The 60,045-nt window shown below is 37.8% G+C and overlaps 1 protein-coding gene across 1 annotated transcript; it reads left to right on the top strand.

Moving 5' to 3' along the window:
• Positions 1–41,573: 41,573 nt before the first annotated feature.
• On the top strand, positions 41,574–50,659 carry LOC146589363 (MANSC domain-containing protein 4-like). Its single transcript, XM_085316350.1, is given in 3 exon segments — positions 41,574–41,940; positions 49,608–49,742; positions 50,028–50,659. Coding segments are annotated over 3 exon segments (1,134 nt in total).
• Positions 50,660–60,045: the final 9,386 nt, after the last annotated feature.

The following is a 60,045-nucleotide window of genomic DNA, read 5'->3' as shown; positions in this document are numbered from 1 at the left end:
TTACCTCTGGCAGAGTGAAGAAAGATATTGCAAACACTGAAAAATAGGAAGCTATGGTCTTCCCAATTCACATCTGTGGCACTTTGTCTCCGTAACCAACTGTTGTGACTGCTAGCTAGGCCAGAAACAGGCATCTGATTCACTGCAATGCAGTTCAATTTATTTGTATGTAATAACAACAACAGCAACAAAATCAGGAGATACAAGTGGAGCTGTGAATTTGTACATAAGAAAATAAGGAAATTGCCAGAGTATACTGAGAAAGCATCACTGTAGATTTATCATGCTTACATTCTTCAGGAGGCACTCACAACTGACCACTATTTAAGATGCAATAGCAGGCTGGACCTGGGATGATTGTTCTCAGATTGCAGCTTGCCCTCTTGCATCCTCCCAAACTGGAAGGGATGGGCCCTATGGGCCTGAAATCACAGGCCTGCAGTACTTCTCTTTGTTCTTAAAAGCAGTCCCACAGGGTTGTGAAGAAAAACTCAAGTGCTGACCACATACAACTGACCTGAAGACATCTCCTGAAGTTTGCTGTCAGCCAGTAATGATACCTCTAGTAGGGCGAGCTGCTAGTCATCAGCCTGGGCCAAGATTCGATTTGGGGGTGGGTGAGGGGAAAGGAAAATGAACATGACCACCACCATCCCAGCACAATCTATATACTTGGATTAGAAGCATGCAACTGCTCCAGGATGCTTTCCTTCTCAATGCAAACACAAGAGCAAAGAGCAGCTAAATACAGCTGAGCCCCATGCCCGTAATCTTGTACTCCCTCCACCCTACCCGAAGTACAGTTCTTTGCCACTGCCACTTAAAGAAACGTTTAAGCCATCAGATGCACTATATTACTGCACTCTGTAATGCGATCTGCTCATCGCCATGTAATAGTATGGCAAAGTGGATTTGAGCCCCTGAGAAGGAGAAAGCTTCCAGTAAGCACACAAATTCCATCATCAGCTTGAAACACTTGGGAGAGCTTTTTTTTTTTTTTTTTTTTGGGGGGGGGGGAGAGCTTAAGAACATACTGGCATTTGAGAGTATCAGCTCCAAACACAGTCCCACTCTCCTTGTTTTGCCTTGAAGGGTAGCAAAAATGCATTCAAAATAGACTTAAAAGAATATCCAAGTTTACACTGCATACAAAAGAGAATGTGGAAATACTACCCTTTTACAGGAAAAGTGGCTGGCAAGTACTTAGATATTATGGTAAAATAGGCTTCCTGGGAAATAAAATAAAATAAAATAAAATTAGAAGCACAGGAAGAATGTTTCTCTTAACACATTTCCTGCTCTGGGAGTGGTTCTATCCAGAACTGGAAGGAAGATTTGCAGGAAAAAATGGACTTTATTATCAAATTGCAATATTACAAGTTCAAAAAAAATTAGGCGTGTATTCATTTATCAGGAGTTTCTCACTTGGTGAAGTCAGCTTTGTAGTATCTATATCCCCTAATATTCCCTAACAAATATTGCCATTCTACACTGTTAACTCCTCTATCAGGAGGAGCTCTATCTTCCCAGGTGTCTGTCCAGACTCAACAGGGCCTGCAATGTAGCAACTTGGCCACCGTGCACTACCAGCAGTGCAGGCAGCTTTCCCAAACCTCAAAATTAAACCAGTCCCCACAAAATTCAACCTTGAAATGCAGTATGAGCTAGCGAGGAGTGGAGGACGGTAAAATTATTTTTCTTTAATGGTACTGCAGCTCCTCAATGCACCCAGATGACCCTTTCCAGTCTGGGATTTTTCCTTCCTTTTCTTCTCTTTTTTCCTTATGAAAGACTTCTTGTTTTTTTGAATTCTCAGCACTCAGAAGTTAGAAAAAAAGCTGCAGTAATGCTGCATTACTATGGAGGAGAACATGAAAGCTGTAACTGCAGAAAATATGATTTTCCATCTCTACAGCAGGCATTTGGCTGGCAGATTCCTACAGGTATGTTAACAAGTCTCAGTTTCTCCCTTGCTATCTTAAGAGGGTTTCTCTTTGGTAATCTAACTAGTGCATTGAACTATGTGGAAAGGATTATAGATAATTCAATTCTCTGGCTTTCTTAATCGCAGACAGATTTTTATTCTACTTGTAATTTCCAGAATTTATTAGTTATTTGCTAAAAGAATGTTTAACAGACAGACTTTGGAAAATGACAGCTCCTTCTTAATCCAGATTTACCATGGCATTGCCCAGCTGGTACACATGTTTTCAGAGCCTCTGTTAGAACATGCATATATACTTAACTTCAAAACAGGAAGAACTACTTTAACTGGAGACAGAGCTTCTCACATACTTTAAGATAAGCAGGTGTCCTGAAGTTTGAAGAGTCAGAACTATACATCTTGAAAATACTTTAAAAATAAAGGGGTTCAGCAATTGCTCCCAAGCATCCCTAACACTAATTTACCATTTGACTTGAGTTCAGTAATACAGAATAGTCTCTTTTGCAGCATTACAAACAAGAAGCATTACCAACAGCAAGGAATGAGAGCATGGAAGGTCAATAAAAGGGAAGTCTCCTACATGTCCCAGTTTTTCTCTCTTGAAAAACATTCAGAAATGCCAGAACAGCAGTTGTGACATGGGCTGCAATTCTGGCAGCCTGACAATTCTGTTGGAAATACTTGTACATGTGTTCTGACATGATACAACTTCTAAAAGCAGCTTCAGGTAAAATCCCACAAGCTTTTGATATTTCTATGGAGTTTAAGCTGCATGCCTACCAAATCAGGGTGAAATAACCTTGCATTTAACTGGAACAAGTGAACTCATTTAGCATTTGATTTCAACTCTTTAAGTTTTTATTTTCCCTCTTATTCATTTTTAAGTCTTTCAGGTCATTTGTATCAAGTTCACCAAGCCTGCACTTTCTGCTGAAGGCAAAACATTATCCACAATACACTGCAGTTTTTGACATACACATAAGACTTTCAAATACTTGCCACCAACATTTTTTCCTATGATTGAATTTTGAAAGGCAAAAGTGAAATCAAATTTCTTTCCCTAGTAACTCCACATCTGTGTTTCTCTGTTACAGAAGACTTGAAAAGAAAAAGAAGTTAATTCACTTTGTCCTTTGTCACTGTTCCCAGCTGTGAACCGCACCTGCACCATGACTCACTAACGCTAAGGAGACTTAGACACTGGAAAGTTTAAACAACAATTTAAACAGTGTTCTTCATGTGCCTTACACAGCTAGGGAAAGACAAAGCTGATTTTATCTTGCTGTTCCACAAAACAAGTCAAGTTTTGGAAAACAACAACAAAACCCAGGGAGCACTTTGCAAGGCATTCACATGCACTTTGAAATATAGACTCCAAGTCATCTGTCTCAACAAGGTAAAGTAATGCACATTTAAAACTTGGTAGTGTTCATAACTGAATTCAAATTTTGTAAATCTAAAATATTAACCAAATATACGTATATAAACACATCTCAATTATTTGTCCTTCATTTTATACTCTTTACTCAAATTAAGGCCAAAGTTTCTAGCATTTAAAAATATATATATTTTTATCCATGTCATTAACATTCAATCCAATAATGCAATTTGCCTTCATTGCAGGCTGCATGGGTGTACTTGGGCAGAACTACATGTTAAAGAACACAGCTAGTTCCCAAATTGATTACTAAAAATCCTTTCTGTTTTTCATTGTACCGTGCTCCCCTTAGTTTGACAAGCAGTTATTCCTTCCTCTTATTCAGGTCTAAATTTGGACATTTCTGGCAATTACAGGTCTAGAAGTTATTTCATGAAACTCCAAATACACATTGCACAGAGCGAAAATACAAAACACCACCATTACTGATTACATATTAAACTAAGATTTCTTTATAAATAAATTATACACAGTCCATTTCTTTCATTGGTGTTATTCCAATTCACATAGTGCTACAAGTCTCTTTGGGACTTCACTAGGCTAGAAAGATTTGGACTATTTCTTGTAGATTTAGCTAAACCAGCATAAGCTTTTGTGGGTGTCCTGCTGCTGTTGAAATTCCCATAAATAATCCCACTTCTAATTAGATATCCTTTACGGACTATTTAATCTACAGCATCAGCAAAAACAGTAGCCATGTTCCACTGTTTTGAACACTGACATTTAAGCTGAACTACCAGCAGGATAAGTAAGCTTGTCTACTAGTTTGTTTTCTTAAAGCAAAACATGAAGCCTCTTTCTTGATGTCTATTAGACCCATATTGTTTTACTTCTTGCTTTTAAAATGTAGCACAATCTGAGCTTGTGGGGCATTTATTCCTTACCTTCATTAGTTAGAGGTTATCTCATTTTCATAATCATGAGAGTCTATGTTCTATTTCAAATATATATGTTTATTGAGGAGTTTAACTTTTTTTAAAAAAAAAAAAAAAACAGATTAGTTAATGGCCAGATGGTCAGATAATTAGATCTATCTGGCCATTTAAGGGATTTTTTCTTTTTCTATTGGATTCTTTTTGGTTTGTACTTTGTTTTGCATAGGACATAGATGAGACTCTACAAATGCAATGACTACTTGACTACCAAAAGATAGGAATTTAATGTTTTAATATGTTTTTAGACTAAAACATTTTAAAGTGGTATCCCCAGAGTGTAGGTAATATAATCTATATTTATAAAGATTTCAGTGAAGTAGAGGCTTATACAGCATCTTCCAATTTAAAGATAAGAAACATATATCCATTAGTTTCTTGTCTATCTAGCCAGACTTACTCACTAGTTTATTTGGATGGAGGTAAACAATTGGTTTATTGACTGATAAATGTATCATTATTTTGCATCTCTATCATCTACAAATACAGTTTATTTTGTTTCAGATCACTCTTGAAATATATCCTTTTTCCTTTCTTTCTTTCTCTGGAAATCTGCTCAAGTCTGCTCAATTTGCTGTCACTAACAGCAGTGTGATGAACCTTCTAGAATTTGTTATAATGAGACAGCCAACTCAAAATATGAGGTTCCCTAATGGGGAAGAGGGACCACAAGAGCAAAGATGGCTCATGCAATAGCTTACAAGGAGGGAAAACATGAGACACAGCAAGAAACTTGATGAGAACAGCTGTGCAAAAGGARTGCAAAAGCAATCTGGTTTCTTATTCTCATCCTCATAGCTATCTATTCCCTTCTCGACTAATTCTGAGCATGCACATCAATGTAATAATTACCTCAACTCTCTCATATTCCCAATACCCTCTGCAATATTTATTTACTTATTTATATATTTTTTTATTTCATCAACAACCTGCACTGACCAACTGGTGATTGATATGCAAAGTAGCTGATGACTCTCAGAAGCTTTGTCAGCTGCTTTTGATGGAGCTACTTAGTATTACAGTAAATCATGGAAATATCATTAAAAAATAATTCCAAGGAACTTCTAACCTGCATTATTACTACATTATTACTGAGAGATGAAGCTTTACACACTGAGATCCAAAAATAAAATGGTAGAATCATTAATCCAGCTTCCACAAACAGAACATACTTTTAAAGTTATGCATCTTTTGCAGAAAATCAAGTAGCATTTAAAAGAAGTGTTAAAGTATTCAGAGACTACTTTTACCCTTTTCAAGTTGTAGGCTTCAAGGACTTTTTGTGTGTATAAAAATTCAGTGAAAGCTTTGATAAGCAGCTTTGCTCTTCTACCTCCACAAAAAAGTTTAACACCAAAGTACCTCCACAAAAAAGTGTAACACCAAAATATTTTAATTGTTTGGGTTTTTTTACTCCTCCTTTAAAAAATTTGCCAAGGTTCCCCACAGGAGTACCTTTTTCAAAGAACATCCCCCTCCCTCCCAGCCTCCCTAAAGCCACCAAAAAAGCAACCAGAATCTTGAAGAAAAATCACAACTTGAACAATCTTATGCATGAGTTTGACTACACATTTTGTTGGTAAAGACTTACCACACTCCAACAAAGGGTATCAGCATAACTGGAAAAACCTGTCCTTCTATCCTCATCAACTACATCTTTCTCAGCAACATAAACAAAATAAGATGAAAAGATTAATCCCAAGAATCCAGTGTACAGTATAGTTATGAGTTCCTATTAAATGAGAAGAAATAGGCACATCACATCAAACTTTTGATCTACCTAAACAATATTCCTCAATGCAAGATGAAATTTTTTAATGACTGTATGTTCAGGGACACAGAGAATTACAAAAGCAAAGATTAGTTCTTGTTCCCAACTTGCAAAAGCAACACTGCTTAACTTTCTAGGAGATGATGCAACTGCCTACCATAGCAAGAGAAATCTTTTAGCTACCCTTCTCAGATACCAATAGAAGGTGCATGTAATTGAGGAATGGCCATCATTGCTTTCTGAATTTTGTCTCAAGGGAGAGTTCGTGTGTGGACAATAATTGGAAAATTTAAATGTTGACTTTTTGAGAAGTGGGCAGAAACATACGCTTTTCAGAAGTGTCTCATAAGTGATATTTCAAAGTGGTTAAAACATCTCCAGAACTACTTCAGTTATTTCACCATTGACACCTTTCAGGGCCAGTCCTATTCATCTAAAGATTCAACTCTTTTTAAACTGTAGCCTGTATTCAAAGGCAAATTCCTCAGATTGATTCTAAATGTCACTCAAAGTAGCATATGTATGCAAAGACCAAATACATTAGCAGCAATCTAATAAATAGTGCATTTAAGACACTACACAGAAGACTAAAATAGTATATGCTTCAAGAAATATAGAGGGAGTGCTGTCTACCAGTACCAATAAAAATAATTGATACTTAATAATTGATACTTTAATCTTAAAGCACTGCTTTGCAGAAGTTAGTCCTTAAAATTCCCAAAAGATACTCATACTAATATGAATTTGTTATAGGTAAGAGCTTAAGAGTAAAGAACACTGCTTATTATAAATGATGACTATTTTCCAAGGAAACTTTCATATATGTATGCAAAAGAAATAAGAACAAAAAGCTTATGTGCCTTCAGTAAAGAGACATAAGTCATATTTAACTTGGACAACTTTATGTTTTCATTTACAGCAAGTCCCACACAACATAAAATTCAGTACTTAAGTTAAAAAAAAAAACCCTCATACTCACAACTAACCACTGACTCCCTATTACAAGCAGTAGGAGAGCTCACAAAGCAAGGTGAGGAATATGTAAAAAAGTAGTAGGCTCATAAACTGGAATAGGATTGGTTAACTTCATTTTTTCAGTGTGCTGCATGATTTTTCCATAGCTTTCCATCACCACATGTAATAATGACTCATATTTTGTTGCTTTTGGCAAGAAATGCCTGTAAAAGCTCAACTTGCTGAAAATAGAAGAGTGTCCTAGCCAATCAGGTCTGAGTATGCTTAAGACAACCATATATAAAATTCCAAAACATATGAAAAGCTTTGGTAAAAACTTTAGTAAGTTCTTCTGGGTCCACAGAGATGCAAGTGCTTGTTATTTTCACAGGTATCAAAAAGCTGAACTTATTTTTTCATATTGTTTAGAGATTTAGGGTGCCATTTTGTTCTGAAGGCATATCAAACTCAACAAATAAATGAGAACCTTGTGCTCTGTAAAGAAAAAGCAGCTGAGGTTTTTCTTTTTTTTAAAAAAAAAAAAAAATGAAATGCTTTAAGAGCCTGGATGGAGAAGAATAAAGGTTCCATTTTCTTTTCATTTACCCTTTGGTATCATCCTACACTTGTCCAATGTCAATACAGAACTGCATGTTTCATTTTGAACCAGTGACATGTTAGTGGGTGATCCGCTTTGACAAATACTACAGATCTGAAGAGTTTTATATATATAATCATAATCATGCCTTCGGATTATCAGAAATGTAGGCACATTTATTTACGAATTGGCTTCTCCAAGAGTGTGTTTTTATTTTAATCATTGAACTTGTTTATATTTGCAAAATTTAAGGTCTACATGTTATGTTTTGGAAATGCAATTGCCAGATTCTTGACTATAACTTTGATCACTCACAGAAAAAGGTGCTCCTAAACACCCCTGTCAGCAAGTTTAGTGAATGCTGAGAAAGTGTATTTGGATTCCTAGCTAAATATCCAGGCAATTCAGTCATAATAAATGAAATGACACTGACTTGGGGCATTAAAACTCATCTTGTTGAACAGGATGAAAGAAGAAGGCTTTCTACTAAATCACTTTTAAAAATGTATTTGAAAATCATGACTTGTGTGCTTCAACGCTGCTCATCCTTCAGGACAGTTCTTACAGTAATGGGGGAAAAAAGAGAAAAAAAGTAACTTTTAATATTAAATGAGTCTTATGGTTTAATTCTCTCCCTTTCCCCATACCAAAAATAACACTAGAAAAAACAATTATGTTAAATACAAAGTGCATTAAACAAGAAAAAAATCTGTATGAAAGTTCATAACCATTTCTATATACCAAGCAGATAAAGGGCAAGTTAAAAAAWCCTCCCTTATAATCCTGATGTAAAGATTCATGGCACAGAATTAGCCTTCTACAGTCAAGATGTTCCATGAAATCCTGAAAAGAATCTTTGAGTTAGTCATTCAGAAAAAAAGTCTGCACTGAAACATTTATCTTTTTCCTGTTAAATACTCCCATACAAAGTAAGTCTCAAACAAATAGCTATTTACAGCAGCATTTACCTGTGTGCTTGACTGCCTACATCCTTGAAAAAGGTTGCTTTTCTTCCGTGTTATAACAACATATTTAATACTTTATTTATAGAATGGATTAGAGAACTCATTCCAGTAGAGAAAATAAAATCATTTAAATGGTTGATTTTTTGGTATTTCTTTTACTTCAGATCAAGCAAGCTAAGAAAATATCTCCTGTGAATATAAGGGACAGTATCTGGGATACAAGAGGTAACCCACACACCTGCCTTTAATAAATTATACTGATAAATAACACCAAAGAACATGAAGTAGCATTATTCACAGCAGCTAATTTCCCAAATGTTAGCACCCTATTATCCACTGGCCTGAAGGAAACAATAACACTCCTGTTTCAAATGTAAGAAGAAATACATGAACTCTTAAAGTACTTTTCTTGCAGCAATTAAACTAGGCTGTGATTTGGAGTCCAGGAAAATATACTAAATTAGAACAAAATGCTGAGGATCTTTTAAGATCTAGTACCTGACAATGTATGAGAACTACTGATCTCAGCACTTGCCAGGTGCCACCTTGCCTATCTACATGTAGCACGCAAAGTATCTGGAGAAACTAGATCCCTTTGTAAGAAAAATACATCATGAAATAAAAACAGTAATTGAAATCAAAACTGCTATATCTATACACAGTTGACTGTATTCAGTTACATACTGCCACACGAGAGTAGGATGGGGGGCATTGCCCTTAGCCACGGTTGCATCTTCAGGCATTTCAGTGTAAAGCATTTAGATCACAATGCATGCAGAGTATTCAAATATATTCAGAAAAACAGAGTAGTATAACAATTAGGTGTTTGTTTGTAAAGAAAAAAGCCTCTAACAAAGCATTTGAAAGCATTCAATCCTAGGAAACATTTTTTTTTAAAACCTGATTCTCAAACACTTCCTTTCCAAGCTAAATTGGAGCTTCCAGCTTTGCTAACATGAATATGAGCAAAGTTTTTCCTCTTCACCAAAAGCAGAATGTGAAACAAACATGAAATTGCTCAAGTCTTTATGTAAGTTACAGATATCACCTAACTAGAAAATATAATCCTAAAATCACATAGGATTGTGTCTAAATGAATCAAACTTTGAATATTTTCATCTAAAGAAAAACAATTATCCCTATGATTCCTCATCAAAAATTCAAATGTATGGGAATATTTCATTCTAGTTATCTTTCTACACTGTACTTTTCTATTTTCTTACATTTATTCTATTATCAGTGAAACAGAACAGTGAAGAGAAGTAAAAGGAAAAGGTGAATTCTGAGTTATATCTGAAAATATTTCACTTTTTTTTTTTTTTTTTTTTTGGTTGTTGTTCCACAGATCTTAGGCATCATCCCCCTCCCTGAAATTCAGCCTTATTTCAGCTAAACTGTAGCTCCATCTTCCTGGGATGCTACCAGCTACATCAAAAGGCAGGAACTTCAATATGATACTATTCTACAGTCTCTGGTATTACTCAGACTGGGAAGATGTACTGTAGTCCAGAAAATCCAAATTCTCTTTCATTTAGAAAGCAAGTTTTGCTGAGCTTTCACAACTGACAGTTAAATACTTGTCTTTTTGGAAAGCACATTAAAATGACGGTTATGTCAGTAACTGGCTACACGAACACTGTTTTGTTACTTCTTCATTAGCTGCTGAATGATATTATTTAGCTGGAAAATTTTAAGTGGTTATTTTAAAATACATTATTTAAAGCCTGGATCAAGACTACCAAATACACAAGCACTAAGAGACTTATAGATAGATAGCTGATTAGTTGCTGATGTAGGAAGGGGGGAAAGTTACATGTAGCTTCCCATACACATTTTAGATGGACCTCTTGACATTTTGGCCCAGTTCTTGATTTTCCTATCTCTGTTGTATTTAAGATCTTTACTGCTATGTAGCATCCACCATCATGACATGCGTGTTACCAACTGGCAGTTTTATAAGTAAAGATTAAACCTGTCCAAAAAACAAAATACTGAACAAACGCCACAGATACATACCCTCTAAAAATGCATACTCTCTCTCTCTGAAAAAAAAGGAAAGCAATCAGTCAAAAACAGAGGAAAAGAATTTAACAACTTGGTAAGCTTAATCAGTAAGGACAAAAGGCTCTAGGAATCTACACTGTGAACCTGCAGTTCTGCTAGGTTTCAGTCTCACTGCTTACTGCAGAGGTTAAATGTCATTCCTCCATACCTGATGGGTTTGGAGCTTAATTCTAGGAGAGAACAATCTTATGTTGATGGATCCAAGCTTTTCTATTCCACTTTTCTGGGCTGAAGAGGACCATGACATCATGCTTTAAAACCAGTAAAAGCAAGTCCAATACAAGACTTGTTCCTCCTCCTAATTCCAGGACAGCCACTCACGTCAGCAGAATGCATTCAGAGCAAACCTTATTTGACTGGGATTTGTCCAACCCAGATTGTATCCTCGTTTCTCCATAGGGGAATAACATCACTGCAGAGACACAAGTCAAGTTTTTTTCCAGCAGAGAGCATCCTGAGTTGTAGGACAGTGACCACATAATTTAACACCAGGAAAAGCTGTGCTGAGCCCAAAGGCACCTGGGTTCATATGCAATCATACAGTGGGTCTTTTCATTAAAGCCCTTCTCAATAATTATATTCTTAGTAAGATTAAACAGTTTTTGGAACTTTCATATTCAACCTCCTCTTCCCTTGTGCAAACTGATAAATCATGCTTGTGCTGCATGCATGGATCTTTATCATCATATTCTAGGTCAGCCAAGAATTAATAAAAATAAGGACTAATGTTCTAAGTTAAATATTTATCTTAAAAACACCTTACACATTTAGTTCTCTCTCTGCACAGCCCCAGGCTAGATAGTACTATACATTCTTGCTCATCAACAATTTGACTGCAGTGKAAATTATAGGTTAATAAGGGGAAGTGTAGCACATCTTGCAGGTTAATTTTGGACTAGGTGCACTTTCTGCTCCCTCTCTTATCATTCTTTTCCATTATTTATTCAGTTTACTTCCCAAAACAAGCTTGCAGTACTTGGTGCAAGCTGAACAAGCACTGTAGACATCAAATGCTTCTGGTTCCTGTATGGTATGCATTACTTGTGCCAAACAAACCTACCAAAGTATAACCGTACTGTAAACAAAGTAAATATTTGTACTCAAAAAAAGTACCAAGTGAGTTAAGTGCTGTCTATATTCTTAAATAAACCAATGTTTTATAATATTCTTTTGTCTCATTTTTTATACAGGACATGTTCCATAGTTGTTTCCTCTTGGTTTCAACATTCACACAATCCTATGCTTTGTCTTTGTGCTTTTTCCCAAGCAGTGAACCAAGCACAGTGACAGTCTTCCAAAGTCCAGCACTTCACTAAAAGTGAAGTACTCCTGTACTGTATGTAGATCTCTGCATATGGTAGAATTACAGCAGTAGAAGAACATACCTGATTACAAAGCTTGCAAACACCTGCCCGTTAGATCCTACACTCAGAGCAATAATTGAGGCTATTACCACAATTAGATCTGTTAAAAAAGAAAAAAAGCATTAGTGCAAGCTTTCAGCATTGAAACTCATGATGAGCACAGACTGAGAAAAACACTTTAACAAAGAACATGAGTTGAAAGTTAGATGAAGTTTGGTGGATAGTAATACACACAGAGATAACTATGACCACAGCTGCTTCTGCTATGAGTTTTTGGTAATGGATGACTGAAAGTACTAAAAGAACTGTGAGACAGTAGGCCTCAAAAGCAAAGGCATATATATACACCCAAAAATGAATACATATTTTGGCTCAAACCACTTGATTTAAGGGAAAAAACAGTAGTTTGCTTCTATCAATAATGAAAGGCCTGCAGACAAATCTCAGGCACACACAGTTAAAAATGTTGCAAAGGTAAAGTTTCAAATGTTTAAGGAGCTGTCAGAACAAAGAATGGCTAAAAATCAGGCTTGGTAGTTTACTTTGTTATAGATTTTTAAGTGTATGAAAATATATATATATATACACACACATATATATACACATACACACATATATATGTATTTATCTATTTCCACACCATGCCAGCATCATATGGTACAAAGCATGGATTGTGCTCACAGCGCCAGCATCCCTTAAACATTTCCTCATATCTTATTTCAGTGAACAGCTCTTTTGCTTTTAGTTATTGAATCATACTTCAAAATTATTCTGAAAAGACATTTTTCTAACTTCCTCATAGGCATTTGTATGGTACTATGGTACTCCTGTTTAGAGCATGTAAGTGCTTCACAATCACTTTCAAATTCTGACCACGAAATAAAAGACACTGTCGTAAATGAGGAGAAGTATACATAAGCTAAGGAAAAGTTTTTGTAAATTTTCACTGCCCGTTTTGAAACAAACAAGACCTTATTCTTCAGAGTACTTAACATTATATAGCACTAAAAAAAAAAAAGGAAAGAAAAAAGAAAAGCAAAGTGCCTGCTGACTTCATTTGCAGCTGTGAGAGCTCAGAACTTCTACAACCTAACTTCAAAGTCTCAGTTTTGACATCTAAAAATAAGGCATACATGTGAAAACTGATTTAGATGACTGTCAGAGTTTCCATGTGATGCCTAGACAAGATGCAGGATAGAGTCCAACTCCAGAGACAACATCAATCACTTTCAACAAGTAACTTCCCCCCCCCCCCGCCATCTCCTTTAAACATGCTCTTGCCTCATTCACAACCACACAGTTGTTTCAACAAACAGTGCATCAATTCTGCAACCAGCAGTATCCTTCACTCTCCAACTTGGATTAATTTCCAATGTCAGTCTAAAATCTGTTGTAAAAGCAGGATTCCTGCCCAAGAAGTAGCACTTAATTGTATAATTAGAGATTGCATCACAATAGTTGTACATTGATGAATAAATATAGGGGAGAATAATTTAAGGTTACAGAAAGAGCTTCCATTTTGGAATAATCCAGCTTTTGATTATTTGAGCTTCCTAATTTTTATGCTGTACCTTTATCATCTTGTATATAGCTTGTGGAGTCCCCCCTGCCAATATGATATGGTATCATAATAGTAGTCATGCAGTCAGCATGGATTCACCAAGAGGAAATCCTGCTTAATCAACCTAGTAGCCTTCTATGACGGCATGACTGGCTGAGTAGATGAGGGGAGAGCAGTAACTACCTTGACTTCAGCAAGGTTTTTGACACTGTCTCCCATAACATCCTCCTAGATAAGCTCAGGAAGTGTGGGTTAGATGAGTGGACAGTGAGGTGGATTGAGAACTGGCTGAAAGTCAGAGCTCAGACGGTCGTCATCAGTGGCGTGGAGTCCAGTTGGAGGCCTGTGACTAGTGGCGTCCCCCAGGGCTCAGTACTGGGTCGCATCCTGTTCAACTTATTCATCAATGACCTGGATTGGGGAGTCAGAGTGCACTCTCAGCAAGTTTGCTGATGATACCAAGGTGGGAGGAGTGGTTGATACACTTGAGGGCTGTGCTGCCATTCAGAGAAAACTGGAGAGGCTGGAGAGCTGTGCAGAGAGGAACCTCCTGAGGTTCAACAAGGGCAAGTGTAGGGTCCTGCACCTAGGGAAAAATAACCCTAGGCACCAGCACAAGCTGGGGGCTGACCTTCTGGAAAGCAGCTCTGCAGAGAAGGACTTGGGAGTGCTGGTGGATGACAAGTTGACCATGAGCCAGCAATGTGCCCTTGTGGCCAGGAAGGCCAATGGTCTCCTGGGGTGCATTAGGAAGAGTGTTGCCAGCAGGTCGAGGGAGGTAATCCTGCCTGAATATGAGGAGGAATTTCTTCACTGTGAGAGTGACAGAGCACTGGAACAGGTTGCCCAGAGAGGTTGTGAAGTTTCTTTCTCTATTCAAAACCTGCTTGGATGAAATCCTGTCTAACACGCTCTAGGTGACCCTGCCTGAGCAGGGAGGTTGGACTTCCAACCTTACCCTTTCTGTGTAATAATACAGACTTTCACCTTTGAGTGAATAGTGCAATGAATACTAAGTTATCAGACATGTATACACACCCATCTGGTGACCAGCACTAAGAGAAGAGACTGACTCTTTAGAAAAAAGTTTCTATTAGGTATTGACAGTAAATCTTCTTTCCATTTGACTTTTCAATTTTCCAAAAGTGTGTTCTGGATGGTACAGATATTTATTTTTCCCCATTCCTGTTCTTCTATCCTCATCTCATTATTTTACTTTTCATCCCAGTTTCCAATCTTTAGGCTTCTCATATTAGCCCCGGTTTACTAGTTCAACCAACCCCATTTTGCATTCCAGCACGTCATCATACCCTTCTGCCTTTACTCTGCCACCTTCCAGTCCCACACGATTTCAGGCCAATTTTTCTCAGTCTCCTACTTGCTGTTCAGGGCAAGCAAACTTTCTTCACCCAGGTCCCAACATCAGTGTCCATTCTCTTGCTATTTCACTTAGATTCTGCCTCCCAATCCATTCCTCCTACCCTGCCACTCCTCTTGGCATACCAGCCAAGTATCTTCCTTCTTTGTGGGGCAGTTTCAGGAAGAGCACTGGGGGGGGAATGGGGGTGGATTCCCACTTCCAGCCCTAGCACACCTGCTTAGAGAAGCCTGCAATTTGAATTCTGCAGGTTCTGCACAGATGAAAACTTTGAAGAATTTAAAATCCATCTCTAGCATGGCTTTCGTAAGGAAAAGTGTTCGAGAAATTTTTCATAGACTTGTTTTTTAGCTTGGGGTTGGTTTTCAGGGGTAATCCAAGAGCTGGGTTTTTTGTTAAATTTTAGGTATCTTCTCCAAAGTGTGAAATTGTTGCATTTTTGATGACTTCTCACAGAGATTTGGGGGGATTTTTTGTTTTCTTCTCTCTCTCTCTCTCTCTTTTTTTTTTTAATTATTTATAAATGAAAATACTTCCCCCCCCCCAGCTGCCTTTTTCCGGAACCGCTTTTTTTTGCATGTAAAGGTAGACATATGCACAGAAAGCTGGAACAACGTGTGCCATCATTTGTTCAAATAACTATTATTTCAGCTATAAAAATTACTAGTCTTTAAATTAATCTTAAATTAGTATTTACGTTATTTTAAAAATGCTGTCAGGAAACCTTGCTAAAAGCCTCTTAAATAAATGAAAAATTAAAAAAAAATTGAGTGCCAATAATTTAAAAAGCAATGTGTACAAATCCTCAAACATTCTATGTACTTATGTATTTGAAAAACACATCTGTACATAAAATGAGGTGTGGTGAGACAAAAAATAACACAGTAAGTTCTATATATGTACACTATGCAAATGACAAACCTACAACAGATAACATTCCCCATAGTTTATATTTACCACACATCTTCAAAAATCTAACCTGCTAGTTTAATATTCCTAAGGCTTATTCTAATTTTCCAATTCTTTGAGCAGATCCAAACAGCTGCCACAAACAGTCCAGAAGGCTCCTGCAATGCATTGATGATAACTGCTTGACACAAATGGTGGAGGAGCCTATGAGGAAGGCTGTCCTGCTGGACCTTGTCCTAACCAACAAACAAGTACTGCTTGGAGATGTGAAGGTTGGGGGCAGCCTTCGCTGCAGTGATGACGAGATGGTGGAGTTCAGGATCCTGCAGGAAAGAAGTAAGGCAACAAGTAGGACTGCAACCTTGGACCTCAGGAGAGCAGACTTTGGGCTCTTCAGAGACCTACTTGGAGGAATATCATGGGTTAAGGCTTTAGAAGGAAGAGAAGTCCAGGAGAGCGGGCTAGTATTCAAGCATCACTTCCTCCAAGCTCAAGAGCGGTGTATCCCTGTGAGTAAGAAGTCCAGCAAAGGGGGCAGGAGACCTGCATGGGTGAGCAAGGAGCTCCTGGCCAAGTTCAGACAGAGGAAGAAAGTACACAGAATGTGGAAGAGGGGACAGGCTACTTGGGAGGATTATAAGAACACTGTCAGACTATGCAGGGATGTGATGAGGAAGGCTAAGGCCCGTTTGGAATAAAATCTGGCATGAGATGTCAAGGACAACAGGAAGACCTTCTTCAAGTGTGTCTTCTTCCTGTGTCTCATAGCCAAACTTTAAATGTCTAGCTCTGGCAACCCAAAGAGAAGTTATCGCATAAGCTGACAAAACAAATGCTTGAGTGATGGACACAGCTCAGGCTTGAAATATATTCTCTGCAGCAGATGACATCTTTATTTTAAGTGAATGACAGTAGAGTAACAAAGAAAGTTTAAATCTTACCTATAATTGATATCGGCTTTCTGGCAAAACATATCCTTCCCTGGAAGCCAACATATTTACTTCTGCAACCTGCGGACCACAACTGGACCAAATATTCAGCACCTGACCAGAAATATTTCCTGTCAGCATTAAAAGGAGAAATTATCTTTTTTTTTTTTTTTTTTTTAAGATGGACTAATTTGCAGATCTAACTTTATTCTTGCAACAAATACAAACAAACTTGTGGAGACAAAAAAGCACCATCAAAAAGAAGGATTGTACCTAAACTGTTCACGTTTTCTATGCCTATGCTGACCAGTCTACCAAAGGCAGATACAACCTGGTCCTGATTTTGATTTTGCACAAATAAAAAGAAGGTTTAAGTTCCCTTCTACAAGTATGTTCCAGGAAAAAAAAAATAATCCTCTTCCTTTGCTTATTTACTGACTTTAAAAAAAGAATGGCAATTAGAAGCCTATTCATTCTTAAAACTAGCAAGTATATGAAGTATTTCAATATCATGAAACAATTTATAAAAAGAAATTGTAATGTCAGCTTTTGTATGTGCAGGAATATACAGCAGATTAAAATAAATCAGCAATCTATATTTTAATATTGCTTTCCTCTATAGTGCCTTTGCATTCTACATCAATAATATGCAACCAAAAATCCATACACTTTGGAGATACTTCTTCTGAAGAAACCAGATTAGTTGAGGACTGCAACGTGGACAGATTTGCTGACATCTTTGCTCCTTACTTCCTTCTTTTCCTTTGCCATTGCAATGCACTAGCACAACAAAAATATAACCTTTAGGATTTGTTCCAGCCCAAACTGTATCCAATAACTCCCAGTGATCACACACCTACTATTTAAATGAAAGCTTTGGAAAATATTTGTATTTTAATTTAAATATATTTGTGTTCTACACTCAGAGTTTTCTGAAGTACCCAAAGAGAGAACAATTTTCACAGAAAAACAATAACATATCTTTAGAACTGATGCTACGAATGACTGAAAAGAGACCAAAGCATTTCAAAGCTGAAAAACAGTTTGGTTAAAAAATATATACACACACACACACGCACACAAATATACATACATATATATATATATACACACACAGACATACATCGATATATATATAAAAACCCACCACTACTCTAAATACACAAACCCTCACCTCAATTTTGGTTTTTAACAAAGTTAATGTTTCTGTATTCATTTCTACCTTCCTGTTTTGCCTGGAATGAGAAGCAAGGAAATATACACAATCTTTCCTCTGTTCTCATGGTACTTTCAGTCTCACTAAAAACATGGATTAGTAGAAAGCCAAGCACAGTTTAAAGGCAGAAGCACAGTACACACAACGAAATAGTTCCCAGTTTATTGAAACTTAGATTTACCAAAACTTTATTTCTAGAGCTGCTTCAGGTAATACTTCTTCCAAGTTTGTGTTGCCTGAAAGCCAAATAAAAGTTTACTCTAGTACAATATCCAGTCTTCCAAACACAATTTAAGAATAATCTTGAAAGTAAAACAATTCTTGCATTTCAGAGATCTTGTAAAACTCTTCACTAAGTTATTTACATTTTTAGCAGATTTCTGGTGTCACCACATAGTGAAATTTGTCTACATCTCTTATTAAGGATCATTTATTTCCATCAAAGGAAGCAGATCATCATATCCCTATGGACCTGTTGGAGGAAGAGTACTGAAGCTTTGCAACAGACTAATGGGGTGAGCACTTCTCTCTGTAATTAGGCAGAAAGATAGTACTAGACCTTGAACTAGAAGAACATTTCTAAATCAAACTATTCCATGTCTTCACTTGCAAACTATAATGGATGCCTCTACTGAGCTCAGTCTCAGAAATACATTTGCTCATAGTCTTAGAGGAAAAAACATAATCAGGAAGCATAGCTTATGTAATTTTTCTGACAATTACGGTACCATATGTTTTTTAAAAAGTAAAGATTTCCATAGCAATTCACATGAAACAGAATTGCCATTGAACTGCATCAAAAGCATGCTTCCTTTACTCAATGGGGGCTTATTCAATGTCCCACTAAACAGGCAACACTAACAGCTGAAAAACTATTTCCATAGAAACAGTGCATTAGAATTGCTGGGTCAGTTAAGTAAAAAATTCAGCAACAAAATAATTACCAAGAAAGCAAAAGACTTCCTACAGTCAGTATATTCCTTAATGACCCTCTGAGAGCACTTTTAAAAACTGGAATTAAAACTATATTCTGGCCTGAGTGTATTTTATCCAGGAGATAAATTGTACGACCTAAGATTTTATTTTAACTACCACAAGAACCCATCCTGGCTAATACAAAAAACCCTGCTAAAGTCAGTAAGGTTGTACAGTACATCCAAAGGTAAAACAAATTGTTATCAGGAAGGAAAAAGGAGGACAATCTTCTTCTATAAATTTAAGATTACTGATCTTAGTTCATTTTGTACTGGTCAGACTTCCACATTACCAAAACCACAGCAATTAACACATTTGTTGGCAGTCTCAGACAGGCCAAAGACCAAAAGAACATGGAAACTGGACAAACATCACAGCTCCAGGGGTGGTCCATCTATCACCTCCAAAAAGCAAGATTATGAAAGCTTATATTGCTATTGCGTCTATTGAAAGATAGAAAACTTCCATTTCTAGGAAGGAAGAATCGTTAAGACAATTAAAGTTCACCTCACTAAATTCACCTTAATATTTAAAAAATTTGCATACTTTTCCTCCTATACACGCACACATACACACACAGACTCTAGCATCTTAAGTTTATTGCTTTTCATTTTTCTTCTGCTAAAGAAAAAATAAACAGCCACCTGCAACCTTCTGGCAAGTTGGAAAGAATACTTCTCACTGAAGTGGCAACAAAAGCTGCTGAAGAGTTCTTAGGCATGAACTGGAATCAAAACTGCATATTAAATAGTATGCCAGTATGCTCTGTTTCAACTCTGTTGACATCCATCTGTAAGTCTGAGATCCTTCTCTGGCTTTCTGAAATTTTCCATCTTTCTTGCTTTTCAAATAAGAATATACTTGAAGATCCTGCAAAACTTTTCTTTAGGCTCCCAGAAATACTTTTTCCCTTCGCCTGCAAGCGCTGAAGGAGGAAACATGCAATAGAAGAGTTTCACTGGATTCCATAAAGCTGAAAAGCCATTTGGCATCAACAGAAAGCCAGGGATGAACTCTAATGAAGTCAAAACCAAAAATAATCAGTAGGAACAAACGTTGATCTCCATAAAGTAAAAGCAAAAAGAGGCTTGATCAACGTACAGCTAAGATATACCCTTGGCTACTCTACCTAGCACTCAGCTTTGAGTATGCAGTCTATCCTGGAGGGGGGGAAACAAAAAAAAAAAAAAAAAAAAAACAAATCCCATATACCTGTAATATTCTTTGACCATTCAGGTAAAAGGAAGTCCTTAAGCCTGTTGTATCTTTGTATTTTTCTTTTACTTCATTATGTAAGTCTTTTTGTCATACAAAATAAATCAAAAACATACATAATCATGTTTACACTGCTCTTAACTCCATTTTATCAGTTTTATAAAAACAGATGAACAAAGTTAGATGAACAAAGTAAGCCTAAAGGGAAATATATATGCAAATAACTAGCTAGTTACTTGCATATATATTGCATATAGTGACTAGAACTAGTCACTACCTAGTTCAATAATACATTTTCAAATAAGAAACTTCTGTGGAAAGGCTGTCAACTTTTACATGCATCACTGATGGCCAAACAGAAAAATACTCACATTAACATATAAAATGAATATTGTATATATGAATGAATGCAAATGAAATAATATAGCCTGAAATTCACAATATATTCCAGCACAGTTATGGATAACTGCATGGGGGAAGCAGGAGAAGAGAAGGAGTTCAGCTGAAGTGATTAAAGCGCACACATGAAAAAGACGAGTATTTTCTCAGCTGCAGCTGTGTTTTAGGTGGAGAGCACACACAAGGCTCTCTTCACTTTTTAATGGAATATTTAGGTGCTCGGGTTAAAAGAGGAAGTGGGATGGTTAAATGAATGGTGTGTGCTCATGAAGATTCAATCAAGGAACATCAGCTCAAAACAATGAAGCCTCAGAAGCAGGCGTTAAGGTTCAATAGTCCAAATGTTTGCACATGCGTGGTTATGTCCAGAATTTAACCTGATAACCTGTCTTCAAGGGTTTTTTTTCAGTCTTTAGAGTTGAAAATGTCAATTTTGCAATCTGATTAGCTTAATAGCTACTCAAGACCGTGAAAAACCTGGAATACTGAAAATACTTATTTCCTAGTATCTTGCTTGCTCTTATGAAGAGGACAAATATCATATGTGAAAAAATAATATCCTACACATTGAAAAGATGCAACTTTGCTGAGTGTCTTATATCATCATTAGTTTATTCAGGTTTCTCTCAAACAAAAGCAATGTACTTAAAGTTTGAAAGTCTTGTCCATATATAAATGGATTTCTTTAACATTTCTTCTAAAAAATGTTTGCATGCACACCTGATGTATATGCTGAATTTACTGACTTCTTATCAGGAGTATCTTTGGCTTTCAAAGTTTGCTATTTCTATAGAGGATGAAGTTGCATACTGATGATGGAAGCACATAGTACACTACTCAAATTACCTGTGACAACTACAATTCAAGTGAGATGGGTAGAGGCAGAGGAAACTTTCTTTTTTAAGGTAGAAATTTTTCTACAAAAAAAGTTAACTGTATTCTCCAGTGGTTTTGAGCAGAACTTTCCAGAATTGTTTAATCTAGAAAGACAATATTTAGACAAACACGTAATCAAAGAATGAATCACAAGAGATTCAAGATATTTAGTGCCTGAAGATGTTTATTTCTAGATCTACCACTGCTCTACAAGAATCAGATTGCTCTTCCACATGTCACAAAGCCCTAGCTGAAGAGATCACCTCTGGTAGGGGGGAGACATTTAGCTTTACTGTTTGAATGGAACCTATCCAAAGTGAATATCCACTTTGGAATGTTTCTTAAATTTTAATTTGGGAGTGTATCAGAATTCGAAAAATCCTATGAGTACCCTTCACCTTACTCTCACTACTATAGGAGTAGTATTTCCCAAGTCTCTTGAGCCACATCCTAAAAACCGCTGCAGGGGGAAAATTTTATAGAGATAGATTAAGAAATGAGTAAAATATGACTAAAGGTATCATGAGCTGACTTTTTGTTATTCACCCTTTGCTATACGTATTTCATAATAATTTCTATTTAGACAGTTGAAAAGTACACAGCAATCACCCAATTTGTTCTGTACTGCAATAGGGCAATCTACAAGCTAATATAAGCCACGAGAATTGTTTTTTCATAGTTCACATTGAATAACTGAATAGTTACATTTCATTTCAGAAAGAACTGTGGCAGCTCATCAGAACACTTAAGGCAGAACTTAATTTTATGGAATTGTTGAAAGACTTCTGTACTCCCAGTTTTTAACAAATTTCATGCATTAAACCATTATTTAGGTCTGCTTTAATTAAAAAATCATATTAAAATATAATATTCCTGGTTTATTTTCTAATCTTCCCACACATCAACATGAAGCTCAAAAACAAACATGCTCCTTTATTTTTTTTCCTCTCTCCTAGGTTTACAAAGGAAAGCCAGTAATGAAAAAATAAAGTAACTTTGGAGTCAAATAGTTATTTTTACTCAGCTATAATTTACACTAAAAGTATCTGACTGTTCCATAATATAAAAGAAATGGTGCATTTTTCTCCTGAGGCTAGTTTACCTGTTAGCTCTTTAGGGGATTGGATACCTCATTAACGCCTACTGCTACACAAGCAAAATATACTACAGAAATAGCACAAAATCCCACTAAATATTCTGGGACACAATCATAGTCTGCATGCCATACACAAGAATTCCGTTATCATGTCAGAAATCATTTGCTTTGGAAAGGACAGCAGGAGGACCAGCTGAGAACTTGCCTTAGATAATCAAACTCTCACCTTCACTGATCAAACATGGAGCAGGCTGTAAGTGCTAATGAAGTGTGTCAAAGGATGGATTTAGACTGATACATTGGCACAAAAGCAGAACAGTGGTAAAAATCCCACCATTTTTACTTTCTAAAGCCAGTTACTTTGATGGGGCTTGGGGAAAGCCTTCAAACCTATAAGAACACATGCAGTTCACAATAAATCAGAGAAAAGAATAAATTAAGAGTACATGCCACACCCAGCCTTATTTCTACTTCTGACAGATTCAAAATGACAGAGCGTTTTAGGATATGAATGAATAGCTTAAGGGAGAGAAGGACAAAGACAAAAAAATAAAGGAACAGATGAACTCCTTTACAGATAGGTAGGGTAAGCCTTTGCAAAACACATACTTAGAAAAATGGAGTTGCCATCCAATTTCAAGTTGCTATATAAAACCAAAACCAAGTAGTGATTTCAGGAAAGTTGGAAGGAAGTCAACCATCAGCAAACCAGAACTCTTTCATGATACCTCCTCCTTAAGTCTCAACTCCTATACACAGTCTCTTTCCTGAAAAGCTCAAGCAGCAGCTGATCTGAGAAGTCCAAATCTCACACCCGAGCCTTTACTCCAGTAGAATCTGGAAACGAAGGAGTGTTAGTGAAAGTTACTTGCTAACTGTAGTCACTACATGAGCATTGCTAGAAGAGTGAGAGAGGGCAGTACAATGTGTTTTACAATAGAGGTAGTATATTAGGAATCCAAAAATAGTCTTTAAATGTATTGTGCACTCTCTAGTATTGTTCTGCTGAGAACACAATGCACAGGGGTTTGTGTGCATTTGCAAGATATGTTGTTGCAGCTTCCAGCAAAGAAAAATAGAGGGAAGTGAATGCATAAAGCCTGTCTCTCCCAAAAAAGCTGCTACAGAAGATGAGCTGATCTAGAAAAACCCCTGGACTCTAGGATCCAGATCTGCTCAAACACAGAAGGTGATCCTAGCTGATACACTGAGCTTACTTCTACCTTGTAGCTTTGCTGTGAAAACTTCTAGGACAGCACATGTCCTTGAAAGTCTTATCTCATAAACCGGAGACAATCAGAGTAGGAAAACACTCCAAAAGGGAATAGCAGTGGAATCTAATGACCCCTAATGAGAGCAACCTCTTCTCCCCCCTCACCTCCTCAAAAAAAATCCCACACCACCATACACCAAGACTCAGAAGCCCTCCACACTTTTTAGTAGTTAAGAAGTCTTCCTTTATTGTATTGAATATTGACCATTGTTAGAGATATAACAGAACTCACTAGGTTTTTTTAATCCCATCCAGTATCTCAGTTACAATTTTACCATTACTGTTTATCCAGAAAACATGGCAGTGATTTCAAATTTAGATTGTCCACTTTAAATCTGAATGCATCAGAAGATACATAACAATATTTCCTATCCCACCTTCATTCCAGTTGTAGTGACTGCAATATTAAACCCATCAGTATGCTTTATAGCAGAAGTATTCTGTTTTCTCAGTCAAGAGCACACTTGGTATCCTTGAATTAATAAAGTAGTTAACACTAAGACATGAAAAATTGTTCCCTTCATCTATAACACTGTCATCATAGGAACTGATGATCTGAATAATATTATTCTTATTATACAAAAAAGAAATCATTTGCACAGTAAAAATAACGTTTAAACCTTTTTATTGTTTTTAAAGCAGGACAATTAGTATTTACTAATTCACTTACTCTCATGAGTTGAGAAATCATCTTTCTGCAGGATCATTTACCGTAAAAACAAAAATCTCGCTTGTAAATTACTATGGCGACCTCTTCTGGCAGAAAAATATACAACCTCCAACAATGAAAGCACTCAACATATTAACCCTCACAGGAAAAACTACGTCAGGCCCAGGTATTTTTTAATGCCATACTCTTAAAAAGGTTGATACTATTTACAAATCAAAAGTGACACACAAACTACTAAAATAAAAAAGAAATAAAAAATTAAAGACTGCTTTCATGGCAGCAGTGCCTATACAAAATGGTCGGTATTTTTGTTTTGGTTTTTTTGCAACTTTCAAAAATTTTTTTTCAATAGAATCATCCTATAGTAGAATAAAATTATAACTATCTATATAAGGAAATTAAAGTTTGGGATATAATAGAAGTAAAGCAACAAAGGAAGCCTTAAAAAAAAAAACAAAAACAAAAACAAAAACAAAAAAAAAAATAGTCCAGGTTTGCCAAAAGCAGAGTATTTCCCCATGCATCTTTCTTGCCCCTCCTCTTTTTTTTTTGAGAAATAATTTTCATGAGAACTTCAGCTGTAAGTACGCCTACTTTTTAAATCTTAATTACTATTCTGCTAGAGATCATGATGGTTCAGTAAGTTCCAATTCCGCAGCACTTAGTACACTAAATCAGGACCAGAGGAGAGCCACTATAGGTGGCATCAGGGTGGAAGTTTGTTACATCTGGTCAGGATGAGAAAACCATCTTTGAATAGCTCAAAGTTTCCAGATCACATTATCGTTCTTATGGAGGACTTCAATCCCCAGCATCTGTTTGGAAAGGCAACATTGTGAAATGTCATCAATCCAAGAGATTTCTGGAGCCTTTCAGGAATAACACTTAGATACAAGTACTGTGTGTGTCAACAGTAATGAAACACAGCTAGGTCTACTATTCACTGACAGGGAAATACTGGCTGGGAATGTGAAAATCAGTGACAATGCCTTGGCTGAGACAACTATGAAATAGTGGCACTCCATATCCTGAAGGGAGTACAGATCCTATATTTCAAAGGAGCAGACTTCTACTTGTTCAGAGAACTGATAGGTGTCTCTCATGGAGGGCAACTGTGAAGAGTCAACAATATCAGGAAAGCTAGCCAGAATAGCCCATCATGGTACTTAGAAAAACAAATAGATGAATCAGAAGATCAGCTTAGCTAAACAGTGAACTCTGCTCAAAGGGGCAGGTGGTGTGGTGGCAGCAGATACAGATAACACTGAGGGTCTCAGTGTCTTCTTTGTCTCAGTCTTCATCAAGGTCTTCCAGGTTTCTGTTCTTAAAGACAAGGTTCTGAGAAAGACCAGCAGTGGACAAAGATCAAGTCAAATTGCTTGAGAAGGGGCAAGTTTAGTTCAGTCGGTTAGCGCGTGGTGCTGCTAATGCCAAAGTCATGGGTTCAATCCCTGTATGGGGCTATGCTGAGGGTTGGACTAGATGATCTCCAGCGGTCCCTTCCAACCTTACCATTCTACGATTCTATGAGAGAATTTAAACTATACAAGCCCATAGGATCACACAATAGTTGACACTGGCTAGTGTCACTTGCAAGAGTGCTTCAATTGTCTGAAAAGTCAGAGAGCACATAAAGTTCCCAACAACTGGAGAAAGGCAAACATCAGAGCCATCTTCAGAAATGCCAGAATGAAAATCTAGGAAGCTACAGGTTCATTCACATCACTTATCCTTGGCAGTCATGGAGCAGGTCCTCCTGAAAAATGTTTCTGCATACATCAAGGCAGAAATCAGGAACTCTCAGAGTTAACCTTTCAAGGATAAAGCATGCCTGACCAACCCAACTGTCTTCTGTGTAAAAGTGACTAGATTTGTGTTATGGAAATCAGTAGATACAACTTCCGTCAACTTTAGCAAGATATTTGAGACCTTCTCCCACAATATTCTTATATCCATATTATGGATAGGATATTATGGCCTGGATGAGTGGCAACTAGACAACTGGGCAACACAGATTGGATGGTCAGTCTCAGAGGGTAGTGGTTAGCAGGTCATACTCTACCCAGAGGTCAGCAAACAGTGGAGTACTGTTCTAGTTAGATTCCCGGGGGCCAACCATCCAGTTTGGCAAGCCAGCACAAACTCACACACACGCACATACAAACCCTCTTCAACAGCAAGCAGTTTATTAGTGGATACTCACAAACAGACCGACACGATGGTAATCTTGAGAAGGACCACTCCAATGCTTGTCCCGATCGTCTGCATGGCAAGAGAGAGAGTTGGCAGGCACAATCTTTTGGGGCATCCCCAAGGAGGCAGCGTGGTCCTCTGCTGTGTAGCAGCCTCCCTCTCCTTTGGAAAAACTCCGGTATTTATGATTACTTGTGGTAGGTGGGAGTCCCGGCACCTGGGGCCAGCAAGTGCAGGGAATCTAGCCCAACTCTGCCTCGGTTCCATAACCAGGCTATGATACTACGCACACATGCAGACTTATTTCGGGGGCCACATTTGACTTTGGGGCTCGCTATTTCATTACTCTTCAACTTCTGACTTTCATGTGGACTGCTTCTCATGGTGATTCTGTGGCTATAGGTAACCAACTGCTGTTCTTTCTCACAGAGTTCCAAGACCTTGTTAGTTACTTATTTGTATTCTGCTTAACACAGAGGTATTGTTCCAGATGCTAGAAAGTTGCAACACTAGACTATTCTCACGAAGTATCAGGTAGTACAGATGCAAAAAGTTACAACACGGCCCATTCCCATCAAGTAGCACGTAGTACAGATACAAGCACCACCTGGGTGTATCCTGAGATTTGTCCTGTTCAACACCTTTCTCAGTAACTTGGAGGCAGGTAAGGAGCACACATCCCAGCACTTCTGATGACCAAACTGGGGGGAACCAGTTCATATGCCTGAAGGCAGGGCTGCTGTTCAGAGGAACAGGCCAACGAAGGCATATGAAATTCAACAAGAACAAATGCAAGGAAGAACCTCTTGCAACAATACAGGCTGAGGATCATGTGGCTGGTCACTCAATGGATGCCAATGTGGCATCCACTCAACAGGATCTGGCAAGCCATTGATGACTAAGTTGAACAGGATTGGACCTAGTGGCTAATGGCTAGCCTATAATGCTAGCTACAGGCCTTCAGCTAGACTTTGTGCCAATGATCACCACCTTCTAAGATCTGCCATTCAATCCACGAGCACAGATTTATACATACTTGACAATGCATTGGATACTTTTTGGCCCATGTTGTTTAACAAGTCCTGAGATACATTTGATAATTGCAGTAACAYAAGGGCTATTGTGTGACTATCTTAGACACTTAATTCTAGGTAGTCATACTCTAGGGAGTCTAAATCCTCCTTGACAGTGAATTCATTGGCTATCCTCAGGAAAACTTCAAAGCTGCCCTTGGACATATATAAGAAGCAGCAGAAAACACTTCCTAGATTTAGGATCTACTTTATTTAGAGGTTATACTTTCCTCATGCAGGGTCAATTCATTGCTCACCAGGTCCTCCAAGAAATCTAGAACATCTAATGGACTGACTTTCTGTACAAGCTGCTCCAAAGTTACAGAATCAGTAAGTTGTGTCCATCCAGAGGTTTTGGAGTCCAATCCCCAGTTCAAAGCAGGGACATTTTAGATCAGGTTGCTCAGGACCTCATTCAGTCAAGTGTGGAACACCTCCACAGATGATGGTTCCACTCTCTGAGCAGCACATGTTCCAGTATCTGACTAGCTTCACAGTGAAAATGTTTTTGCTCTGATATTTAATTTGAGCTTCCCTTGTTGCAGCTTGCAGCCATCACCTTTTGTCCTATTACCCGCACCTCCAAAATGAGTCTGATCCTTTTCTATACCTTCCCATCAGATATAGGAAGATAGGAATAAGACTTCCTCCTTAGTCTTTTCTTAAAATGATACAAACCTTGCTTAAGTTACCATGCAGTATCATGATTTCACTCAAAGGCATTGCTAAAACTCAATTCAGCCTTTCCAGTGCAGTTAACAGATGCTTGAAACGTTCCTAGAACTCCATCCACAGGCTTACCATTTCTCAGCTGGAAAAGCCTCAAAATGGAATCAGTGGTGATTATTCATTTTCCTTGAGTTAGAATTTAAGTGGTTGGCATAACTCCTACAGTCTTCCAAACATTTATGCTTCTTTGACGAGGTTGTTACACGGCATAGAGTTGGCTTAGTAAAACATAGTTTAAATGATGGTCAGTTGCTGATTGTTGTGGATTGTCCCAGGCCTCCAGGAGAAACACAAGGGTTACTTGCTGAATATGCCAATATAAAGTGCTATCTGGCTTAAGAAAGGTGGAAGCAAGAAGAGATAGTGTACCAGAAGAGGCAAAGGCATCAGAACAAGTCATGGCAGGAATACTGGTCTACATTTCATCCCCATAATTTGGGGTTGCAGTATAAAATAGCCCTGCAGAAGCACCAATAGCACTTAGTTTCTACATTCATGTACAAAGTCATAAGATTCATAGACTGTTGTGTCCCACATTAGTCCTCATTCTGACAGCAATCTTTACTATGTCTCTTGATACAACCCATTCATTATGTAGGAGGTCTTCAAGTCTTGCTATCATTAGGCTGTTGATAATAACCTATTCCAAAATAGAAAAGCACTCAATCTGAACAGAGCTTTGTACAACCAACACATCCTTTCCATAATAAGTTAGCATATGAGCTGTTGAAAAAATCAAAACAAACTAAAAAGCTTATGAGTTGGCATGATCAAGATATGCAAGTTCAAAAGCCCTGAACATCAGTTTTTTGCACTGCGGGCATATGTTTATCTTTCCTCCTTCAGGAGTAATAAGCATATCTAAGTTTTCAAATACAATAAAAACTAGATCTCTAGATTAAGAGGAAAAGGGAGAAGAATGATCAGGGTGTTCCAGTTCTAAATTTCATACCAGTGGTTTACAATGTGAATATGAATCAAAACAGAAAGTACACAGGCATAAAAAACTTATTCCAAATATGGCAAAAATCAAAACAAGAACTGGAAAAAGAAGGCATAATATAGCCAGACCAGCTGGGATATCATGAAAGAGGTAAGTATAGCTTTGACTGAGATCTTATTTGATTACTGGAAATTATAGGTAAGAATATGGTACACTTCATATCAGTCCAGAAACAATGAACCCAGACCTGCTCCAGTCACTCACATATGACTTCTTTAATTCCTTCAAGATAGGTGTGTCTGGCTTATTACTACCCTATCCCGTCAGCAGTATTAGAGAAAGAGTAAGAGCAAAGCTATACAGACATAAATAGAACCTGGTAGGCTAAGTGGCAAAACTCAAGAGCAGAAGCCACTTAACAGATTTTAAATTCCATTGCTAAGGAAGCTAGCACATCTAGTTATTCTAACATAGATGTCGGTTACACAAATCAAGTCCTCAGAAACATAGAGTACCTTCTGTTCCCTTTCTCACTCAAAAGAGCCATTCAGCATCTAATCTAAGAGAACTTTTATATAGGTATCCTTCTATGGAAATAGCCACAGTAATATTCTTAAAACCACTACAGAGTTCTAAACCACAATAGTAAGAGCATGGCACTTGCAAGTTTTAAATTATATTCTGAATTTTTAATTCTCTACAGCTTGTAGGACTTTAAAATGTATATGGATAGCTCAGCTACTGAAAAATGGAAGGATATTGTGCTTTGGAGCATTCCACTCCATTGTGCCACATTTGATCTTTTTACTTTTCCACATGCCCCATCACATTATGGCAATCCATAACACAATGTGAAATGACGTAACACAAACACAGTATAACATGACTCCAAGCATCAATATAAGATGCAGATACCATCAGGTAGTGAGGCAGGTTTGTATGTACAGTTTCTTTTTTTTTTTTTTTTTTTTTTTTTTTGATGGTGGGGATGGGGAGTAGAGGGGAAGGGCTGGGGGAACTCATGGATGAGGCAATTTGAAACCAAATATGGTGAAAAAGGACTAAAATCTAAATCCAGTAAAGTATCCGCATATCCCTATATAGAACTCTTGCAATCCTTTTCAGCCAATATTTGAAATTCCAAGCTGTTCCTCTGCAAATATCTTGAAAATTCAAGATAAAGATCACTAACTCTGGAGCTCAACTAAGACAGCAAACAAGTAGCAGTTATCAAGTTATATTAAAGAGAAGGCTTTGTCTACTCCCAGTCCAACACATCCTACCTGGTAGGGGTTTTTTTGTTTGKTTGGTTGGTTGGTTTTTTTTTTTGGTCTGGCTTCACTCTGTTTTCAGTAAGTTTATGATAAATCTCAGTGGAAGCATTATTACTGGTACATAACAGTGGTTGAAAGTCTATTCTCTACTAAAAGCAGCAAAATATTTAATATTTTAGCTATATAGAGTTGCAGCTAAATAAGATATATAAAAGCTGAGCATAGCAATGTACTTATTGAAAAGTATTCATAGCCATGCTTAACATGCTTTCCTGAGTATAAACAACAAAAATGACATTTCATTAAATACATCCATTCCTGACTAGTATCAGCATCCAATACACAGCCACAAAAATTAGGGACAAGTACATACAATTATATCATTTATTTATGCTAACTACCTGAAACCAGTCATTTCACAATCAGCTTCTTCGATAAGAAAGGCTTATATTGAATAGAGAAAATATCCAAAAAAAAGTTAAAATCATGACAGACATCATGCAAAAATCTAACCAAACTTGAGTAAGATTGAAATCTACACAGCAAAGAAAAAAAATGTGATTTTCTTCAAATCTGAAAAGCTGAAATAGGCAGCCTAAACTTATTTTTAAAACAGTAAGATTTTTTTCAGCTGGAAGAACTTATCCAGGACTGCAACCCATTCTGTCTATAGTAACTCTCAAAACAAGAACCGTCATTTCCACAGAACATACATTCCAGATGAAACAAATTTTAACCAGAAATTTTATAGCCCAAGTCAGACAGTCAGATGATAAAACAGTCCCTGAACTTTTGTTTAACTTTGTTTCTTCTCTCATTTATGGCTTTATACTGTCAAGAAACTGTAAATCTCCTGATTTTTGGTAGGACAAACATCAAAAGCACTTCCTAAGCCACTCCTACATATTCTGTTTTCCTTCACAGTCCTTTCTAACAAGAATCCCAGCTTACCACAACAGGCCTAGCTCAAAATAAATATCAAGGAAAACAATTATGAAATACCTTGGTCCTGCAGAGCTTTCAGATAGCGAGTTTATATTAAAAAAAAAAAAATGGAAAATACAGAAAGGCATCTGCTATAGATGGATGCTAAAAGATCCAAAGTAACTTGTGACCTTCCTGAAGAAAGGAAACAAAACCACAAACATCTTCACCATCTATTCTGTTGCTACTTGTCAACACAATTCACTGTGCCAGTGCCACAGTTACTTTCCTCATTTTCCAGTTGGCTACATAGTCAAGGGAAGAAAAAAAGACCTCCAGGAATTAAGGACTATATCATTTTCTTTTATCATAAAATAATTAAGTCATCTCAAATAGAGGTGGCAAAAAACCCTAAGTGCAGTGATATGAATACACATAACATTGCATAGTATGATGGATTAAAAAAAAAAAAAAGAAAGAAAGAAAGGGAAAAAAAGAAAAAGAAAGGAAAAAAACTCCTTCAGCTGACAGCATTTGTAAGTTCAAAATAAGCAATTTCACCAGTCCTACTACCACAGAAGTAACCTCATGTTACCACATGGCTGATTTGATTGATATTTGCAGCATGTCTTTTCTGCAAAAACGCAAAGAACAAAAGTTCCCTTTAAGATCAAGTAATGAGCATGAGACAATTTATAACATTTGGGGAGCATGCAATCACCCTGGAAACAGTGGCTAAGCAACATCTTTAGTGTCTCAAAGACTATAGACTGGCCTCCTCCATTAAAATGAAAGGCCAGACTCATTTTTTCCCTCCAAAATTCACTTGAATTTTCAGACACTTGGAAATGTGGTTTTGTGTGGGTGTCTACCTACCTCCCCCACACACACACTTTAAGCTCCTTCAATTGCTTTTTCAATCCCCTTTTTCCACTCAAACTACAAATACTGTGCTTTTGTAGGCTTTCCTGATTCTCCTTGGTGTTATCCTCCTTGGTTTATTCACATAGTTTGTCTAGATGATGATATGTTTCACTCTTAACAAGAAATTATCTTACAACTCCCTGCTGCACTAAGAGCATTAAAAAAAAAAAAAAAAACARAAAAAACCCAGTCTTTACAACTCAGTAGTGGATGCAGTTACTTCTCCCAGTGACACGGACTATCCAGAATTGTATTTGTCATGTCATCTCACCCTCACTCTAGACAAAATGCAGACATTTAAATGCTATCCCCATGGTCAGATCTTATCAACTTTCAGCACTATAATTTTTGAAGTCAGCTCTTCCTAACTCTTAATCTAACTCAACATAATGGAAAAAAATTTTTTTCCCCAAATAGGAAAACATAATCACAGCCTATCACTACTTACTAGCTCCTGACATAGAAACAGGGCCATGAAAAAAATTTCAGTTTCCTTAATAGAGGAAAGAACAATTTCGTTACATACTTGATCTAATCAATGCTTTGGTCTAATTTTGTTTCTTAACATACTGGCAGTTTCCATCACTCTCAAACAATTTTAAGAGAGCAAAGCAGCACAGAAAACAGAGTAAGTATGCATTTTTTTTCATGTTTTCATGAAATGAACTCTTCCTAGTTCTCCGAATAGACAATTATGATGCCAAGTATAGGATAAAGGTGATAAAGTAAGAGAGCAATGATCCCCAATACTGTGATTCAGTGGGGTTAGCACATCCCTGGGTAAAGTGGGAGATGCGGTTTTAAATTTCTACAGGTAAAAGTGAGAAAGAGAAGGTCTCCAAACAGGAATCTAAGCATTTAGCTACTAGATAAGCATGGAATCTCACAGCTACAAGAAAAAATTAATATGTCTAGCTTCAGAAGCAACCTTTCAGATGTTATTACTTAAGTGAATTTATTTCCGGGGGGGGGAAGACAGGTTTAAGACACATCCATTCTAAGTAAGTGAAACTACAGTAACTAGCAGTTACTACAGTAACCTTTGTGCTGGCCATTTCTAGGAGGTAAGGAAAGGATTTTCCCTCTAAGAGAAGGAAAATGAACTCGAAAGTGGTGCCCTGAACAGTAGGGCTGTAACAGATGACGGCCAAAAAATTGTTTCAACATCATCACTGACCAAGTATGATTCGTTTGTTAGATGACAACAGTTTAAAAATATATGGCAATTTTATGCAGTAACAATGTGATTTTTTTTTTATTCCACAACGTTGTGTCTGCACAAGTAACTAAATCTTTGCCAGTATCATTATTTCTGGTGGTAGTTAAACTGAGCTATAGTTACTCTACATCCTCTGAGAAAGAAGTCTAAGAAGCCTGCATGTGACAGAGAATATTGCACTTCAACATTGAACATGGTCTAAGAGCCAGGCAACATTTGTTACAGGATTAACAACAATCAGAACCCCCAAATAACTCGGGGAATCTAATGATGACTTAGTCAATTGCGCACAAAGGTTATATATCTTAAAGGAGGCTAAGCCGCAGGAAAACAAATGAATGGCTCAAAGCCACATTTGGAAAAACCAAAATCCACCACATCAGAAGCCATTCCTGAGAAAAAAAAAAAAAAAAGTAATAATAAAACTTCTGAAATTACCACACCTTAAGATCAGAGGATTTGAATGGCTAGAAAACCAGGTGGTGTGAACAATTATTGTACAGTTATTTACTCTGTTTTTATCAGGTTTACATTATTTCCATTCTTAAATTTCTGGAAACAAATAGGGACAAGGAAGAATCAGAAGAGGAACTTTCTCTAGGATCCTCATGCAAATTACTTGTCCTTATTTCTCATCTGTTTCAAAATAACACTTCAAAAGATTCATATGTATTTTGCAATTGCTTGTGGTGGTTGCTAGAGGTGAATTCACATTTTTAAGACTTCATTCAGAAGCAGTAACAGAGTTCAGGTACACTTCAACCTTAAATTAGCCACTCAGACTAGCAAAAGGAAGAAAAAACAAACAAACAAAAAAAAGATCCTTGGCCACTGGAGGAAAAAACAACAACAAAAATACACACACCATCAATTAATAACCTATATCTAACTTTAAGTGAGCAAATTTTTCTGTTGAAAAACCTGTTTAAATGTCTACTTCAGATCCTAACAGCAAGGAAAAAGATCTAAGGTAAGCAATAAAATGACTTTATCCTTTTGCAAAATACCAAGAACACAACTTAGTGTGCTCCAGAAGGACCCAAGACACTGCCAGCTCACTAGCAGCATCAAGAGCTAACAAGCACCAACTTCAAACTTCTGATGCATAGAAGTGTGACAGGAGCTGTTCCTTCCTGACTTACATGCTGATAGATTAGTCTACTAGCAATTATTTACCTCTAAGATTCAGATACTTCTGAAGAACATAATTCTTGGCTGTTCCACTTTGCTTCAGACTGATGAACACCATGCACCCCTTTTAAGAGCTTCCAGGTAAAGTTTCACACCTTATAAAAAGCAGATCTATAAAAACTATTAATAATCTATATTAAAATATTAAACTATAAAACTATTAATTAAGAGTATCTTCTTAGTTTACATATCTGTAAAATAATCACCCCCTGCTTTCACTTAAAGGAAGGTAACATTTTAGATTTCCTTGGTAGCATAGTTTGCATGAGGACTTTTAAGATACTTCCCTTGTTCATACAAAGCAATTTAGATTTAGTCAAACTAGAGTCTTTCACAAAAATAGTTCATTTACCATCCAGAAAAGGGTCCCGTGGCAAATTCAGAATAATGTTCTATAGTAGACAGTACACTGAATATTAAACAAATTAGCACCAAGAGAAATCTGTAAAAAGCAAAAATAGTTTAGTGACCTCTCCAGGTGATCTGCAAGTCTAAATCTAGTGATTTGTGTTTAACCAGTTTGTTCTTCCTATTCAAGCAGAGAATATTCTTTGAATGTCATTATTTTGTCACTTAAGAGATAAGGAATAAAATGATAGAAAGGCTGAATGCTGTTAAATCAATAGGTAAAACTCACATTATCAAGTATAATTTCAAAAAAAAAAAAGCTTGTCAGAGTGAATGCTTCATGTAAAGCCATTGACAGCTGTATAACATGTACTGAAACAGAAAGTGGTCAGATTAATGTTACATTAATAACAACATTAGAGTAGACTTAAACATTTCACTAAAGTTGCTGATTGTCACTCCAGTGATAACCATTGCATTAATTGCATTCTATAAATTAAAAGCATACATAAACACAGAAAGAACAGCTATTACCAAATATTTCTAAAATCCAGAAGTGTCAAAATGCATTACGCTCTCCCACCTCAAAAAATATTCTTTATGCAGCACATTTAAACAATAACTAGAACCAGAAAAAAAAATGTAGAATAGAAGTACTATGGAAACACAGGTAAAGGCCCTTCAGCTTTCCCTTTGCTTTTACAGGACTATTTCAGATTTTGAGAATGTTTCAGTGTCCTCAGGAGCACTGAACAGAGAATAATGAACACTGGAGACAATGTTATTCACATAAACAGCTATGGTTAGTCCACACTGCAGGTCAACTGCATCTAAGTGTTAACACAGTCAGATAAAGACAGTTGTTCCTCAGCTGCCAGACAGACAACAGCTGACTCTGTTTAAGCCTGAAATTAGATCTAGAGGTATAAAAAGATCCTGCTTCCATTCATATGGCTCAGCCATCAACTCTGTCACTATTATTCAAAAAACAGAGTTGGGAGGATTTGAGCCCTGTTAATAATTGAGTTGCTTGAGTGGTAGATAGAGCTTGATGCRCATGACTCTCTCTGAAAAAACTACATTTCCTTGTTGAGTATTTACCCATCCTGATCCACGATATTAAAACTGACCTATAATATGGACTATTCAAGTTCCTAATCACTGCTGAGGAATCAATTCCTTTAGCTGAAGGATGGTATCTGTTACCTGGTTATATAACTGCTCCATACAACATCCACTGTGTATTCTTGCACTTTAATGGAATAATCTTATGAATATTGAAGTGTGCTGAATATGTTTTTGAAAAAAATTGTTTCCTTATGCACTTCAATAAGCTTTAATGCCTTATTTGTAATGTATTGATAATTCATATGTATGAAAGTGATTATAATTCGTATTAAAAGATAGTAGAAATACAGTCTATGATTACAAACTGCTAAAACAATATGAAACTTCAGTGTATTACCACAAAGTTTCTGCGCAGCAAAACTGGAGGAATGTTAATTGCAAACTGGAATTTATTTATTTGAGCCTTAGTCATAGAAATGCAAAACAAATTTGAAATGATATACTAGTGGAAGTCACTGGACTTGCTCATAACAGCCAGTGAAGATTGTCGAAGAAACTTTCAGTATAATATCAACTATACCAGCACTAGTTCCATCCAGGTTCAGGCCATTCATATAGCATAAATAAAATATACCTGTGTTTAAACAGCTCTGTACCTCATCTCCTGAACTCTTTAGCCCTTAAGGAACACATTATGATTTGTTCTGATGCAAAACTGTGCTTACAGGGCTATACTACTTTTAACTCCCAAGTGAGTCTCTGCACAACATGCCTTATACTTCTTTGCATATGTACAGTAGCTCATTTGACATTAAATTGGAATTTTCAGCGCTGCACTCTACTGAATTGTATAGAAAACCACTGTTTCACCTTTGTAAATATGAGCTTTTCTAGCTTCATGGTAGAATACATTAGGAGAGCCACACAAATAAGCTGTGGTCTGTAAACTCAAAAGTTGAAAATGATCGGAGCAGGAGGCTTAGTATCCTAATCAAAGTGAAAACACAATGCAAGAGAAAATTAAGGAAAATAACTTCTTACCAGAAAGGCTACCAAAAAAAAAAAAAAAAAAAAGAGAGACATATTTCAGGAAAAAAAGAAATTACCTGTCCATTTCTGAATATTTCTAACTTCAACAGTATTGATAAGCCAGGTTACCATATATATGTAGTTTTGAAGATTTCCCATGGCATGAGAGTGTAGTCAACACCAAGGGCAGTGACCTTTGCCTGCTGCTCAACTCTCATGAGAATGGGCCAGGAGCACTGTGCCCTACTGACTGTAGTTACTACATAGCTGCTGAAGGGTCACTAGCAGATGCAAACTTTACAGTTACATAATTGTCCTGTGCAGATTTGTCTTTCAGTTTTGCAGAAAATAGTATGATGATCATTTCCGCATCTGCTGTGAATACATCCTACAAAGCCAAGATGCTTTTGTTTGAGGTTGGTTTATTGCCGTCTGCTATAAGCATGGAAGTTATTTACTGGAACTCTTACCCCACTATTAAACTTCTGATAGTGGGCTGCAATGTTACCTATCCAATGTGCTGCAAAAGCAGCTATCAGCAGAGCAGGTATTTCTATTGTCAAGATAAGCATTTCATCGGTAACATAACTAGAAAAACAATGAAGACAGTGACTTGCAGCCTGATTTTTTTTTGTTACTTACATCACTATTTCAAGCTTTACATATATAGTGTTTTTTTTGTGTATCTAAATATTGTATTCCTATCCTTATTTGCCTTCTGTATTTCAGGACTTCACGAGCTAGGGAAAAAAAAAAAAAAAAAAAAAAAAATAAGCTTCTAAAACAATCATTCTGTCTAACCCAGAATAGAAATAGGTCTTCTTGGTGTCTTGTTCAGAGAGTTCATTCAAAAAAAAATTATTGTGGCCCACAATAACAACATATGACAACTTTTCTGTAAACATCAGTAATAACCAATGGGCACATCAATGCAAATGGATAAAATTAAAATACCACTTGTTCCTAATTGTGTATCTTATAAAACATCCCAGACAACCTCTGTAAACAAAAGTACTCCCCAACTAATGCAACTGAATGCTGGACAAGAACCCATGAGTATAGCTCCAAAATTAATGACAATGAATGTACATTTAGACCTAACCAACATACGCACTAGCGCAGGAATCCTATTACAGTGACCCTCTATATGACTGGTGGTTACAAAAGCACAGACCAGTAAGACACGGAACCAGAAGAGATATTATTCAAACTCTGCTAGAAGGGCTTGGTACAGGAACAGGAATGTTAAATTCATTTGATATTGAAACCCTAGCAAACAAATTGTCAGTATTGGGAGAAACTGAAGCTGGTGTAACCAGAATGACTGCAAGCTCGCTATGGACAGCTCTACGAATTTCAGTACAAAATTGGCAAGGTACTTGGCACCTCTGGGGGCACACTAATGTGTCCCTGTGGTCCCAATCACTACCTAACAAAAATATATCAAGCGAAGTTGGCTCTGCTTTATCATATATTGTGTCTCAATTAACAAGTTAATAACAAATCAACCAGATCTGGTTAGCCATTGAAAACAGTCAAGGACAAACATTAGAAGGATTATTCCCTGACCTAGTGAAAGATAAATTCAAAGGAGGGTGCCTCAAAACTATTGAAGGCCCTTACCGAGATACAAAAGAAATAATATTGCAGTTAATAGAGATAGGACAAATTAGGGACACTCATACAAAAACAATACCTTTATGCTGATCTGCTGTCATTCCTAAAATCTCCAATTAAAATACCTGGGTACATAACATGGCAGGAGATCCTTTACATTGTAATGCTAATGACACCCATGAAATAAGTAAGCACTGCAACTACTGCCTATCCAGCCGAGGATGGACCTGCCTTAATGTGCCTAGACCTCCAGAATTACGCAGTATGAAACACTCACTTGGTACCTCTATCTACAGTAACGAAACACGAATACACGACAACGGTTTTGGATATGTGTGTGTCCACTCCCAATGCTATTTACTTCAAACATAATGTTAATTTTGGACCTGGCACCATTTGCCGTTGTAATATGACATATGTTTTGGACCAAATTACTAAGCAGACTTACTGGTTAACTGCTCATATGACTGAACAAAAAATGTCTTACATTGCACCATTTAATACTTCAACAATACTTGGAATAACCTTCTGCAAACTAGATGACTTTCTCAAACACAACAGCAAGGTTACTCAGCAGCTGTCTGAAACTGAAAAGTAAAAATGACATATGATAAGAATTAACTAATTTGAGTATCAAAAGTAGAAACTAGTCTCACAGAACATTACTGGTATGACATCTTTAAAGGCTAGTCACCAAAAGCCAACAATGTGCTGCGACTAGTGTTAAATCCTACGCTCATACCATTAATACTTACTGTATTTTTTTTTCTTTTTGGACCTTGATATTGATTTGTTACCTTAAAAATAGAATAGTACACATAACTGAGATCTTAAATAAAGTTAAATCACATACTTACCTGTTGTAAATTACCGGTTTCATATATTCTTGCCCTCACTGTGCACAAGCAAGGAAGGTGGTCAATGATGCAATGAATGTATTAAGCTCACTGTGCAATACCATGTGATAATGAAATGTAGCTCTGAGCCAAGGGGTGGAATAGGACCAACCAATAACCCCTGTAAAGAAAGAAGGCTCAGAGGAGATGAACATGTCCAAGGTGCTCTTCAAGCTCAGGAACAACTTGACCTCCTAATTAGAACCCTTGCATGCCTTAATCTTCACGCAGAGGGGGCTGGAGGGTGACCCTTGTTTCAGGTAAGTACCAAGAATTTAGCGAAGAAAAGAGGGTGTTTCCTTCCGAGTTGAACAAAAGGTGTGAACGTCTCTCTGAGATTAGCCAGATCAGCATGGGGGAAGTAGTGAACATGTGGCTCAGCCCAAAATAGAGTATAAAACCTGAACAACTAACAAAGAAATTTTTGAAGAGAGCAACGAGCTGCAGCTGGCTTCAACCCACCTATTCCTTCCTGGCAATCATGAGGGTGAGCATATTATAGATGCCACTAATACCAGTTGCATATGTATTGTGATTTCAATATATTACTGTGTAACTCTGCTACATCTAAAATGCCATGTAACAACAAATATCTTCAAAGTAAACTTCTCTATTAAACACCGCACACTCCCTATGCATGGAATATCTAAATGAACCTGGTCAGAGATTATCAGCTCTGACATCTTCTCATATCAAWGGCAACACCTGCCACACTGATGGCAAACCGTTTCCCAGGACAAGAGTGCCCATCTTCCCCTTCCCACCATCTTGAGCTCATCTCGCTCCAAGTCACCTTCTAGAAAAGTCCTCCTGCCTAACCCAGAATGGAAATCGGTCTTCCTGGCATCCCGTTCCGAGCACACTGGCAATGGCATGGAAAAGAAATCATCCACGTGAAGGAAAATCCAGGTGATGGGAGACAGGACCTTGCCCTGCCAGACAAGCCAAGAATGATTCACAATTCTACTCTCATGTGCTGCCAGAGCCACAAGGACATAAGCTGCAGGGAGCCTTGCGACACATTTGGGAGCTTTCCAAGGCTCAACTGCTGCTGCTGTACATCTCCGGAAAGAGGGGGCCCACGCCTAGGCCAAAAAGCAGCTAGCACAATATCTAAGCACCTTCAACTCTAGCCTCCAAGAGCAAAAGCCTCCAGACAGCCACTGCCTCCCTTAGCTGGTTTCCAGTTCTCCGTGGGACTGGAGCTGCTACTGACGACCCACCCCCACCCCGCTACTCCCATCACAGTCTCCAAGGCCTTTGCCTAGGTCATGCCTACACAACCCCTCAAGCCTCCTGCACTACCTGAAAAACAGGCAGAGGCAGGCTCCAAAGCGCAGCTCTCGTCTGACTGCCAGGGCAGCTACACTATGCTGAAAGGGGAGCAAAAGCTGCCAGTGGGCAAGGGCAGAGCAGGGAGATGAGCTTGGCCTCCTTTCCTAGCCTCTAGGTCACGGTGAGCACATGTGGCACAGAGGCAAGGCATCTGGACTCGTAGCTCTCGAGCTTAAGAGTCCCCCCTGCATCTCCTCCCTTCCAGAAAACAAAGCAAGGCAGGCACTCAGGAAAAGGCATGCCAGGCCCTGAACTGCCAACAGGATCCAGCAACACTGCACCATGCTTCCCCCAGAAGACCTCCCCCACCACCGAGTTACAGCATCTGCTYGGCTTCCCTGCAGCCTGCTGCCCAAGGAAGCCCAGCCTCTGGCTGCACCCAGCACTGCTTGCCCAGCACCACAATTGGCTACCTGCCCAGGCTCTCAGGCAGCAGTGACAAGATTGCAGGAGCCCTACGACACGCACAGCCTCTTCCCACATGCCTTGGAAACAGATGAGAACAAGAGTGCCAGAGAGAGGCGTACACATTGTACGCCAAAAGCAAAAGCTTTACCACTGACAGCCAGAACTTCCAGCAGGCAGAGAAGTCCACAACAGCCCTGCTCCACCAGAGCTAAGGAAGAGCCCAGCAGCTGCCTGGTGCTAGGCATGTGTTCCTCAGGGGTGGCTGCTCCAGGCCAAAATGGCTAGGGACAAGGGCCCACAGGCAGACCATGCTGGCACACACACATCCCTGAAGGCACTTGCACTGCTCTCTCAAGGCCTGGGGGGAGGGCACTTCAGAGGCCCTAATGGCCCTGAGCAGCCCAGCTGGGGCCTCCACACACAAACACAGCCCCACCCACCTGTCCAATGCCCCAGCAGCCCCAGAGCAGTGCAGCCCCAGGCCTTCAGTGCCCGCCTCAGCTACATGCCTCTGCTTCTCTCCCCTGCAGCCAGCTCAGGGGCACTTGGCCTGCAGTCCTGTGCCTGGCCCTGCCCACCTCACCTGGCTTTGCCTTGCCTGCAGCTCTCAGCAGACCCTGAGTGTCCTGTAAATGCAGAGCAGTGAGTTGCATATGAGCGAAGGAGCATGTTTAGTAGCTTCCAGTCCAGGCCAAAGCATGCTGCAAGAGAAACCAGACAAAAAGACTTCTTACTACACGGGACCTTTCTAGAAATCCTCCTTGAAATCACAAGAAGGCATCCATTCCCTAGGGCAGGTGAGTGGGGCCAGCACCTCGAGGGAAGTAAGCTTTGCCTGCTGTTTGGCACTCGTGAGACTGTGCCAGGAGGCCGGGAGCACTGTGCCCAGCCTGGGGCTCCACGGTGTCTATGGTACAGCCAGGGACACCCCAGGAGCCACCCTGCTGCAGATCGCCCGAATGGGGAGGGGAGTTGGAGCCCACGAGCTGGGCACGAGGCCCGGGAGCACTTCCCCTGGCACACGAACATCCTTGCTCTCTGGCGAGCCAAAAGGCCCACAGATAGCACCCCAGGAGAGCCGCCCTCAGCCCACCCCAGCCCCTGCCCCTCCAGAGCGGGGTCTCTTCAGACCACCAGACACCCCCACACACACACACACTCCTTGGGCTGGGCACCAAGCTACGCATGACATCAGGAGGGCTTTCTGAGGTCACCTCTGCTCCTTCATTGCTTGTCTGAAGCCTTAAAGCTATACTTTCTCTGTATCACTACACTTCAGGAGTATATTGCCAGGAGTGCACTGAAGAGTGCCTCTGTGGTGCCTAAATTTGATTGCAAAACTCAAAAGTCTTGAAAGGTTTTTGAATATGGAGTATGAACTGGAATGCATGGAGCTCTGCCTAGGGGTGGAGGAGGAGGCAGTCCAGAGCTTAGGGGTGAAGATCAAAGGGCAGGCTAACAGGAGGGCACTGTTGTGGGTGTCTGCTACAGGTCATCTGACCAGGAAGAGGAAGTAAATGAGGCCTTCCATAGACAGCTGGAAGTAACCCCACAATCACAGGCCCTGGTTCTCATGGGAGACTTCAACCACCCTGACATCTGCTGGAGGGACTATGCAGCAAGGCACAAACAGTTCAGGAGGCTCCTGCAATGCATCGATGATAACTGCTTGATACAAATGGTGGAGGAGCCTATGAGGAAGGCTGTCCTGCTGGACCTTGTCCTAACCAACAAACAAGTACTGCTTGGAGATGTGAAGGTTGGGGGCAGCCTTYGCTGCAGTGATGACGAGATGGTGGAGTTCAGGATCCTGCAGGAAAGAAGTAAGGCAACAAGCAGGACTGCAACCTTGGACTTCAGGAGAGCAGACTTTGGGCTCTTCAGAGACCTACTTGGAGGAATATCATGGGTTAAGGCTTTAGAAGGAATGGGAGTCCAGGAGAGCTGGCTAGTATTCAAGCATCACTTCCTCCAAGCTCAAGAGCGGTGTATCCCTATGAGTAAGAAGTCCAGCAAAGGGGGCAGGAGACCTGCATGGGTGAGCAAGGAGCTCCTGGCCAAGTTCAGACAGAGGAAGAAAGTACACAGACTGTGGAAGAGGGGACAGGCTACTTGGGAGAATTATAGGAATGCAGTCAGAGTATGTAGAGATGCGACGAGAAAGGCTAAGGCCCATTTGGAATTGAGTCTGGCATGGGATGTTAAGGACAACAGGAAGGGATTCTTCAAATACATCAGTAGGAAGAGGAGGACTAGGGAAAATGTGGGCCCACTACTGAATGGAGCAGGGGCCCTGGTGACAAGGGATACAGAGAAGGCAGAGTTGCTGAATGCCTTCTTTGCTTCAGTCTTCACTGCTAAGGGCAGCCCTCAAGAATCCTGGAGCCTGGATGTAGGGGAGAAAGTCTGCAGAAAGGAAGAGTTTCCTTTGGTTGAGGAGGATAGGATTAGAGACCTTCTGGGCAGGCCTGACATCCACAAATCCACGGGCCCAGATGGGATGCACCCACGGGTACTGAGGGAGCTGGCGGATGTTGTTGCCAGGCTGCTCTCCATCATCTTTGAAAAGTCCTGGAGAACTGGAGAGGTGCCTGAGGACTCGACGAAAGCCACTGTCACTCCAGTCTTCAAAAAGGACAAGAAGGAGGACCCAGGCAATTATAGGCCAGTCCACCTCACCTCCATCCCTGGAAAGGTGATGGAACAGCTTGTTCTGGATGTCATCTCCAGGCATGTGGAGGAAAAGAAGGAGATCAAGATTAGTCAGCATAGATTCACCAAGGGGAAATCCTGCTTAACCAACCTGGTAGCCTTTTATGATAGAATRACTGGYTGGGTAGCTGAGGGGAGAGCAATGGATGTTGTATGCCTTGACTTCAGCAAGGTTTTTGACACTGTCTCCCATAACATCCTCCTAGATAAGCTCAGGAAGTGTGAGTTAGATGAGTGGACAGTGAGGTGGATTGAGAACTGGCTGAAAGTCAGAGCTCAGACGGTCGTCATCAGTGGCGTGGAGTCCAGTTGGAGGCCTGTGACTAGTGGCGTCCCCCAGGGCTCAGTACTGGGTCGCATCCTGTTCAACTTATTCATCAATGACCTGGATGAGGGAGTCAGAGTGCACTCTCAGCAAGTTTGCTGATGATACCAAGGTGGGAGGAGTGGTTGATACACTTGAGGGCTGTGCTGCCATTCAGAGAAAACTGGAGAGCTGGACAGACTGGGTGGAGAGGAACCTTATGAGGTTCAACAAGGGCAAGTGCAGAGTCCCTAGGCACCAGCACAAGCTGGGGGCTGACCTTCTGGAAAGCAGCTTTGCAGAGAAGGACCTGGGAGTGCTGGTGGATGACAAGTTGACCGTGAGCCAGCAATATGCGCTTGTGGCCAAGAAAGCCAATGGTATCCTGCAAGGTATTAGGAAGACTGTTGCCAGCAGGTTGAGGGAGGTGATCCTGTTGCTCTGCTCAGCGCTGCTGAGGCCTCATCTCGAGTACTGTGTCCAGTTCTGGGCTCCCCAGCATAGGACTACGAAGATGATCCAAGGGCTGGAGCATCTGCCCTATGAGGAACGGCTGTGAGAACTGGGCGTCTTTAGCCTGGAGAAGGGGAGGGGATCTTATCAATGTGTATAAGTCCCTGAAGGGAGGGTGTCAAGGGAATGAGTCTGAACTCTTTTCCGTTGTCCCATGTGACAGGACAAGAGACAATGGGCAAAAACTGAACCACAGGAAGTTCTGCCTGAATGTGAGGGGGAATTTCTTCACTGTGAGAGTGACAGAGCATTGGCACACGTTGCCCAGAGAAGTTGTGGAGTCTCCTTCTCTGGAGATATTCAAAGCCCGCCTGGATGCTATACTGTCTAACATGCTCTAGGTGACCCTGCTTGAGCAGGGGACTTGGACTAGATGATCTCCAGAGGTCCCTTCCAACCTTACTGATTCTGTGATTCTGTGATTCTATGATTCCATGATTCTATGATGAAAATGGCCTGCCTGTTCCTAAAAATTGTCAATGTATGTTTTGAGGAAATTTTGAATTATGAGTAAAGATACGAGCTTGATCACCTAACATTGAGACAGCTAATATAATTGCCAGAGGCATTCCTGGGAGGAGTCAGCTTCTGTCTTATTATCGTGATGAAATAGCTATTATATACATTTCAGTTTTTTTTTTTTTTCTATTTAGTCAATGAACTTTTTGTCATTAAACAAGGGACTGGGCATCTTACAGCATTACATAAGTAATGCTACCTGGAACCTTGTTTTTACGTAGTCAAATACGATTTTGTTACAGTCTTAGCAAAAATATATAGACATTAGATGGCATTTCAAAGGTACACTTTAAATCAGCTGGTAATTCTGATAAAGTCCCAAGGAGACACATGATTTCACTACCACCAACATTACTGTAAATAAATATCCTCATTTAGATTTCAAGAAATAAAGATTTATAAGAAGTTTAATAAGAGGGTTTTCTTTATTATCTTATCACTAAAAGCAAAGTTACTAAAATGTCATCTTACAACTCAAAAATTTTTTGAAATAATTTAAAAGCAAACAATAAAATTTGTTGCTTATCTCTCTTCAAAGCAATAAAAAAATGTTTTATAGCATGTTCTTGGAGCTTTTATCCTGACCAAAGAACAGGCCTTCCTTACCAAAAAAAGTTTGTGACTTATTTTTCTTACTCTATTTTGTGCAATCAATTCCATCACACATCCAAAAGAGAATGTATCCACAAACAACCAAGTTCTTCAAATTAGAAATTTCTTTTTTTTAATATTTAATGGTATTTTCAAAGGTTACAAAGTAATTATTGAAATGGAAAACATTTTTAGTAGTATGTTGTGCTGAAAAAAAGGAGTTTCTAAAGACCCTACAACTTTGCACAAATATGGGAAGTAGGGAAATTTTGGAAGATTTCTCTCCTCTGTCGAAGTAAATACATTATTTTCATATGTTCTTAAATAAGATAGTCTTTATATTAGCAAACCTGCATAGTGTTTGTATATCATGCTAAAAACAAACATAAAATATGCTATTAGCACAAAACTTCCATTCTTTAACAAAATCCAGAACACTGTGTGTCTGGGTCTGAAGGCAAAGGTACATACTGCTACAGTATGTGATGAAAATGAAGAACAATTTTCTTTCCAGTAAAAAATTACCAATGTGAACAAAAATGTCAAAATTTTGATTTTCAAACAATGACTTCAAAATATCACATTATTAGTTTGCATTAATCTTTGAAAAAGAGATAGCACAGAAAATCCAATACTATAATACATATTTCATACAAATATTTGAAGGGCTTTGTCTTTTAAACTTCTAATTTATGCTAAAAATTATTAAAAAAAAAAAAAAAAAGTTTTGTGATGCCTAGAACTACTTTTGTATTTAGACACTAATTCTTAAAAATAATGAGTGGATTTTAAATTGCCTTATCCATGGAAGCCAATGTAGTTTGTATATCACCTGTAAAAATGTTCACAGTCCTCAAGAAATAGATGAAAATATTTATGTAATGACTAAAGATGCCTCCTTAATCCTGTAGAATATATGTAATCTTTTGAATAAAAATGTAGACTAATTAGCATACAAAAGAGCCAGAGGTTTGTATAATCCATATAAAATTATCACTATCTTCCACAAGACATCATCTTTTGGTTTTTGTATAATCATAACTTTCCTTGTACCAAGCTTAATGGCCTAAGAATATACTCTAAGCACAAGTTCCTATGACAAATAAATAATGAAGCTTAACTAGAGTTAGATATAGGACACAAAAATGATACAAGGGAAGGAAAAATTGTTGGTTATCTTCTTCATTTTAGAGCTGATATCAAATCATACCTCTACCTACCTTTAATTAAAGAATTCAATTTTTATCTGTAGGTATTACTGTTTTGTTTCAGATAGGCAGACAGCTTTGATCTTTATACCCAAAGTAGCTAAAAAGCACAAGCCAATACAAATTCTGCAGTAGCACGTCTGTCATCCATCATTTCCATAAAGCTGCTGAATCTGTATTGTTCACACAGACAGAATGCTTTGCAAATACTTAAACTGCATAGCACACATTTTTTGAAAACAATACTTTTCTCCTATGGCAGATAAGTTTATTATAACTGAAAAACTTGTTTCCAAGCTGTATATTTGCTGTATGATGCAGTAGGCAGGATTCTAACTGAAAAAAAATAGGTAAGTAGTACAAAAAAGATAGTAGGGCTGGATTTAGTGTATTTTCTTCCTTTTTTTCATATGTGGATAGTTAAGCCTTTTTTTTAGGATTACATAAAATGGAAAGAGTTGCATGATTTTTCCATTATATACAGGGAAGTATTACAAATTAGTTTAATTACTTGTAAATATGATAATAATGATTGGCATAAACACCTAAGTAAATGGAATACATTTATAAAGCTAGGTAGCTTCTGAGTAATTTAGGTAAAATAAAGCTTTTTGTTAATGGTGCTACATCAATATACTATAACTAAAATGCTTCTTTTTTCAGTATTAACAAAAATCACTGAATTATCTTAGGAAATGCTTGCCTGAAGCAACATTTCAGCTCTAGTAATTCACATATTTTAATGAGAGTTACACTAAGAAATAAATATAAGTATCTCATCTCAAAAGCTCGTTTCATAAATACATTGCCCAACTGAGACTCAGGAGGAATGCTAGAATTTTCTCAAGTGCAAAGCCTGAGACTCACAATCAGTGTCAGAAAAGTTATCATCTTTAGCATTTTTAGTAATTTACTGGCTTTTCTGCTATTTGATTTTTCCTCAGTCCTGGCAATGCTTTTTTAATTGCAAGTAGCTGTGTTAGTTATGGAGATTACATTCAAGGCAGGAAGAGAAATTTAGGTAAAATAAATAAAAAAACAAAAACATCTTCTAATTAACCCCAAAACTAATTATTATCCTGCTCCAAGCAGACTGATATCATAAAAGAAAATTAACTTTTGACTAGATATTTACCTTTTGATACATTGTAAGACTCTGAAAGAAGAATCTTGCATCGGTTTTGATATAGTATGACACTAACCATACATATTTTAGCATGCAGATAAACATAAAACTATCAAAAACGTCTGATTAAATTGACTTCTAAGCCTTATTTTTAATCTAAATCTTAAATCATTGGAATTTAGGCATCTTTATGTTTTTGAAAATTGTGTTTCGGTGACAAATATTTGAGGTATTTCTTCATTATTATCTTAGCCCTGACTTCTGATGTGGAAAGATAGAACTGAATTTCCAAACATTAATCAAGAATTGTCTAAACTGAGTTGGTATACTTGTTCACAGAGCCCAATAGCACAAGGGCAAACAAGGAAAAGGACTGGGAAYTGACAATAGGGCAGAATGCTGCTTGCTTACTGCAGTTCAGTAGATGGTCACTTAATAGTCTGGCTGAAGTAAGTGACTGCAATACAGTTTCAAGCAGACAGGTATCCATAGGAGAAAACAGCTTAAAGGTGTCTTCCTTGATAGCTTTACTTTTCATTTTAGAAATCATTTAGATAGATCATGCTAGATGGATCATTTTAAAAATGATCCATTCCCTGCAGCTGAGGTGTGATGGAAGGGATTATGTGAGGAAACTGGCAGCAAAAGACTGCAAGCTACAGTGTATCAATTCTGTAAATTTATTTAATCAGAGATACATTTGGAGTTCAAGTAGCCATTCTACCCCTTTTCTCCAGATGTAAAATAATAGTCCTAAATAGTTACACTTTTCTGACCATGGGTTTAATTATTTTTAAGATAACGAGAACTACAGATTTAAAGCACTATGTAGCTCCCCAGCATTATAGCCCTTCTACTGTTAAATAATGTAGTGGCATGCAAAATGCAAGGGTCATGAGGCTGACAAACTCAGCTTTATTCTTTTCTTGTTATAGTTTCCTGCAATCTAGCAGTGTTCTACCATGGAGCTCCTCATAAGAACATGAACCGCCTGCACATGTCTTGCCCAGCATTGGAAAGCTGCATACTCAAGGCAGGAATCAACACCATTTTGTACAACATCACAATAGGTAATCAGATATTATGTGCAGAAAGGCTGAAAACACATCAACAGTAAGAAAAGATAAAATTTTACTAGGTCAGTCGTTACACTGAAAGATCTTCTTAAGTAATACACATAATGCTAAAATTGCATCAAAGTTTTTTCTCATATTTCATTAATGTACCTATTTCAGAGAATACCTCCCCCCTTTCTCCCATTCATCATTTGAGAAAGGACCTGGAAGATATACTCTGCTTTCAAGATTCAGGTTCTAAGATGAGTATCTAAAGAATATTTGTTTATGATTTAATAGGGATTGATCCAGATCTTCTTATTTTTGAGAAACTGACACCGAAAGAGCCAAATACTCGTTCCTCACTGAACAAACACAAAATGCAAAACAGCAGAAGGATGACTGAGCCAGAAAGATGCCAGCAAAATAATGTAACATCAAGTTCTCTTCTACCTGAAGCTCCATCTTCTACCACTAGCCATGGCTTAATAGCAGACAGTTACACCGTTAGTACAAGCCTGATGGGCCAAAAAATTGAAGCTACCACTTTGTTAAGGCCAGAAACCTTTCTACTGGATGATCACTTTGCTAAGAAGACAAGCACTGAGTCTCTCACCAGTTCAGATCAAAGGACTGTACATTTAACTTTGATCTATAAATCTCCCAAGGTGTTATTCCATGTACCCACTCCTCCTTGTCTGAACAGCAGTAAGTAACACTTTAACAATACCAAAGACTACAGCGGTAGGAACTACACTTCAGATAATGAGGCACCTGCTTGGGAGGCTGTAGACTTAGGTTTCTTGTTTATTCCTGTTGTTCTTTGCATTTCTCCCATCTTCCTTTGCTGTTGTACTGTTGCTTTTGCAGCAGAGTGTTGCAGAAAGAGGAGAGGTCAGTATAAACCCACAAGGAGAGAAAAAAGTATCTAGACATTTCACAGAATATACTACTGTCAAAAGTAGTTTGCAAAATACTGTCACTATCCTTGTTTTGGAACTTTTTTWWAAAAAAAATGAATTGTATATACCAGCTTATTTCTTACATGTTTCTTTTACAGAACAAAAGATAATTTTTACTGATAGTTTTAGCATCTTTTTGTTGCAGTTTCATTCTCATGAGACAAAACACAATTTCCTTGGCTCTTCAGGGAGCAGGTACACACTTCATAGCTCCCACTGCATGTTCGGAGGTATCTGAGCACATTTAGGTCTATAATCCAACCCAGACAAATGCTTAACAGTACTTACTGTAACTTAAGAGAGCAGGTTCACTGTAGCTTTACAAATTCTTCCCCTCACACTAACTAGAGAAAATTAAGTGTAAATGCAATCAGCAAAACGGATTGAAGTTTCACAGTATCATAAAAGAGTCATTTAATTCTAATCATCCCTTAATTGCCTCAGATCTACTCATTTCTATAAAAACTCTGTTTATATTCTGCAATTAAAATCTACAGACAAGGTGCTTTTCCTGCATTTATCCCCAATATTGAGACCAAACAATTCAGCCAGCACTTTTTACTTCTTTAAAAAATAACAACAAAAACCGCTAAATCCTCAAAACTACTAAATCCAATTAACTCATACACAAATATCTGATCATTGAAACTTTAAGCTTTATTTTCACCCTTCTCACTTCACTCTTCTAATATAGCTTCAAATGTTTTCTAAGTCCTCTCAGAAACACCTTCAGACTTCTACTGCTTTTGTAAATTTACTTGCTCTGTTATGCATTCAAAAATCCACATGGTTATTGGCTAAATAAGAGATAAATGCAGCTGACTAAAAACTGTTCATATCTTGCTGTTAGTATCAACTTAGGTTGTTCACCTTGACTTGCTTTTTCTAGCCTACTTCTATTTTTTGTTTACATCATTAGCTCTTTAAAATAGGGACATTTATTTAATATATGTTGTACAGCAATACAGCACAAAAGGCTTTGGCAGTTCTAGAAGCTAGCATTACAATAAAACAACTTTTTTGTTTCCTAACCCTTTATACTGCATTAATAAAAGTGCTCCTCCTAAATACAAATCAAGTGACTAGATCAACAAGGCAGCAAACTATTTCCTTGCCTTACCATACTTACGAAGTTTGTTTAGCAAAGCAAACGTTTTTAGTGGTAACCAGGATTGTTCTTCATCTTTTAAACTTGTTGATGTTTCAGAGCTCCTCACTTACTGTAAGAAGTTTCTTTATTTTGCAGAGAAGTGTAAATGATAAAAAAAGAAAAAAGAAATCAATAGTCACAAGTCTACGTAGAAAATTGTTTTAAAATTCGTAAGATTCATGGAATGTTCAAAAACTAGAGCAATGAGATTATAAGGCCACATGAATATCTAATTAGAATCCAGTACATCATTCTGAGAGAAAAAAATCTCCCTAAAATTACGCTTTAGTATACATTCATCAGCATTKTAGCTTAGGAAACTGAAGTTTAAAGAATTTGTTGAAAGTCTTCAATTAAACTTCTATGCTAATTTATACGTAACAGACACAAGATAGTCACAGAGATAAAAAGAACATTTTAAACTTTTCTAAAGGAGAGGGGTTTTTTAGTTATTTGCAATAACATAAAACCAGTTTCTTCTAATTTAGCTAAAAAAAGTCAGAAGTATGGTTTGATTTAAGAGCAGTTGTATGCTTCTATGTAAAATGTTGAATCTCTTCAGATGTAAGCATGGCAAAATGTATCTCAGATTTGAGTAACCTAATCTTCATCACCAAATCACACTTCTCTAATTCATTATGTGGCTGGATCTAGCTCATAGTCTTTGTTAAATTGTCACTAAAGATATTCACAATTAAAACTTCAGTTAAGAATGATGAGACCCGAATGGCTCTTCAGTGTTAAGCAGAAGCTGACATATTCTTTTCCAGGAAGAAGAACTAGGTGAGAGGAAGCAAGGTATTCTATATTGTATCAAAAAATGAATATGGTCATACTTTAAATAAATATTTCTTAGGTGTTTTTCATCTTAAGATAATCTTAATGGAACTGTCCCTGAAATGGAGAACTCTCAGATGTGATTCATTTCATTAGGAAACACAGGCACATCAGAGGAGGAATTCAGTTCCTCAACTGTAAAGTACTGTGACGTACTTTATATCCTGTCACCACAACTTACATCACCAATGGTGATGCACACCAAGACCTCCAGTGTGGTTCTTCTTTAAGAGCTACAGACCATTTAATTCAGGACTCTCATTGCACAGTGCTCCAACTCAAATGCAGAAGGAAATGTTCATTGTTCAGTGAAACATCTCTGTGTTAAAGACAGAGGTAGGCAAAGTTCACTACCATTTACAAAATCTTAACTAGGGAATGAAAAGTCAGCAAAGGTTATGTTTTGATCTTTATCACAGCCAATGTCTAGACGCTTCTCACAGTATGGCAACCGGATTGAATACAGTAAATAAAGTGATTAATCAAATGCTCCACATCAAATTGTAGTGTTCTCCACTCAATACTGGTAGTAAGCATATTTTTTCATGGAATTCTCTCACAGAACCCTTCAGCCAGCATTCTCACATCAGTTTGTAACAAAGACTTTTAAAATTAGATTTTATTCCTTGYAATTTTTAAAATCATTTAATCAAAGAAAACACATTTTAAAATCAACTTGCATCTCAATGGTAAAGGTATATGAAGAGTAGGTCTAAAATTCAGCTAATTACTTTTCTGCTTGTCTAATTGCTACCACACCAATAAACATCCAAGATAATGTAGTAATTAAGAAATGTTTTATCAAGTTGTCTCTTTAATATGGTCAAGATAAATCCTAATGACAAAGTTCATATTTTGCTGCTTGGCAAAAACCTCATTTTGAAGAACATTGTATTTTTATAGGATTAACAATTAAGAAACCTAAACCTAGACACTCTATAAAAGCACTAGATCTGCACTCTGGGATGTCTTCTTCAGACTGAATGGAGCCATTCTCTTCCAAAGTTCTGCTTGTGTTCACATCACAGCTCCCAGCAAAAGAGAAAGCACATTATTTGAGAAATTAAGACATCTCAAACTACACAAATTTTATTTTCAGGAATTTGCAGCACAGAACTCCAGAACTCCAGAACTCCAAATACAATTTATTTTGAAATTTAGGGAATATGATAAAATTTGTATTGCGCAGTGCTCTTGCCTGGAGATGAAAATTACTGTGCTGCAGAATGATCAGGCTACGTAATTCTATATTATTTTTAGTATGCAGAATTCACATGCAGGCAGTTGAATCAAATTCTGATAGTGAAAATCACTTTCTGTTTACCTAAAAATTCCCATAATTTTAACTGGATATAATGTTTCATTTTTCTTAGCCTAGAGTTTTTGCCAGTATTTCTGAACATTAGTTACCTTCAATTACACAGGCACACATATTTTGTATTATAATTAGTTGTTTCATATGTTGGGAAGTTTTTTATATGTCAGTTTTTGTTTCCTCTTCCAGATTTTAAAGAAAAGGGGCTGAACAAATCTCTTTCTACTTGTCCCATCTAAGCAATAGTAAGATTACTTACATACTTACATAACAGTGTGAGGTAATAGTACTGTAACACAGTGACCTTTATACATTAATTTATTACACTGAAAAGAATATATTTCTGATTCATCTGGTTATTTAATCATATGTACAAACTAGGGGGAGTCTCTTAAATTCATAACACAGTACTGCTCAACTGGAGTCAAATGAGCAAGATCCTTCCATGTCAAGGCAACATAGCTAATATACTATCAATACCAGACACGTAACGTTCAAAAGACAGGAAACATTAAAAGTGAACTTGAACATGGGACAACACCTCTCCTTTTTTCCTGTACTATTAAGAAATTGGAGTTCTCAATGAGAGTTCTCAGATAAATATCATACAGTTTAATGGAAAACTGAGACACATTCTAACATCTTGCAATACCTTCATTACAGGAGACTTGCATGAACTTCATTGACCCCAAATCGTAGAATCATAGAATCAGTAAGGTTGGAAGGGACCTCTGGAGATCTAGTCCAAGCCCCCTGCTCAAGCAGGGTCACCTACAGCACGTTAGACAGGGTTGCATCCAGGCAGGCCTTGAATATCTCCAGAGAAGGAGACGTCACAACCTACCTGGGCAACCTGTTCCAGGGCTCTGTCACTCTCACAGTGAAGAAATTCCCCCTCATGTTCAGGCGGAACTTCCTGTGGTTGGATTTCTGCCCATTGCCTCTTGTCCTGTCACATGGGACAACTGAAAAGAGTTTGTCCCCGTCCCCTTGACACCCTCCCTTCAGGTAATTATACATGTTGATAAGATCCCCCCTCTCAGTCTTCTCTTCTCAAGGCTAAATCCTTAGTATCTTTTCTTATTCTGACCTTTCTTCCTATTCAGGCTACCTGAATGCTCATTAAACAATACGCATGGCTGGAAAGTAGGCCTTTTCCAGCCTAACTCTTCCTTTGCTATAAATGACCTTCCATAGCAGCTTGAATGAAGAAAAAAGAAAAAAAACTAGTCATAACAGATGGGTATAACTCGTGGAATAAATTAAAAAAAAAAGACAGGAATCAACTACTTAAAAAGTAAGAACTTGCTATACTTACTTAACGTCAGGGATGGTTGTATACCTAAGACTACCCAAAGACTACCACAGAAATCTGTTCACTAGGGGCACAAAACACCCCAAGATGTCATAAAATACAAATCTCTGCAAGGAAGCATTAATCTTAATGAAAATAAATCATAGGCAATGTATCCTTTATCTTAAAATAAGTGATTTTTCATCTTTTTCTTCTCTCAGAACAGTAACTTGTATCTGTTCACTGATGAGCTGGGTGATCTGAGGCAAGTCACAATCATCCTTGGGGTCCAAGTTTCTTTATCTCCAGGTTACTGAGTATACTACTTGGTAGCAACTTCATGTTCCTTTGCTACACACCCTCAAAGCTCTGTTCTGTGGATTCATATCAGTGATTGGGATACCAGTATTAACCAGAAAAAGCAGATGAAAGGAAAATGAAGATTTGAATTTATTCTATGTACAACACTGTTGGGCCAGGATGAAATGATTAGAATACTTGGCATCATATTTCATTCTGACTTGTTGGTATATACAGAAAAAGTTAGGCAGAAAAGGGTTATATAAACCACAGTAGCAAGACTGTTTTACTACAATCTGGGATATTCAGAAGAAAGTGAATACATAGTTATAACTATAAGGGAAAACTTCAAGTTTTCTAGGTGGAAAGATGTCTTGTCCAGACAGTACATCCCTCTTCGGTCAGCTGTCCCTTTATCCCTTAGGTGTGCTTGTATCAATGCATCAAAACAGGGCAAAAGTGTAATCAGGAGTATAAATTACTTCTCTGAAAGTAATCACAAGATTACCTGCAGGTGTTTACTACCTCTTCACATATAGCTAGTCTCATGCAGGTCTTGGTGCTTGGAGAAGTAATTTTAACATCTACCCTCACTGCCCAAGATTGAATCATGTCTCCATATAAGCCTTCTTGCATAATCAGAGCAAGAGATTGTGCTTGGTGAGCTATAACTCTGATTAACAGGGCAAAAGCGCGATAGAACACAGACAAACCACCTCAGGAAACTGAACATTGAACTCTTCATATAGTGTTTACTAAAGGCATCTTATGCCAGTGATTACAGTAGTTTACAGATACAAGAAATTAGCCAGAATACTGACAAAGCATATTCTTTTCCAGTTTGACCAAGTGCTAGATCTCAACTTCTTTTGGAATGTTAATACGAGAGATAAAAGAAAGGTTAGTCTCTTCAACAGCACCTGCAAAATTATACATCAGGACTGTTCCAGATGGCCAAGAACTTAATTTGTGCAAGTTTTTTTCCACTAGAGACAGCTTTTTTTTTCCCCCCTTTGCTGTAAGAAACTGACTTTTCCAGTTTGCAGGAGCAAGTGTTGGGATTTGAAATGAGAGAGTTTAGAACAATGACCTCAAACAAGCACATACAGTAGCCTTCCTGCTCAGGTTTCAGTCTATGATGGACAGGGTTGTCTGAGGTTAAGGCTGTCATGAACTAGCTCCATGTTCCTCTTGGTCTGTAAATACCAGCAATAAAACCGTCTATAGAGACAGCTAATGTCTCTAGACATTACAAGTCTTTTTTGCTCCCCCTTTCTTCCCAATTTATGCACTGAGGGCCTAGCCTGCTTCTTGACTTAAATGCTAACTATCTACATTTCTATCTAAAAATAACAGGAAACTCGAGCATTTCCCTGCAACAGAAAGATTCACAGATGTACAAGTATACATAGAGGAATAAATACTTCGGAGTTGTGCATTTGTATTATGACACATCAATCACTAATCATTGATAAGGATGTATTTATTACTGTGCAGTACTGCCTTAACTTGTAAACCTATTATGCTTCAACTCCACAGTTTTTAAATGGCAGTGAGGGTTTCCACAAAGATTGTCTGGAAGAATTATATACAGAAATGTATATAAAGATGTGTAGTTTATAGTCATTAAAACATATTACACATCATCAAGGACTGTAGGAATCCTACTGAAGTTAAGATTCCACTGTTCTAGGTATTCTACAGAAAAAAAAATCACAGAGAAATACTGGCATCCTCAAATATTTAAAGTTTGGAGGGGAAAAAAGCAGAAATATCCAAGATGACAGAGAGCTAAAAATATAATCCAGCCCACCTGTGACCCAATCCACTAACTTATGCAAGTTCTGTACCATAAACACATAAATGACTAGATAAAATTAAAAAAAAAATGCAACTCTGAATTAGGTATTGCCTGTGGTTCTAGCAGGTTGATCGGTCACTCACAGGATTGGGAAGATTTTTGATTTTGCTTTAATGTTTCTCAGAAAGGAGAGGAAAGGAATAAGACACAGAAAAACAAGATTAAAGGTCAATCTTGCAGATCTCTAAGGCCAGCTGGCCAACTGCTCTATATACATTGGATCATTAAGCCATATACTGTTGGAAAACTCATACCTTTGACAGTCATTCAATTTCTGATGATCAGTGCTAGATGTGGTTAGGGATCATAATGAATTAGTCCTAACATTGTTCTTGGCCAGGAAATACTTACAATAAGAAAAAAATCCATTATTGTTAAAGACACTCGGGTGTCCTGGCACTCGAAAGACAACCACAGTTTATCCCATCTGTATTTCTTGAAACATTTGCAGAACAGATATAAGTTGGGCTTGAGCAATACACTGAGAACTCCAGAAGCTTGTGGATTTTTAGTTTTTCATGAATTAGCTCGGAAGCTAACAAAATGCTGATGTAACCAAATGAAAAATAACCTCTCTTTGCTGTACTGTCCTTCCTATCAGACATTATTATTAGTAAAAGGCAAATTCTTATTCAACTACTACTATTATACAGAACCTTGCTTAGGTCCATTTAAAGTCTACAAAGAACAGAGGAAAAAGTGAATTGTTCTCTGTTACAAAAAGGATTTTTTAAATCAAGTGCCCATGTCCTGAGTACGTAAGGACGATTTTACAGAGAAAAGCAAACTGATCATATCTTAGATTTCTCAAGTACATAAGGGCATTACTCAGGAGCATTTAGTACAAGACATGCCAGTGCAAATTGAAAGTTAGTTACATGTGATTGCTAGCAAACTAGTCCTTATGCAAGCACTGACAAAGCTAATTAAACAAATGTATATTTTATGTACATACTAAAATCAATCTCTTCTGGAATAAAGTCAGAATGGTGTGAATGGTGGAGGAGGTGTCTCTGAGCCAAACTACACATACTTCCGCAATGATTTTGGTTTCATTGTTGTTCAAAAAAAGATTAGGAATTTCACAGATGTACTTTTCCAAATGAGAATTTTAAATATTATATTTTTTCTCCGTGATTTAAGAAGAATGGTCAGAATTTTCTCCCCTTTAAGATTTTGATAAAACTCACATAAATAAAAACCTAAAGGAAAAGTCCACTAGGAATCAAGTAAGTAAATGTAAAATTATGAATGTAATATACAGGACAGAAGCAATTTCAATCTTAGCTACATATGAAGAGGGTCTCTACCTAAAAAGAACTCTTCAAAACACCGTACATTTTTGGAAGTAGAAATACATACACTCTTTGGCTGTATGTAAATGTTATACAAGCTGCAGCACCGAGAGCCCCTAGTAGTGAAGGAATGAAGCCATAAAAAATGACTTTTCAGAAGTTAATTCACCTTCCTTCAGTTTATAATATCCTTATTTTTACGCTGACTGTTTCCCCTCAATCTCCTGTTGGCTGGGTGACGTGTGAGGCTCCTCTGTAGGGGTGCATAATTCTCAAGTCTGATGAGCAAAAGCTCCCTCTGCTCCTACCAGAAAATGAAGGTTCTCTCTCTAAGCTGAAAACCTAGTAAGTTAGGAAGGTACAATAAATGCAAGAGCAGAGTTACGTCTTCTCAAGATTATAGTTTTATGATTATTTTTTAATCATGAGAAGCTTGACTTGCCTTGTCACCGGCTCTCACTAAAAATGACTGGGATGTGTTCAGCAACTGTCATCATTTCTCCTTCTCTGTATACTTTGGCATCCTGTAAATAACGGCTAGTTTACCTTTCCATTAGCATCTCTTTTCCTACCTTACAAATATTCTAAGTACCTGTCCTATAAAAGGATAGGATGAAGTATAGCCCTCATGATAATTGAGAATCTCACAGGCACAGTGTACTCTAACATTATTTCAACAGTTAAATCATTTAGTTTAATACAATCTTTTATTTTACAGATTAGAATACAGAGACAGAGTAGGGTTGGAGAAAAACATGGATGACATTTGTAAACCATTCAGAAAGTTTAGAGCTCTTAAGATTCTCATTGCAAAAGGGACTGCACTGTAATAAAGGAGACTAACTCTTAATAAGAGTTAACAGAATCTGGAAGCCTAAGTCATTTGATTATTTTTGAAAACGCTGCCCTCAGTTATATGCCAAAGTAGTTATGTGAGAAGTCAGAATGCAGCAAACAACTGAATGAGGATCTCCTAAGCTAAGCATAGACTGGAATGTTCAAGTCACCAAGAGACTCAAAAGATATTTTATTCAAAGAAAGAGATTCACAAATAGCAAAAACGATGCTTACAAGGAAACCAAGCAGTAGAGAAAAAAAATCTGTGATTACTTTTATAATTCTCTCAAATTTCTTCCTTCTTTTTTACTTATGGTTCTGAATAATTATATCACATAGAAATATTCACATACTAGTATAATATTTCCAAAAAGATACCTGTAAGAGTCTGCTTTCATGGTAACGCTTGTATATTCAATAATTTCTTCACAGATTCCTTATACTGAGACATGTTATTTTCTGTTTCA

The sequence above is a fragment of the Rhea americana genome, unplaced genomic scaffold, assembly GCF_003343005.1.
Source record: "Rhea americana isolate MKP2758 unplaced genomic scaffold, rheAme1 scaffold_465, whole genome shotgun sequence".
Taxonomy (NCBI): Eukaryota; Metazoa; Chordata; class Aves; order Rheiformes; family Rheidae; genus Rhea; species Rhea americana.
Note: the sequence above shows the minus strand (reverse complement) of the source record. Positions and strands in the feature narration are given on the sequence as shown.